This window comes from Dendrobates tinctorius, unplaced genomic scaffold, assembly GCF_039654945.1.
Source record: "Dendrobates tinctorius isolate UK_male_01 unplaced genomic scaffold, ASM3965494v1 ptg000126l, whole genome shotgun sequence".
In the NCBI taxonomy this organism is placed as follows: domain Eukaryota; kingdom Metazoa; phylum Chordata; class Amphibia; order Anura; family Dendrobatidae; genus Dendrobates; species Dendrobates tinctorius.
In genome coordinates this window covers 25443665-25515753 of record NW_027361794.1, presented here as the reverse complement: position 1 = coordinate 25515753, position 72089 = coordinate 25443665, and the positions used below count along the sequence as shown (strand labels likewise).

General features: G+C 47.3%; 1 protein-coding gene and 1 long non-coding RNA gene across 2 annotated transcripts; both read left to right on the top strand.

Annotated features, from left to right (window-relative positions):
* The first annotated feature begins 19886 nt into the window (after window positions 1-19886).
* LOC141047108 (uncharacterized) lies at window positions 19887-23458 on the top strand. Its single transcript, XR_012219754.1, has 2 exons — window positions 19887-22418; window positions 22770-23458. It is a non-coding gene; the product is annotated as an uncharacterized lncRNA (long non-coding RNA).
* An 11817-nt stretch (window positions 23459-35275) lies between these two features.
* Window positions 35276-67823, top strand: LOC141047193 (uncharacterized). Its single transcript, XM_073542148.1, has 3 exons — window positions 35276-35293; window positions 48900-48990; window positions 66290-67823. Exons 1-3 carry the CDS (start codon window positions 35276-35278, stop codon window positions 67258-67260), a joined length of 1080 nt encoding a protein of 359 aa, XP_073398249.1. The 3' UTR covers window positions 67261-67823.
* Window positions 67824-72089: the final 4266 nt, after the last annotated feature.

Here is a 72089-nt window from a genome sequence, read left to right as displayed (position 1 = left end):
ATAGATTTTTTATTTATTATTACTTTTGTCAGATTTAAGTTATTTCTGTGACCATTGTGGATTTTTCTGTCATTAAACGAGGGGTAACAACAATTTTGACCACGTGTGTATAGATTATAACCTTCGGTGAATTAATTTATAAAATGGAATCACTTTATGGGGATTTCGACTGTTCTGGCTTTCTGTCATTTAGTTATGTTAGGGCTTCTGCATATGGTGTGTCCAATCTCATCTGGGATCTGTTCCTGCTGTCCAGCTGGAGTAATCTGCTCCCTACTTCAGCCAATTGGAAAGTACCACACCCTACTAAAGCGCAAAGCACATGGCCGGAATCTGCCAGACACAGCGCTGTTCTCCTCTGGTTCAGTCCTCTGTGCTCAGCTTGCGGCTTGTGTATTTGTTTCCTGCTGTGACCATGGCCCGTTTACTGACTACTCTTGTGTCTTCTGATTCTGTGTTCTGTCCTTCTGGTTCTGACCCAGCTACCTGACTATTCTTCTTGCCATCTAACACCACAGAATAGCAGGTAACACCATGGTACAAGCCTAGGGGTCCCAGTGTAAGTCCAGATCCATGTAAGGGTGTTAAAGGGCGATGAGCAAGGCAATCCTTGGGATATGGAAAGCAGAGAAGATAGAGCCAAGCATGTTCATGGGGGACATCTTTTGAGCTGCCAGGTGACCATGAACAGTGCTCCCGATAAATTGTGTCTGCAAACTATTCCAGCCAGATCTGTATTCATATAGCTAAATGGCGCTCCTTCCCTTCTGATCACTGCCATGTGCCCAGACAGTAGTGTACAACCATATATAGGGTATAGTGCGAAGCTGGAAAATAATTTGTAAGATCCATTTGTTTCCTATTATCCTTTGTGAATAATTTACCACCACATAAAGTGTCACACGTCAGATATTAATAATGGGGTCTGATTAAGAACACAAAACTGGCTGCGGGAAGAGGTTAAATCAGAGTATTTTGGACACTACTGTAATCAAACACTGTGACTATAGACAATAACATCTACTGAAATGATCAAACTCCACAGTCTCCATCAGTAATAAATGAGCAGCTAGTGGTGAAACCTCTCTGGGGTAATTAGAGTATGGGGCTCGGTGACGTCACAATCTATACTATCGTAAGGGCCAATATTTTCTGTCAGATGAGCTTCATGAAGAAATATTACACATTTATAGAGAACTGTGTATAATAGTGCAGAGCTGAGACGTCTTAAAGGGAACCTGTCAGCAGGATTGTGCTCAGTAACCTACAGACACTGTCAGGTCGGCGCCGTTATACTGATTACAGTGATACCTGGTGATGAAATCCGTCTTGTGGTTGTTGTGTAATCTGTATTTGTAGTTTTCAGTTAATGAGATTCTCGTGCTCTGGGGCGGGGCTGTGGGTGGGGCTGTGGGCGGGGCTTTATATTGTGCTCTGATTACATATTCATCTGTATTGGCTTATGACAGGTCGCTGACCCCTCACTGACCTGCCCCCATTATTACATAATGCATATAATAGCATTGATATTATTGGTGATAATGCCTATAATATTGTGGCTATTGTGAGGCTTAGAAAAAATTACATCCAGCACAATGTCACCGGCGATGGCGGCGCCTGTCTAGTGGTATCTATAAGTAAGAGATAAAGGCTACTGGACAGGCGCTGCTGGTGTCATTTTACAAGATGTAATTTTTTTTCTAAGCCTCACAATAGCCACAATATTATAGGAATTATCTATATATATATTTACCTTAAATTGTCTGTCATCCACTTCTGTCTGGATGTCCTCGAATCCCACAATCCACCGCGCCGCATCGGAAGTACGCCAACCACCATATTGGAATACCAAAGTGATGGGTATTCCAATATGGCACCTGCTGGTGATACCAGGCCCTTCCACAGTACCACCAGTGGGATACCACCGGGACCCTCCTGCCACCACCGGACCCGCCGCTGCCTGCCCACCCACCTCTGTCACAGCCGGCAGTAAAGACCGCAGCTTGCGGCCTGTGCTGGAGATGGGGTGCGGGCGCCCTCTGGTGACGCCGCACCCCAACTCCAGCACAGGCCGCAACCCACAGTCTTTCCTGCCAGCTTGCCGCTGCTAGAACCCCCCCGCCGCTGGACCCGCCGCTGCCTGCCCACCATGTACATACACACACACACATACTTACATACACACATGTACTCACATACACACACATACACACACGTACTCACATACACACACATGTACTCACATACACACATGTACTCACATACACACATGTACTCACATACACACACATGTACACACACACACACATCTCCAGCACAGGCCGCAAACCACACCTCTAGTTAACAATAATATCAACACTATTATATGCATTATGTAATAATGGGGGCAGATCAGTGAGGGGTCAGCGACCTGTCATAAGCCAATACAGATGAATATGTAACCAGAGCACCCCGTAAAGCCCCGCCCAGAGCTCCTCCCACAGCCCCGCCCCAGAGCACGAGAATCTCATTCACTGAAAACTACAAATGCAGATTACACAACAGTAAACCAGAGTTGCCCTCATTTATGGTGGACCATTGGAGCTACTATGGATCCTGACCAGAAGATTAGAGAAAATAATATTGCTCCCCATTTCAGGAGAGATTGTGCAGTAATCTGAATTCCTTAGGATCAGAAACAATGTAATGTATGACGTGGAGTGAATCCATGAAACCAGGGCTGGAGCCAACACATCTCCTGCAGGCGGGAATAAATGTATATTACAGCCCTCAGCCACGCACAGCTTAGAGATCTATCATGGCACAGGTGGAATGTTTGTCCTGTAGATTATCACAATCCTCCTTGAAGTTAGTTGGTTTTAATACAAATTGAAAAGTCAGGATAAAGGGAAACTCTGCTGTTATTGGACAGAAATTCACACTTGGCCTAAATGTGCAGTGAGGTTATGTGCACATGTTGTGGAACTCCCGTGGAAGTTACCGCGAGAATTCCGGAATTCCATTCCGTGGGAAAATCGCATTTTTAATTCCCACGATTTTCCCATGGAAAAACTTGCATTTTGCAAGCGTAATTAGCTTGCAGAATGCTAGCGTTTTCCAAGCAATCTGTAGCATCGCTTGGAGAACTGATTGACAGGTTGGTCACACTCGTCAAACATAGTGTTTGACAAGTGTGACCAACGTTTTACTATTGAGGCTGCCAATGCGGCATCAGTAGTAAAAGATAGAATGTAGAAAATAGTAAAAAAATAAAAAATACAAAAATCGGGCCATATTCACCTTCCGGCGTCCCGCGCAGCGTCCCCAGGCCTCCGCGATCCTCCGGCAGGTCCCGTTCCCAGTGATGCATTGCGGCAATGACCTTTGACGTCGCGGTCTCTCGAGATCGCTACATGATCGCAACACGCGACGTCAGCAAAGGCATCGCAATGCATTACTGGGAACGGGAGCTGCCGCGTGTATTGCTGAGGCCTGGGGACGCTGCGCGGGACGCCGGAAGGTGAATATAACCCGATTTTTTTATTTTAATTCTATTTTTTACAGGGATATGGTACCCAGAGCCCGGAGGACAGTCTCCTCTCCTCCGGACCGTGGGTACCATCCGCAAATGTTCTGCTTACTTTTCGCATGGTGGGCACAGCCACATGCGGAAAGTAAGCAGAACAATGCATCCCTATGTGGGCGGAATCGCCGCGATTCCGCAAATTAATGAGCATGCTGCGGATTTTACCGCGAAGCGATTCCGCCGCGGGAAAAGCCGCAGCATTAGCACAGCATTGCAGAATCCCATAGAATAGCATGGGTTGCTGTTTTTCGCGTTTTCGCGGTAAAAACTGCCGCGAAAAAAACGCGATGTGTGAACGCAGCCTTACTCTTGTTAATCATAAATGGAAAGTTTGGCCAGAAAGACTGGACCTGGTCTTGTAGGGACCATGAGACATTCAGCAGCACAGAAGGGAGAGAAGATTCATCCGATAAGATCTCAGGGATCTAGGAAGCCAACAGCATCATTACCCTCCGCTTTCTCTTACAGGCCCAGCATAAGATTTTTCTCCAAGTGATTTTCTATCTTGTCAGCACATTCTACGTACGTTGTCATTTGGCTTTATAGTTACAGATCTGGGCAGGTAACGGTCAGCGTCTCCTAATGTGAAGGAGAGAATGGCTAATTCCTGTCTCCTTGTCTTGAGAATAAACTTCAGTTGTGTGCAAGTCTTTACTGAGAAAAGAGTAGACATGTAAGGCCGGGATCACACTACTGTGTGTGATGTGAGAAACTCGCAAGAGTCTGTCGCATCAATAGCCATGTATTTCTATGCAGCCGCAGCTCCGGTCCTGAGTACCGGCGGCAGCGCCGGATGTTGATGCGAGAGACTCATGCGTTTCTTGCATCACACACGGTAGTTTGATTCCGGCCTAACTCTGTATTCGGTGTGACTCTTTAAGCACGCACTCGGCCTATATTGGGTCAGGTACAAGTAATCATATAGATATCGCTTTAAGGGATCACCCTCACACTAATACCAGGGGGTAGGTGGATCCTCCAGGTCGTAAGTTCTATAAAAAAGGGCTTTCAATGCCCAAAGTTATTTGAACAATTTTGGGTGGAGGAGAATGTTGTGGTCTAGAAGCAAAATAGTGATCATGGTAATACGGCCGGACTACACCACCGATAAAGCTGCCACAGCCGGTGACTGAGAATAATCTGTGACTTCTCTGCATTCAGTGGTTACTACTCACCTGGGTAGTCATATGTGGGAATCTCCTCTTTACACCACTCATCACCCCTCACATATGTCTCTGTAGTATTAATATGGGTCAGATCTTCACCCTGAAATAAATATTGTAAAAGTCACCGACAGATGGAGAAGTCCCATCTATGATCAGCTCTAATCCTGCCATCTCCACCGCTCTCATTACACAAGTATAAAACATATAATACTGGGGGATAAAACAAGACTGAGCACAAGACCTTCACAGCCGTCTACACATCACAGGGGAGATCTCCTGACACCTTCTCTCCATCTACCTGATGATCCTGAGGAGCACTGGGATCTTCTTGGTTACAGTCCTGTGGAAGAAGAGGACGGGGACATCTCTCTGGTGTTGTCCTCTTACTGGATAGATCTGGAGGAAACACACACAGGGACTGAATTCATTCTCTACATACAGATAATTATAGGCCGTGTGTATTTAGTCCTGTCTATTACCTGGTGATGTGAGGGGCTGGGGAACCTCCATTATGACGTTCTTGTACAGATCTCTGTGTCCTTCTAAATACTCCCACTCCTCCATGGAGAAATAGAGAGCGACATCCTGACACCTTATAGGAATCTGACACACACAATGATACCGTTATCCCCCCGATCCCTTCATAGTGTTACTGTATAATGTCGGTCCGTTATTCCAAGGATGTCGTTCTAAGGATAACATCTGAAATATGCCTGAAAATGACTCCCTGCTATAGATGCTTCATTATTATTATTACTATGCTTCACTATTACTATCACTCTGAGAATCGATCTGCTTCATCCACAGGTATGTGTTCTGGCTGCAAAACCATCATCACCCATCCTTCCTGAACCCCAATCACCCCTGTATCTGTCTGCTATCACTGGTATGTGTTCTGGCTGCAATACTATCTCCCTTTGCATTTCCTCTTGTGACTTCTAATTAATCATCTCCTGTGTCTGGATCCAGTCCCCCTACTGCTCCTCACTTTCTGATCACACCTGGGCCCTTTCAGGTGCTGTTAAGTTAGTATAAATACAGACTAAAGCTCCCGTCACACATAGCGACGCACCAGCGATCCCGACAACAATATGACCTTGTCAGGATCGCTGATGTGTTGCTATATGATCGCTGGTGAGCTGCCAAACAGGCAGATCTCATCAGCGATCAGGACCAGCGACACGGGGTTAACAAGCATGCGCGTCGCTTAGTTACCCGCTGTGTACCTTGGATGCCAGCGTGCTGGCGCTGGGAGCTGGTATCCAAGGTACACAGCGGGTAACTAAGCGACACGCGCGCTTGTTACCCGCGGTTTACCTTGGATACCAGCTCCAGCTCGCTGATCGATCGTCTCCCGCTGCCACACGCATCGATGCGTGCTGGCCAGCGGGAGACCAACGATCAAAAAAATGTCCAGGGCATTCGAGCACGATCAGCGATACCCGGCGGGGAGGGGCGGTCGCTGATACGTCATACACAGCCAGATGGCTGATGAGATCGCTGTTGCGTCACAAAACTTGTGACACAGCAGCGATCTCGCTAGCGATCTCGCTGTGTGTGACGGGGGCTTAAGAGGTCAGCCTGACCTCGGTCTGTTATTCCAAGGATGTCTTCTAAGGATAACATCTGAAATGAGCCTGAAGTGACCAGAAGGTATGACTAACCGCTGCGTTTACATGTTCTAAATTTCTTTTGCCTTCTAAATTACTCTCACCATGCTGACATACGCACAAACAGTTTTGGCTCCACTACTCCTCACTCTCTGCTATCCACAAACACCAGCACCCGCTAACCAAATAATAATCTCTTCTTCCCTCTTGCCTCCCCACCTGACCTCCTCTGCTGACCTGCTCCTCGACCTCAGAGCTCTCCTAATAAAATACAAAACAAGCCACCCACCCTCCTCCCACATGCTCTCCCTCTTTCTGCTTCTCCTCACTGCTGGCGACATAACTCCCAACCCTGGACCCCAACAGCCCATACCTCCCATTATTACCCCTTTCTATCGTTCCCAAATCAACACAAACACCAGAAATCTTTCCCACCTCAAATCCGTGCCCTTGACACCCTCCACCCTGCTCCCACTCTCTGGATCACTCTGGAATGCCCGCTCCGTCTGCAATAAACGCCATGTGATTCACGACCTCTTTACCTCTCATAATTTTTCCTTCCTTGGCCTCACCGAAGAATGGCTGACACCCTCTGACACAGCCTCCCCTGCTGCGCTGTGTTACGGCGGCTTCCACTTCACCCACACTCCTCGCCCTGGCAACAGACATGCGGGAGGAGTGGGCCTTCTCCTTTTTCCAACTGCACCTTCAACCCAATCCCACCTCTACCCTCCCTTATCGTCCCCTCTTTTGAAGTCCACTCTGTCTGCATCTACTCTCCCTCCAACCTCCAAGTGGCCGTCATATACCGACCTCCAGGCCCGACCACTGCCTTCATTGACCAATTCTCCACCTGGCTCCTTCACTTTTTCTCTGCTGACATTTCCACCATCATCATGGGTGACTTCAACATCCCCAATGACACCCACCATTCAGCAGCCTCCAAACTCCTGTCCCTTACTTCATCTTTTGGACTTACTCAGTGGTCCTCCTCAGCCACCCACACAGACGGACATACATACATTAGACCTGGTGTTCACCCGCCTCTGCTCTTTCTAACTTCACCACCTCCCCTCTCCCTCTATCTGACCACCATCTATGCACTTTCTCATCCCTGTCCTCTTCCTGTCACCCATGTCCAGCAGCATGCGCACCCCCGCAGAAACCTCACATCTAGACAATCGCACACACTCTGACTCTATTTTACCACTGTCCTCCAAATCTTTACTCCACGACACTGACAATGCCACTACTTTCTATAATGCCACTCTTGCATCAGCCATCGACTCGATCGCCCCTATCATGCATAACAGAGTGCGACGAATCAATAGACAACCCTGGCACAATAACACCACTAAAAAGCGTTGGCAAGCATCCAGAATTGCTGAACGGCGCTGGAAGAAAACGCATTCGCAAGACGACTTCACTGCACTCAAACAAGCAACACTCGCATTCAAATCTGCCCTCACCTCTGCTAAACAGGCCTTCTTTACATCCCTTGTATCTTCCTTATCCCACAACCCCAAACAGTTGTTGAATACTTTTAACTCCCTCCTCCGCCCACCACTGCCCCCTCCAACCTCCCTCATCTCTGCCGAGGACTTTGCCGCACACTTCAAAAACAAGATAGACCAAACATGGCAAGTCTTTATTGCTCAACTACCACAACCTTTTTGCACACCAGACCAATGCCCAAACCCCATAACCTCCTTATCTAACATCACTGAAGGGGAGCTTGCTCATCTTCTCTCCAAATCACACCTCACCACTTGTGCACTTGACCCTATTGCCATCCCACCTCCTCCCCAACCTCACCACCACACTTATCCCATCCCTAACCCACCTCTTCAACCTATCACTAACTTCTGGTACCTTCCCTTCCGCTTTCAAACATGCCACAATCACGCCTATCCTTAAAAAGCCAACCCTCGACCCAACAGTCACGTCCAGCTATCGCCCAATATCGCTGCTCCCATTCACTTGTAAACTCCTGGAGCAGCATGTCCACGCTGAACTTTCCTTCCACCTCTCATCTAACTTGCTCTTTGACAATCTAAAATCTGGCTTCCGCCACCATCATTCCACTGACACAGCCCTGACCAAAATTACCAACGACCTACTTACAGCCAAAGCTAACGGACAATACTCTATACTCCTCCTTCTAGATCTGTCCTATGCTTTCGACACAGTTGACCACTGCCTCCTACTTCAGATCCTCTCCTCCTTCAGCATCAAAGACCTTGCCCTATCCTGGAATTCCTCATACCTTTCCAACCGCACATTCAGCGTCTCCCACTCCCACACTACCTCCTCATCCCACCCTCTCTCTGTTGGAGTCCCCCAAGGCTCTGTTCTAGGACCCCTACTCTTCTCAATCTATACACTTGGCCTGGGGCAACTCAATGTCCCACGGATTCCAGTACCACCTTTATGCCGATGATACTCAGATCTACCTCTCTGGCCCAGACATCACCTCTCTGCTCTCCAGAATCCCGGAGTGTCTATCACCTATATCCTCCTTCTCCTCTCGCTTCCTCAAACTCAACGTGGACAAATCTGAACTAATCATCTTTCCCCCCATCTCACAGATCTTCCTTACCCGACCTTTCCATAACAATTGACATCACGCTTTCCCCCCTACCGGAGGTCCGCTGCCTTGGAATAACCCTTGACTCTACCCTTTTCTTCAAACCAAAAAAAACTCACATTCAAACTCTCTCCATCTCCTTTCGCCTCCAGCTCAAATATTTCCAGAATCCGTCCCTTCCTGAACCCTCAATCTACTAAACTACTTGCGCATGCCCTCATCATCTCCCGCCTCGACTACTGCAACATCCTTTTCTGTGGCTTCCCTGCTAAAACCCTTGCACCTCTCCAGTCCATCCTTAACTTTGCGCCTGACTAATTCATCTCTCTCCTCGCTACTCCTCCGCTTCTCCCCTCTGCAAATCTCTTCACTGGCTCCCATTCCCTCAGCGTATCCAATTCAAATTACTAATACTGACCTACAAGGCCATCTATAACCTGTCTCCGCCATACATCTCTGAACTAATCTCCCGATACCTTCCATCACGTAATCTCTGGTCCTCCCAAGACCTCCTTCTCTCCTCCACACTTATTCGCTCCTCACCCAACCGCCTCCAAGACTTCTCCCGAATAGCCCCCATCCTCTGGAATTCCCTGCCACAACACGTCCGGCTATCATCCACACTCGGATGCTTCAGACGGAACCTGACAACCCACCTCTTCAGGAAAGCCTACAGCTTGCAATGATCCCCGCTGCCTCCTCACCACTACCGGAGATATCACCTCACCATCACTGGAGCTGCTGCAACCCCCCCAACCTACTGTCTCCTTCCCCACCATCCTGTAGCATGTAAGCCCGAAAGGACAGGGTCCTTTCCCCTCTGTATCAGTCGGTCATTGATAGTTTGCTTACTGTAAGTGATATCTGTAATTTGTATGGAACCCTTTCTCATGTACAGCACCATGGAACCAGTGGTACTTTATAAATAAATAATAATAATGTTCCAGCATTCCCAGCAGTGTCACCTCTCCAGTCAGCAACTCAATCATCTTGTAGATGAGGTCTAGGTTCTTCTGATGATTGATGTCCTCATGGATCAGGGGGTGAGGTGGAGGCCCCGTGATTGGGCTCAGGGGTCTTCCACATCCCTCAGACACAGGGTCCTGACAGCGATCACTAGAGGTCTTCTTCACCACTGTGTAATCCTGGTAATGGAGAGAAACATTAATAAATCACTAGACATTTCCAGAGTCCTCACCTCTCCAGTTCTGTCCATCTGTTATTCCCATAGATAAGAATGATGTAATTGTCACATGGACCCGTCCTGTGTGACATGGCTCGCAGGCCGGTAACTAAAACAAGACAAGGGGTAGGGAAACAGTTTCAACGGTGGGCCCTGCGATAGGGAAAGGGGACGTGGAGACCTCCTGCACTCCCCTGAGTCAGTGTCCCTAAAGTTCCCTATACCGGTTCCGCACCGGGCGCCGATCAGGAACCTGTCGCCCCAGCACACCCTACACCTATCCCTTGCTAGGGAGCTGGGTGGCGCAGGCACTGGCCCCCCCGCTGTACTAATACACACTAAGGAAAAACACAAACAGGGAAACACCACTTAGCTTTACTCTGTTGCACTTGCTCCTGGCAACAGAGTCCACCACCAGCATGCAGCTCTCCTACTGAATCGCTGCCTCCAAGCTCTGTCAGAGCTAGGGAAATCCCCTATAACTCCTTTCACACCAAGGCTAAGACAGTGTTGCCAGGACCTCGCTCTAGATCCTTCCTACACCAAGGATGGTTGAAATGAACACTATCACCAACACTGATTGCAACACCTGTGACTCTTTTATAGCAGAGCCAGCAATCACACCTGCATTATAATCATGTGCACTTAACTAAAGAAACAAGAGTGCAATGACGCTCACCACCACCGGGGGGCAAACTTAAAACAAACGACACCACAGTGCAATAATCCTAATGGCCACCGGGGGCAAAAACCAAACTTAAGCACAGCTTTGGGAAAAAAAAAGGTTACCTGTGCTCTCATATGTCCTGATCCAGCATGGATCATGACAGTAATGTGACGTCATCAGAATCTCTCACCTCTCCAGTGAGACGGAAGAGGATCTCTAGGGTGAGGTGTAATATCCTCTCCGCCATCTTGTCTCTGTCCATATCCATCCTTAATGGGTAAATCAGGAAAATTCTCTTTTGTAGAAGATCTTCACTGAGAGGATCCGATATTGTAGAGACCTGAATGAGAAGAAGATGATCCGATGTAACATCATAAGAATCCTGTGTAATAATACAATTACTGGAGATAATAAGGGAAACATAGGAGGAGATTTATTATCTTACAGGGTTTAGTTTTCTTCCCTGACATCTACTAATAAAACCTATATATTTAGGCCACAGACAACAAGCAGTTTCCTCCTCGGAGTCGGCAGCTGAACACGTTCCTCATAGACTCATCTTCCATAACGCTAATTCTCCTCTCATTACCGACCCTGGAATCGGCATTAGCAATACTGCAGGAGATATTCATTACACGCGACATGAGAAATAACTCCTTCATGATGAGGACGACATCTTCATCTTCTACTGCGGCTCTAGAGACAGATGTGGCCAGAGTCGGTCACTGCCTCCATCCCCACCGGCCGTCTATATGAAGGTTTCCCGTCTTCCCCGCACTGGAATCTTCTCGCACGTTAGATCTCAGCTCTGAGTCACACACAGAAGTTTGAGGCTTTTAGAAAAGATTTTTAGTTTCCACAATCAACGTGGACAGAAATGATCTGATCCCAAAGTCTCCATGTACAGTGATTTATGGGGATTATTTCTGGCCTTAGGCTTTCCTATATTACAAGAAAAACTCCAGAAAAAGCCGATATTAAAATGTTTCTAAAGAAAATTGGCTCCAACAATTCTTGTAAGAAGAAAAAAATAAGCAAAAAGCAGAAAACACATTTTATAATTTTTAAACATGATAAATATTTATTAAAAAGAAATTAATCTCTTTGTGCCCCAGAACATAGATGTACACCGCAGGGACGACACAGATGAGGCTGCAACAAAAACCCTGAAAAGCAAACATGACATCTAAGAAGGTGTGACAGTTTGGCTGAATGCCCCCCGCCTCCAAGTACTCGATAGTATGGGGCGGCCTAGTTACTCCGATACTTACATGCCTAATAATGGGGTCTGGGCTGCAATGTATGAAGGTCAATTAGGCCGGGCCAGAGGCAGCGTCCAATAAGTTACCTTATAACCCCCCATACACATTAGACTAAAGTTCCATGAAAGCACTGATTTCGGGGGGTTTGGCCGACCATATAATGTATTTGGGGGCCTCCCGACAGATGATGTCAGGGCAGAGAAGGATCTGGCATCCTGAATTTCAGAGGATAATCCGTTTGTTCTTCCTGTAGATAATCCTCCTCTAGAGGAGTCTGGAGGCGACTCTCTCATACAGACCACAGGAAAGCTGGAATATTTGTGTGTATGGGGGAGTCGGGAGAGATCGCCGTCTGCCAAATGACCGTTCAGCCAACTCTGATCTCATGTGTATGGGGCCGTTAGTATTACACTGACAGGCAGTGATGATACACGGCACTACAGTAGTACAGGGCATCACCGGAGCCATCAGAGGCTTGTATGTTGTATGATCGCACTGATCAGAGGGGTTTAAAAAAGGTTTAAAGTGGAAAAAAAATCACAGTTTCACCAACAAGAAATATCCATCACTATATGGAAAGCAGAGTCACTGCACAATGTTAGTTACGTCTCATCCATAACTACTTTATTATACTCTATTATCCTGTACACAATGGAGTAGATAGAAATCACAGATCCCACAGCAATAGCTGGAATTGGACCCTCCAACCTAAAGAAAAGAAAAATCTATCTATATACACTGTTCAAAAATATAAAGGGAACACTTAACCCCTTCCTGACATCCGACGTACTATCCCGTCCACGGTACCCGGGCCCGTATTACCGTGGACGGGATAGTACGTCTACCGCGATCAGCGGCGCCCACCTGGTGAGCGCCGCTGATCGCGGCCGGGTGTCAGCTGATTATCACAGCTGACACCCGGCACAATGTGTCAGGGGCGGTCACGGACCGCCCCCAACACGTTAACCCCTTGCACACCGCGATCAAACATGATCGCGGTGTACCGGGAGTTAAAGGGAAGCATCGGCAGGGAGGGGGCTCCCTCCGTGCTTCCCTGAGCCCCCCACGGCAGCGCAATGTGCAGCGCTGCTGCGGGGGGCTCTTTCCCTACAGGCCCCCGGATCCAAGATGGCGACGGGGGCCTTCGGGGGCCTGCAGGAATCTGGCTTCCTCAGTGCCTGCAAAGCGCAGGCATGAGGAAGCCTTCGGCACTGCCTGTGACAGATCGCTGTCACAGGACAGTGATGTCCCACCTGGGACTATGTAATAAAGTAAAAAAAAAATTAAAAAAAACTGTAAAAATAATTTTAAAAAAATCGCCAAATAAATTAGTAAAAAAAAAAAAAAAAAATATTCCCCAATAAATTCATTTTTTTAAAATATAAAAAAAAAACAAAACAATAAAAGTACACATATTAGGTATCGCCACGTCCGTAACGACCCGCCCTATAAAACTGTCCCATTAGTTAACCCCTTTAGCGAACCCCTTAAAAAATAAAAATAAAAAACGAAGCAAAAAATAATGATTTATTATCATACCGCCAAACAAAAAGTGTAATAACGCGCGATCAAAAAGACGCATATAAATATCCATGGTACCGCTGAAAACGTCATCTTGTCCCGCAAAAAACGAGCTGCGACACAGCATCATCAGCGAAAAAATAAAAAAGTTATAGCTCGCAGTATAAAGCGATGCAAAAATAATTATTTTTTATATAAAATAGTTTTCATTGCATAAAACCGACAAAACATAAAAAAACGACCTAAATGAGGTATCGCTGTAACCGTACCGACCCGAAGAATAAAACCGCTTTATCAATTTTACCGAACGCGGAACGGTGTAAACGCACTCCCCCAAAAGAAATTCATGAAACGCTGGTTTTTGTTCATTCTGCGTCCCAAAAATCGGAATAAAAAGCGATCAAAAAATGTCACATGCCCGAAAATGGTACCAATAAAAACGTCAACTTGTCCCGCAAAAAATAAGACCTCACATGACTTAGTGTGTCAAAATACGGAAAAATTATAGCTCTCAATATGTGGTGATGCAAAAACTAGTTTTACAATAAAAAGCGTCTTTTAGCGTCTGACAGCTGCCAAACATAAAAACCGCCATAAATAGTAAATCAAACCCCCCGTTATCACCCCCTTAGTTAGGGAAAAATAATAAAACTAAAACAAAATGTATTTATTTCCATTTTTCCATTAGGGTTAGGGCTAGGGTTAGGGCTAGGGTTAGGGCTGAGATTAGGGTTAGGGGTGTGTTGGGGTTCGGGTTGGAGTTAGAACTGGGGGTTTCCACTGTTTGGGCACATCAGGGGCTCTCCAAATGCAACATTGCGTCTGATCTCAATTCCAGCCAATTCTGAGTTGAAAAAGTCATATGGTGCTCCTTCCCTTCCAAGCTCTGCCATGCGCCCAAACAGTGTTTTACCCCCACACGTAGGGTATCAGCCTACTCAGGACAAATTGCAAAACAATTTTTGGGGTCCAATTTCTCCTGTTACCCTTAGGAAAATAAAAAATTGGGGGCAAAAATATCATTTTTGTGGAAAAAAATGATTTTTTTTATTTTCACGTCCAAGCGTTATAAACTTCTGTGAAGCACTTGGGGGTTCAAAGTGCTCACCACACATCTAGATAAGTTCCGTGGGGGGTCTAGTGTCCAAAATGGGGTCACTTGTGGGGAGTTTCAATAGTTTAGGTACATCAGGGGCTCTCCAAACGCACATGACACCCGCAGACCATTCCATCAAAGTCTGCATTCCAAAACGTCACTGCTTCCCTTCCGAGCCCCGACGTGTGTCCATACAGTAGTTTTCTCCCACATATGGGGTGTCAGCGTACTCATGACAAATTGGACAACAACTTTTGGGGTCCAATTTCTCCTGTTACCCTTGGGAAAATGAAAAAATTGGGGACTAATTGATCATGTTTGTGGAAAAAATACGATTTTTTTATTTTCATGCCCGGGCATTATAAACTTCTGTGAAGCCCTTGGGGGTTCAAAGTGCTCACCACACATCTAGATAAGTTCCTTAGGGGTTCTCGTTTCCAAAATGGGGTCATTTGTGGGTGTTTCCACTGTTTAGGTACATTAGGGGCTCTCCAAAGGCAACATGACACCCGCAGACCATTCCATCAAAGTCTGCATTCCAAAACGTCACTACTTCCCTTCCGAGCCCTGACGTGTGTCCATACAGTAGTTTTCTCCCACATATGGGTGTCAGCGTACTCAGGACAAATTGGACAACAACTTTTGGGGTTCAATTTCTCCTGTTACCCTTGGGAAAATGAAAAAATTGGGGACTAATTGATCATGTTTGTGGAAAAAATACGATTTTTTTATTTTCATGCCCTGGCATCATAAACTTCTGTGAAGCCCTTGGGGGTTCAAAGTGCTCACCTCACATCTAGATAAGTTCCTTAGGGGGTCTAGTTTTCAAAATGGGGTCATTTGTGGGGGGTTTCCACTGTTTTCGTACATCAGGGGTTTTCCAATCGCGACATGATGTCCGATCTCAATTCCAGCCAAAAACGTCAAATGGCGCTGCTTCCCTTCCGAGCTCTGCCATGCGCCCAAATAGTGGTTTACCCCCACATGTGGGGTATCAGCGTACTCAGGACAAATTGCACAATAACTTTTAGGGTGCTGTTACCCTTGGAAAAATAAGAATTGAGGGTGAAAAGATCATTTTTTTGGAACAAATATGATTTTTTAATTGTACGGCTTTATGTTATAAACTTCTGTGAAGCCCTTGGGGGTTCAAAGTTCTCACCACACATCTAGATAAGTTCCTTAGGGGGTCTAGTTTCCAAAATGGTGTCATTTGTGGGGGGTTTCCACTGTTTTGGTACATCAGGGGTTTTCCAATCGCGACATGATGTCCGATCTCAATTCCAGCCAAAAACGTCAAATGGCGCTGCTTCCCTTCCGAGCTCTGCCATGCGCCCAAATAGTGGTTTACCCCCACATGTGGGGTATCACCATACTCAGGACAAATTGCACAATAACTTTTAGGGTCCTGTTACCCTTGGAAAATAAAAGTTGGGGTGAAAAGATCATTTTTGTGGAAAAAATATGATTTTTTAATTGTACCGCTGTACGTTATAAACTTCTGTAAAGCCCTTGTGGGTTCAAAGTTCTCACCACATATCTAGATAAGTTCCTTGGGGGGGGTCTAGTTTCCAAAATGGGGTCACTTGTAGGGGGTTTCCACTGTTTAGGTACATCAGGGACTCTCCAAACGTGACATGACGTCCGATCTGAATTCCAGCCAATTTTGCTTTGAAAAAGTCAAACGGCGCTCCTTCCATTCTGAGCTCTGCCATGCGCCCGAAACAGTCGTTCCCCCCCACAAATCAGGTATCAGCGTACTCAGGACAAATTGCACAATAACTTTTGCAGTCCAATTTCTACTGTTACCCTTGGTAAAATAAAAAAAATTGAACCTGAAGTATTTTTTTTGTGAAAAAAAGTTAGATGTTCATTTCTTTTTAAATATTCAAAAAAATTCCTGTGACGCACCTAATGGGTTAATAAATTTCTTGAATGTGGTTTTGAGCACCTTAAGGGGTGCAGTTTTTAGAATGGTGTCACTTTTGGTTATTTTCTATCATATAGACCCCTCAAAGTGGCTTCAAATGTGATGTGGTCCTAAAAATAAAATGGTGTTGTAAAAATGAGAAATCGCTGGTCAACTTTTAACCCTTATAACTTCCTAACAAAAAAAATTTTGGTTCCAAAATTGTGCTGATGTAAAGTAAACATGTGGGAAATGTTAGTTATCAAGTTTTTTGTGTGCCGTATCTCTGTGATTTAAGGGCATAAAAATTCAAAGTTGGAAAATTGCGAAATTTTCAAAATTTTTGCCAAATTTCCGTTTTTTTCACAAATAAACGCAAGTTATTTGAATGAAATTTTACCACTAACATGAAGTACAATATGTCACGAGAAAACAATGTCAGAATCACCAGGATCCATGGAAGCGTTCCAGAGTTATGACCTCATAAAGGGACAGTGGTCAGAATTGTAAAAATTAGCCCGGTCATGAACATGCAAACCACCCTTGGGGGTGAAGGGGTTAAACAACAGAATATAACTCCAAGTAAATCAAACGTTTGTGAAATCAAACTGTCCACTTAGGAAGCAACAGTGATTGACAATCAATTTCACATGCTGTTGTACAAATGGAATAGACAACAGATGGGAATTATTGGCAATTATCAAGACACCCTCAATAAAGGAGAGGTTCTGCAGGTGGGGACCACAGACCATATCTCAGTACCAGTGCTTTTGGCTGATGTTTTTCTCACTTTTGAATGTTGGTTGTGCTTTCATACTCGTGGTAACATGAGACGGACTCTACAACCCACACAAGTGGCTCAGGTAGTGCAGCTCATCCAGGATGGCACATCAATGCGAGCTGTGACAAGGTTTGCTGTGTCTGTCAGCGTAGTGTCCAGAGACTGGAGGCGTTACCAGGAGACAGGCCAGTACACCAGAAGATGTGGAGGGGGCCGTATGAGGGCAACAACCCAGCAGCAGGACCGCTACCTCCACTTTTGTGCAAGGAGGAACAGGAGGAGAACTCCCAGAGACCTGCAAAATGATCTTCAGCAGGCCACAAATGTGCATGTGTCTGCATAAACGGTTAGAACCTGACTCCATGAGGCTGGTCTGAGGGCCCGACGTCCACAGATGGGGGTTGTGCTCACAGCCCAACACCGTACAGGATGCTTGGCATTTGCCACAGAACACCAGGATTGGCAAATTCGCCACTGGCGCAATGTGTTCTTCACAGATAAAAGCAGGTTCACACTGAGCACATGTGACAGACGTGACAGGGTCTGGAGACGCCGTGGAGAGCGATCTGCTGCCTGCAACATCCTCCAGCATGACCGGTTTGGCAGTGGGTCAGTAATGGTGTGGGGTGGCATTTCTTTGGAGGAGTAATAACAGCTCAAACAAATTCAACAAACTTTTCATAGGGCGAGACCCTATTAAATATTGAGCACCGGCGGGATGGAGCATTTATAGTGGCATGTAAAAGTGTGGGCGCCCCGGGTCAAAATGACTGTTATTGTGTACAGTTATGCAAGATGAAGATGAAATGATCTCTAAAAGGCCGATATAGAGAGAGAGAGAGAGAGAGAGACATTTTTTTCAATTTCATAATTGGAAAAAGGGTGATGCAAAACTTTGGGCACCCTTGGAGATTTGTGTACTGAGATAATTTTGACCAAGATTTCACACCTTAATTAGCTTGTTAGGGTTATGGTGAGATCACATGGTGCCCAGGAGCTACAGACTGAGGAAAGGGCTAAAAAGCCTTCACTAGACTCCTGTACAGCTGTATAATGAGGCCCAGGCTTTATAGTGAAGGGACAGGAGTGAAGGCCTGTGCCCAGGAGCTACAGTCTGAGGAAAGGGCTAAAAAGCCTTCACTAGACCCCTGTACAGCTGTATAATGAGGCCTAGGCTTTATAGTTGTGAAGTGTTAAAACTAAAATCAAAGCTGAAGTTTCGTTTTGTCCATTCTCTGAAGGTTTCGTTTCTCCGTTTTTGTTGCTGTGAGATAAATTTTTATAATTGGCATGGGCTGTCATGAAACCAGACTGTTCTCATCAGGTGCAAAGATAAGGGAGGCGGGAGTGTAAAACTCTGAAGAATATGCCATTATACTACTTTCTATTTGGATACGGACATATATGTAGTTTCCGGTTTTCTTGCAATATTATTGGCTTATAAAGTGAAATGATGCTATTGGTACTTGAGAACCTTGCATAATTAAGCAAAAGATTATAAAAGATGTGACTAAAATAAAGGGGCTTAGTGATCTGCCTCGATCCTCCTGTACAGAGACCCCAGTCTCCGTGTGGTCATTTGAGTTGCTAGCAACACTGTGGAATAATTTGGAAATCACTGGATCAACCGTGAAGGGTTAATTTAGCCCTCCCAAAATAGCTCCCTTGACAGCTTGGCGCGCAACGTGGGGCCCCCGAACAGGGACGCCTCTGCCCCCAGAGGACAACAAGACAAAGGACCCTTGGAGTGGACACAGGTGCTGGAAAATTGGGACTGATCACCCCCCGCGGCAACCACGGTAAGTTGGCAGTTACACTGTTCAGACTGACCGTTGGTGTGGTTTTCCTGTGCTTGTTGCTGCAAAGAGGATCTGAGGTTTGTCCCCGTGGTGGGGTGATTCATGGGTGGAATCATATAGAGGTGCAGTCCCGTTGGGGGCCCAGTGCTCGAACCGTACCTCATAAGGGACGGACACCCCGGATTGACCAGTGATTGTGACTCTCTTTATAGTCAAAATACCCTGAAATTCCCGATCATTATTAGTAATTGGGCATGGTCATGTGATCAAAGACTGGGTAGGATACGTAACTCAGGTATATATAGATAGATATATATACAGAGGTGTCCGGAGGGATAGTCTGAGACGCCCTCCTCCTTTCACTGAGTACCGCGAATTTTGGGCAATCCCAGAGGGGGATTATTGACCCGGTGGAACAATTATTATCATCTGCCGCCAGCCTTAGTCCCCGTTATTGCTAGTGGTTGAGTATCCACCCCTTCCATTTACCAGCTCCAGAGGGAAAAAAAAAAGTTTTCAGAAGACTTTAACCCGCTCTGTTCAGCAGAGAGAGAGAAAAAAAAAAGAGCAAACAGCAGCCTCTAGCCCCCACAGCAGCTGCGAGCACACAGTGTGCCCTTCAGCCCACACAGCAAACTCTCGCCCCTCCCTCAGACTTCAGCTAGTGGGAATCTTGCTCCTCAGCCCCTCCCTGCTAATTCTCGTTACTGCTCAGTTTGTAATCTCTCTCATATGTCCTGTAAGTTTACTAGGGGCAGATTCATTATCACAGTTCCGCTCCAGAATACAATTCCAAGATGATGGTCAGATGGCTCTTACGTTATATAATCCCTATGCAGATGAAGACAGTGAGGAAATTTGTATTTTGCATGCCCTTCCTACAGTTATGATGGCCCTGATAGGCTCAGATCCACCCCCAATATTACCTGAGGATCAATGACTCACCCTATACCTCTCAGAGATACCATCTAAACTCTGGTCAAAAGGGTCAAATGATATAGGGAAAATGCCTGTAGAACCAGTAAAAGTGTTTCTCAAACCTGGTGCCCCTTTTCCCAAAGTCCATCAATATCCTTTGAAACATGATCAGGAGCGGGTCCTTCAGGAACAAATAAAAATGTTACTTGATAACGGTGCTCTGGTACCCTGTGTTTCTCCATGTAATACGCCCTTGTTTCCCGTTAAGAAAAAGACCCCACCTGGCCAGCCCCCTGTGTACCGGCTGGTACAAGATCTACGGGCAGTTAATGCCGCTACTATTCTGGAAACTCCAGTGGTGCCTAATCCTAATACTCTTTTGTCCCAAATACCCCAGGATGCTGCTTGGTTTACAGTTATTGATCTTACCAATGCCTTCTTTAGCATTCCGTTACACCGAGATTGCCAGTTTCTATTTGCATTCACTTAGCAGGGACGACAGTTAACATGGACAGTTATGCCACAAGGGGCCCAAAACAGTCCCAACCAGTTTGAAAAAAAATATGAGCAGGTGTCTTTTGCCATTTCTGCCACTGCTAGCCTCCTTAAGTATCTGGCAGCACTGAACTATCGGGTTTCGGCCTCGAGACTTCAGTTCTGCCTTGGTCAAGTGATATTCTTGGGTCACTGTCTCCTTCAGGGTGCCAGACACCTCACAGACGAAAGAAAAATAGCTGTCAGCTCCCTTCCTTTACCAAAAGATGAAACTGAACTCTAGCGTTTTCTTATTGTTGTCAGTGGATACCGGATGCATCCCGCATAATGCAACCCCTTTACAATGCCTTGAAAGACGGCATAATGAGCTATAAGGAAAGATCGTAGTGATGAGGATTACCTCCAACATGATTGTTCCCAACTTCTGATAGAAGAAATAGCTACTCCACCAAATGTCAGTGAGAATTCACTCCCAAATCCTGATCTGGTGTTATACACGGATGGTTCAAGATATGCTGACGAGTTTGGTAGATTCCACACGGGATACGCTGTTACCACAGAGGACACTGTAGTGCACGCAGCTGCGCTCCCGCCCTCACAGTCAGCACAAGAAGCAGAACTCCAGGCTCTGTCTACTGCATGTACTTTGGCCAAGAACAGACGGGCTAATATATACACGGACTCACGGTATGCATTTGGTATTGCTCACGACTTTGGGGCTCTATTGGCCAATCGAGGGTTTATTACTACTGCCGGAACCCCAGTGAAAAATGCTGAAGCTGTTAAAACCCTCATGGACTCGATCAAATTACCTACTCAGGTGGCCATTATCAAAGTTAAGGCGCACGGTCCTAGGACCAGACCATAGATTGTTGGCAACACATTTGCGGATATGCAAGCAAAAGCCGCCGCTCTCTTACCCGTTGAACCAACCATACCAACTATGGAGACCACACGCTCTCAGTGTAAACAGTTACAAGAAGAACTGACCCTACAAGAACCTGTTGATCTACAACAGACTGAAGTTTTCTGTCGGACCCCGCGAGACCGCTTAATGACGATGCAGAGAATGTCTACAAAGGAAGAGGTAAAGCAATGGAAGACTGATGAGGCATGTATGGATAATGGTCTCTGGAAAAAGGACCAACTCGTGTGTCTCCCTAAGCGGATATACCCTGCTATTGCCACATGGGCACATGGACCTACACATCGAGGAAAGAATCAGGCCCTCGCACTGGTGCAAAAATTCTACTGGGCCCCGGTTCTCCAGTTGGCCGGAAGCATTCCCTGTTACCAACATGACTGCAAAGACCACAGCGAAGAAACTGGTGATGGAAGTTATATGCAGATATGGGGTTCCAGAAGTTGTTGAAAGTGATCAAGGCCCGGCCTTTTCTTCTCATGTGTACCAAGAAGTTCTGACAATGCTTGGATCCACTGTAGCCCTCCATACTCCGTACCACCCACAATCCAGTGGGGAAGTTGAGAGGTTGAATGGCACACTGAAGGGACAACTGACCAAAATGATGCAGGAGACTACGGCTCCATGGCCAGAGCTCCTACCCATTGTACTCTACCAAATCCGTACTACCCCTATTGCAAAACATGGTCCTATCCCCATATGAGATATTGTTTGGTGCTAGGCCCCCAGTTGCAAATTTCCAGCCCCAGCAGTTATCAGAAGAGACTGACCGTGTTGTTCAATATGTTATTCTGCTTAGTAAAAATCTTGCTAACACCTATGTTCTAGTTTTCTTTTCCTTTCCAGATTCAGCAGAAACCGATACCTGTTATAACCTGAAGCCTGGTGACTTGGTAGTCGTGAAAAGGCATGTCAGGAAGCACGGACTAGAACCCTTGTATGACGGTCTCTATCAAGTTCTCCTCATCACCCAACAAGCCAATAGCAAATGAAGGGACATAATGTTTTGGTTTTCCGTATTTTTCATATTATTATTATTGGTAGAAGTTAAAAGTTAAAGTTAGAAGATATTCAATGACTCAGAGATTAATACGTTAAAGATAATGATCGTAATAAGGACAGTTGGTTGTTCAGACACCTTCTCCTTTTTCAATTCAGCCAATTGATTTAAGGGAATTGGGGGCTGGATAGCTGGGATCTTACAGAGCTTGTTACACATTGCTGCCTGTATCCTTGTTGTATATGTGATACTAAAACTTGTTCTTTGGTGTATTTCTGTATGTATTAGGAAATTCTGCACTAAGCCAGCTAATGATGATACCAAAGGTGTCGTTGCCCCTGCTTTTCTCTACACCGATCTCAAAAGGCTACTTGATGAAGATGTTGAAGCCAAGCGCATGGCTACCTACAAAAGATCCCCACCACCGTCATCAAAAATTGTTATTCGTGAACTGCAGTATACAGGGGGACGGGTGTGCCGCGACAGCCATGACTGGTAACATGGCATCAGTCATGTGAAGACCAGTACCCCTCAAGCTGTTAGCTTGGGATAGCACCTCTGATGCTGCATACGTGTTAAAATTTTTTTATCTAGGGGGGAATGTTAAGGGTTAATACTAAAAGCAGAGTTGAAGTTTCGTTTTATCCATTCAATGTAAGGTTTCGTTTCTCCGTTTTTGTTGTTGTAAGATAAATTTTTATAATTGGCATGGCCTGTCATGAAACCAGACTGTTTCCATCAGGTGCAAGATAAGGGGCTCGGGGGGGGAGTGTATTGCTCTGAATATTCCATTATACTACTTTCTATTTGGATACGGACTTATATGTAGTTTCCGGTTTTCTTGCAATATTATTGGCTTATAAAGTGAAATGATGCTATTGGTACTTGAGAACCTTGCATAATTAAGCAAAAGATTATAAAAGATGTGACTAAAATAAAGGGGCTTAGTGATCTGCCTCGATCCTCCCGTACAGAGACCCCGTCTCCGTGTGGTCATTTGAGTTGCTAGCAACACTGGAATAATTTGGAAATCACTGGCTCAACCGTGAAGGGTTAATTTAACTCTCTCCTTACAGTCTGAGGAAAGGGCTAAAAAGCCTTCACTAGACCCCTGTACAGCTGTATAATGAGGCCCAGGCTTTATAGTGAAGGGAATGGAGTGAGGGCCTGTGCCCAGGATCTACAGTCTGAGGAAAGGGCTAAAAAGCCTTCACTAGACCCCTGTACAGCTGTATAATGAGGCCCAGGCTTTATAGTGAAGGGACAGGAGTGAGGGCCTGTTCCCAGGAGCTACAGTCTGAGGAAAGAGCTAAAAAGCCTTCACTAGACCCCTGTACAGCTGTATAATGAGGCCCAGGCTTTATAGTGAAGGGACAGGAGTGAGGGCCTGTGCCCAGGAGCTACAGTCTAAGGAAAGAGCTAAAAAGCCTTCACTAGACCCCTGTACAGCTGTATAATGAGGCCCAGGCTTTATGGTGAAGGGACAGGAGTGAGGGCCTGTGCCCAGGAGCTACAGTCTGAGGAAAGAGCTAAAAAGCCTTCACTAGACCCCTGTACAGCTGTATAATGAGGCCCAGGCTTTATATTGAAGGGACAGGAGTGAGGGCCTGTGCCCAGGAGCTACAGTCTGAGGAAAGAGCAAAAAAGCCTTCACTAGACCCCTGTACAGCTGTATAATGAGGCCCAGGCTTTATAGTGAAGGGACAGGAGTGAGGGCCTGTTCCCAGGAGCTACAGTCTGAGGAAAGGGCTAAAATGCCTTCACTAGACCACTGTACAGCTGTATAATGAGGCCCAGGCTTTATAGTGAAGGGACAGGAGTGAGGGCCTGTGCCCAGGAGCTACAGTCTGAGGAAAGAGCTAAAAAGCCTTCACTAGACCCCTGTACAGCTGTATAATGAGGCCCAGGCTTTATAGTGAAGGGACAGGAGTGAGGGCCTGTTCCCAGGAGCTACAGTCTGAGGAAAGGGGTAAAAAGCCTTCACTAGACCCCTGTACAGCTGTATAATGAGGCCCAGGCTTTATAGTGAAGGGACAGGAGTGAGGGCCTGTTCCCAGGAGCTACAGTCTGAGGAAAGAGCTAAAAAGCCTTCACTAGACCCCTGTACAGCTGTATAATGAGGCCCAGGCTTTATAGTGAAGGGACAGGAGTGAGGGCCTGTGCCCAGGAGCTACAGTCTGAGGAAAGAGCTAAAATGCCTTCACTAGACCCCTGTACAGCTGTATAATGAGGCCCAGGCTTTATGGTGAAGGGACAGGAGTGAGGGCCTGTGCCCAGGAGCTACAGTCTGAGGAAAGAGCTAAAAAGCCTTCACTAGACCCCTGTACAGCTGTATAATGAGGCCCAGGCTTTATATTGAAGGGACAGGAGTGAGGGCCTGTGCCCAGGAGCTACAGTCTGAGGAAAGAGCAAAAAAGCCTTCACTAGACCCCTGTACAGCTGTATAATGAGGCCCAGGCTTTATAGTGAAGGGACAGGAGTGAGGGCCTGTTCCCAGGAGCTACAGTCTGAGGAAAGGGCTAAAATGCCTTCACTAGACCCCTGTACAGCTGTATAATGAGGCCCAGGCTTTATAGTGAAGGGACAGGAGTGAGGGCCTGTGCCCAGGAGCTACAGTCTGAGGAAAGAGCTAAAAAGCCTTCACTAGACCCCTGTACAGCTGTATAATGAGGCCCAGGCTTTATAGTGAAGGGACAGGAGTGAGGGCCTGTTCCCAGGAGCTACAGTCTGAGGAAAGGGGTAAAAAGCCTTCACTAGACCCCTGTACAGCTGTATAATGAGGCCCAGGCTTTATAGTGAAGGGACAGGAGTGAGGGCCTGTGCCCAGGAGCTACAGTCTGAGGAAAGAGCAAAAAAGCCTTCACTAGACCCCTGTACAGCTGTATAATGAGGCCCAGGCTTTATAGTGAAGGGACAGGAGTGAGGGCCTGTTCCCAGGAGCTACAGTCTGAGGAAAGGGCTAAAAAGCCTTCACTAGACCCCTGTACAGCTGTATAATGAGGCCCAGGCTTTATAGTGAAGGGACTGGAGTGAGGGCCTGTGCCCAGGAGCTACAGTCTGAGGAAAGGGCTAAAAAGCCTTCACTAGACCCCTGTACAGCTGTATAATGAGGCCCAGGCTTTATAGTGAAGGGACAGGAGTGAGGGCCTGTGCCCAGGATCTACAGTCTGAGGAAAGGGCTAAAAAGCCTTCACTAGACCCCTGTACAGCTGTATAATGAGGCCCAGGCTTTATAGTGAAGGGACAGGAGGGAGAAAAGTGGGGAAAGGAGCCAGAAGAGCCGGACTGCCCATCACTAACCTGCAGAGCCGCACTCCACATATATGGCTGCTCTGTGCACAGGACCTGTGATGAGGTCACAGGAGGGGAGGAGTCAGGGTCACATGATCTCCGGAGTGCAGACCTCCATGGAGCCTTCTCCTCAGTGACATTCCCGCCATTATTCGCCCCTCACTACTGGCACAATTACCCCGCTCCGCCTTCTCTACACAGTGTTATGTGTGGAATGTAACGTGTGATTTCTCTGGAGGGAAATAGACCCCACACATGAGGGAATTCTCACCAGTTACCGGCCGTCTACTATATGGCGACATATGATTGTGCTATCGACTCCACACCAGGAGCTAAAATGCCCAAATCTCGGTTATTTCCCCCCTTCCAGAGTCCGGCTGAGGCCGGTGTCACACTTGGGAGAAACTCGCCCGAGTCTCGCACCTCAGGGCCCTTGTGGATTGGCCTCTGTAGGGGAAATGACACCGGCTGTCAGGGACAGGGGGCCCCAACATAAATCCAATATTCGTTGTAAGAAAACCCAACCTGATGCCGCCATTCGGGGTCACCAATGCTCCGGCAGTCTGTGACAATGTCAGTAATTACATTTTTTCTCACTGATTGGTAGATTTGTGGTAATTTTCCTGGATGATATAGTGAGTTACTCCCGTCCTCTGGAGGAGCATGCTGAGCATGTCAGACAGGGTCTCCAGGTTCTACGTGACAACTATGTATTTGGTAACCTGGAGAAATGACAATTTGTGGTCCAGCAGGTCCAGTTCTCAGGACATTTGGTTTCTGCATTGGGGTCTCAGATGGACCCCGTTACGGTCCCAGCAGTCCCTTCATTGGTTTTAACCAAGTGACCTGAAAGTGTTACAGAGATTTCTTGTAGTCGAGATACTGAGGAACAAAGAAGCGAAAAATAGCGTCTTACCTGATAACCAGATGTAATGAGAGTAGGGGAGTATTACACTCACCTGATGGAGCGGTGCCTTTACACCATGCTCAATGCATAAATCAGCTGCTGCAGGACCCGGGGCCAAAGACCGAGCAGAAGAGCTGATCCGGGTATAATGTGTCTGTACCTGCGCTGCTGATGGAGACGATCGGAGATGAAGATTTTCACTAAAAACGTTTATTCAAACAGGTTTTCAAAGTCAACGCCTTTCACAGTCACACAGGACGTCTTCCTCAGGACGAAACCTGAGAGCGGATAAACATGTCAAGCCTGGAACGTTTTATATGCAGTCTTTATAATATTAATAATAATAATCTTTTTATTTATATAGCGCCAACATATTCCGCAGCGCTTTACAGTTTGCACACATTATCATCGCTGTCCCCGATGGGGCTCACAATCTAAACTCCCTATCAGTATGTCTTTGGAGTAAAAAACTCCAACAAAGCACAAAATGTCAAAGTTCATGAGAAAGTCCGTCACACACAGATAAATTATGGTTCATGAGAAAACAGAACACACTTCCATACAATAATTATATTATAAAGTGCCTATGAATGAAGTGAGGTCACCTAAAAGAATGAATAAAGATATACTGTATCTTTCGGACTATAAGCCGCACCGGACCATAAGACGCACCACAAAGTTTCAGAAGGAAAATAGGGAAAAAGTTAATGTGTCAAATGAGGGTCTGTCCCACAGTCCGAATTCAGTAAACCCGGGGGGGGATCGGCAGCGCTGGTGGAGCCGGGTCACAGGAGGAGTTCGGGGATCCGGCGATGATCTGACTGATCCCAGGCTGGTGCAGCAGGAGCCTCTGTAACATCTGTAATCTCACTGAGGCCATTTGGAGTAAGGGGGTTTAGTTTATAAATCCAGAAGATTTCTTCCCGATGTAGTTGTCCAATGCGATTCTGACCCTGTGGGGGAATCTCCTCTGTGGGGAATATTCTCAGTTGTGGGGAATCTTTCTTGTGTTTGATGGTGCAGTGACGTGAAAGCCCATGTTGGAGAAAACCCTATGGAGTATTGGAACGGTGTGAGTTCAGCCTTTTGTGGAGGGGTTGGGTCGTCCTTCCCACATATAATTTCTGGTGTGAGCATATAATCACGTGTGTAACATAACTGGTGGAACATGACATGGGAGTTTTGGTCGGGAAAATTTCACCAGTAGAAATAAGGGTGAATTCAGAGAGACCATGGCAGATCGAGTCACAGCAGAGGCAAGTTTTCAGATTGCATGTAATGAGTTTATTCGGGAGACAGGCGATTTTTAGCAAATCTTCCTTCTTCTCTTTTATGTTTCTTGGTGCTAGGACATTTTTCAATGATGGAGGTCTTCAAAATGTCAAAAAGGGATTGCTGGGTAATGTTTTTCCCATTCCAGCTGTCTGACAGGCTCATGATGCTCCTGCAGAGGACGTGAGTAACTCAATATATCATCCAGGTAAACTACCGCAAATCTACCCATCGGTGAGAATAGAAAATGAGATTTTCAAAGACTGCCGGAGCATTGTTTAATCTGAATGGCATCACCAAATTTTCAGTATGACCCTCCGGTGTATTGAATGCGGCCTTCCATTCATCACCATTGCGTATACGTATAAGAGTAATCATAAGGAATTGAAAGAATTGTCACCCAGATCCTTCTTACAATTTTATTCCATGGTGAAACGTGACATCAAACCATATTAGAGTGCGGCGTGCAGGTAGCAGGGAGCTATACAGAGGAGAGAGCCTGACGGACTACGGCCGTTTCGCACTTGCTTAGCGCTTCTACCGGTCCATGCTTGTCAGGGGGTTACACCACTTCCTTATAACAAGGGTTAGGGAATGATTAACTGAGAATTGCAAAACATTTACAGTGAGTACAGAGAAATGATTAATATAAAAAATTAAAAGAAATATAACATAGATCATAGCCACACAGACATATTCAATGTATCACTGAGGCCAAGGGGAACTTGTGCATCGCAATCCACAATCCATGCTGCTTCTCTTGTTAGTAGTAATCTATTCTGGTCACCGCCTTGTACAGGATAATCAGCGGGCTCAATTCCTGCAGATCTCAGCACATCGGGGTCCGCATTATGGACCTCTCTTATATCATTAATGTCACAGATCCTTTTCCTGTGTAACTGAATGGAAATGTTCTCTGAGCCTGATGTGCCGCGGTCTAATAGTCTGGGCAGTATAATAATCGTCCTGGGCAGTATATGACATAAAGCACTTGCTCTGTGCGGCCCGTGATTAGTTTATCTACCGTCATCGCCCCGATCCTCAGATTTCTCCTGTAAGATGGAGATGACAGAAGGAGCGATCCCCACAATGGAAATGGCCTCTTGGACGTCTTCCATGTAACCAGGTGACTTTATTGTTCTTCTCCTGGAATCTTTCCTGTAGCGATAAGTCATCTAAGTCACCGCTTCTTCTAGAAGCAATCGAGGGTTGTTCTTTGCTGCTACGGCTAAATCTTTATCTCCTCACAAATGCCAATTCCTGTTTATCGCTGATTTTATTACATTCATATTGGGATTAGGTGTAAAAGTAACAATAAACCTTTTATTATCTCGTCCTTTTTCTGCTCTTCCTCCTGGATCTTGTAACTAGACCCACATGGGTTCCTCCATCGCTCTAGCACAGTGTAATAATGTTGGCGGATCACCTCTGTGTAATAAGTCGTCTGTCAGGTCATTCGCTTGTTGTAGGAAACCTTCTTCTCTACTATTCATTGTTCTCAGCCTCAGATACCGGCTGTATGGTCGGCCTCTGTTAGTATGTTCCAGGTGCGCATTATTAGAATGGAGGGACATATTGGTGGCTGCAGGTTTTTATAGGTGCTGGTTATTATTCTACCATCCACTATTTTATTATTCACATCTGAGAAATCTAAGTTATTCTGTCCAAATTGTGAATAAATCTCATATTAACCTTATTCTCCTCATTAAATATGTAATGAAATCATTAACCCCTTTCTGTCCCAGCCCACACCAGAAACACATCATCCACGTACCGGTGGTCCGCACGGAGGTGTCAGGTGGGTTTTACACTATAAATATATTTATTTTCAAAGTCTGGCAAGAACAAATTAGTGAAACGGCAGCATCTGGCGCCCCCATCGCTGTCCCCGTCATCTGGGTGGACCAGCTGCCCCCAAAAGAGAAGGCCTTATGGGACAATATAACATTCAGGCTTTCCAGGATGAATCCAATATAGTCATCTGTTTCAGCAGTGTTTTCCATAGATTTTTTATTGCTTCCAGTCCTGTGATTTGTGGAATTCGTGCGTACAAGCTCCCGACGTCGATCAAAGCCAATCTATAACCCTCCTGCCAATCTATACCGGACACAATTCTCTATAAATCTCCGGTGTCCTTGATGTGAGCAGGTGCTATTCTCAGTAATGGTGTCAGACACCGGTCTATAAATGTAGATAAAGATTCTGTTACTGATCCGACCCCGCACACTATCGGGCGGCCTGGTGGGGGCGCTGCGTCTTTGTGGTCTTTAGGAATATAACACCAATGCGGCTTGTGTGGAAATTCAGGGAAGAGTTTCTCTGATATTTCTTAGACAATCGTCCCTTCTCTATGTGAAATCTCAGAGAAGATCTTAGTTGTTCCTTCTCGTTATTTGTGGGATCAGCGCTTGTTTTTCTCTGTGCTGCTCTCTGATCGCTGTCTTTCTGCTCCTTACTATATTGTCCATTGCTACTAACACTACATTATTGCCTTTATCGGCTTCTCTAATAACAGGATCTTGGCAGTTTTTATCTCCTTCAGTGCTCGCTGTTCTTTTTTGTTATATTATCTGTTGTTTTTGCACAGCACTGCCTGTGTGTCTTTTACCCCTCTGTAAAAAACATAAAAACAATTAACCCGATCAGTAAACACCGGAAATAGAAAAAATGTGAGAATGACAAAATTACGGATTTATGGATGGCACAATTCCACAAAAAATGCTGTAACGAGCGATCACAATTGTACTAATAAAAACGTTATCTCGTCCTGCTGAAAATAATCCATCATACAGCTCCACCGGAGGGAAATAACAATGTTACGGGTCTCGGGAAATGGAGAAACTGCTCCAAAAATGTTACAGGGAAAGTGATGATATAGGTCAAATTCCATGATATATCCCCTATATCATCACTTTCCCTGTAAGCAATCTGTTCATGGTTACTATGCCTATACGTCTCCCTCACTACCTGATGCTCCTAACGCGTCCTTTCCATCTCACTGCCGGATGTTCTTAGTGCGTCCCTTCCATCTCCTGGTGACGGCTAGGCGCCGGCCATCCCACGTGACGCAGCAGCAGAGTGGTAGTGACGTGCGGGTTCACCAGCGGCACTGGGTTAATACCCGCCCCCCATACTGCCACTCACCGCTCCGTACTGAGGGCGGAAGTGACGTGTGTGTACTTAACTGGCAGGAGTGAGGGTCACCGCCCTCACTTCCTGCTTGTCAGCGTTGATGTCTGAGCATATCATTGGTGGAGGTGCCCTTTCCGCCTCTGGGGACTAGCTGGAACAATTGAACTGGGATTAAGTGTGACGTTCATGGGCGGATACATTGACACCCATTCGCTTCATTACATTCCTATTGGTAACTTCGCAAACAAGTAGGGTATTTAAATGGGAACCTAGGCATATTAAAGCCACGCCCTCTGAGGAAGATTTACACATCGAAACGTGCGTCGGGGTTTGTCCTCCTGCCTTCACGCTTGGAAGCATGACGGGTAATTACATATTAGCAATGTATTTTGGTTGATTCATTTATCTCAATTGTTCTGCCTAATACACCTTTCACTAACTATGGATCTTTAGTCTCTTCACATGCCGCAGTGTCCGGTACCCCTCCATATTATTTAGTGCTATTGGATTTGTCTATTTACGACATTGATTATAATTGGGGGAACCTCGGTACCTGGGGTTTAGCATTATGCTTGTTATACTTGGGACTATTTTGTCCACTAAGACTGCTGTGACTAGTGGCAGCACATATATATCTGCTTTATCCCGTATGTACTAAGCGTGATCGTAGGAAATTCATGCCACGTTCTAGGGTTTTGAGGTCACTTTTAATTATATAAGTACCCCTTTCCATACTGTCTGCTCACTCGTGTATTGTGTTCAGTGTCTTTTTGCATATACTGACATTTTATGTCACTTTTTATGATTAATAAAAATTTGATAATTTTTTGTTAACTAGCCTAGACTCTAGTCTCTCCGGTTTATCATGATGTCATCATAGGTTGCAAGCCCTGCTGCCGCTCATTATGATGTCATAATGGTTGACTATGAGATGGAGGATGTGTGATGGGTATATGGGCACTGGACTATGGGATGGAGGATATGTATGATAGGTATATGGGCACGGGACTATGAGATGGCGGATATGTATGATGGGTATATGGGCACGGGACTATGGGATGGAGGATATGTATGATGGGTATATGGGCACGGGACTATGGGATGGCAGATATGTATATGGGCACAGGACTATGGGATGGAGGATGTGTGATGGGTATATGGGCACTTGACTATGGGATGGAGGATATGTTTGACGGGTATATGGGCACGGGACTATGGGATGGCGGATATGTATGATGAGTATATGGGGTATATGGGCACGGGACTATGGGATGGCGGATATGTATATGGGCACGGGACTATGGGATGGAGGATGTGTGATGGGTATATGGGCACTGGACTATGGGATGGAGGATATGTATGATGGGTATATGGGCACGGGACTATGAGATGAAGGATCTGTGATGGGTATATGGGCACTCGACTATGGGATGGCGAATATGTATGATGGGTATATGGGCATGGGACTATGGGATGGAGAATATGTATGATGGGTATATGGGCACTTGATTATGGGATGGAGGATATGTATGACGGGTATATGGGCATGGGACTATGGGATGGAAGATATGTATGATGGGTATATGGGCATGGGACTATGAGATGAAGGATGTGTGATGGGTATATGGGCACTCGACTATGGGATGGCGAATATGTATGATGGGTATATGGGCACTTGATTATGGGATGGAGGATATGTTTGACAGGTATATGGGCACGGGACTATGGGATGGTGGATATGTATATGGGCACGGGACTATGGGATGGAGGATGTGTGATGGGTATATGGGCACTGGACTATGGGATGGAGGATATGTATGACGGGTATATGGACACGGGGCTATGAGATGGTGGATATGTATGATGGGTATATGGGGTATATGGGCACGGGACTATGGGATGGAGTATGTGTATGATGGGTATGTGGGCATGGGACTATGAGATGAAGGATGTGTGATGGGTATATGGGCACTCGACTATGGGATGGAGGATATGTATGATGGGTATATAGGCATGGGACTATGGGATGGAGGATATGTATGATGGGTATATGGGCACGGGACTATGGGATGGAGGATAATTATAATTTGCTATAACTAACCACAGTTAGTTACTATGCCCAGGCAGCACCGGGGTCTTCAGCTAGTATATATATATATATATATACATATACATGTACATACAGTATATAGTATGTGTATGTATATTATACTTGTATACTGCATGTGTGCACTATATTGTGTAAATATATAAGCTGTATATGTATGTGAGCATACTGTATATTCTGTATATAAACTGAATGTTTCTGTGTGTATATACTTTATATACACAGTATGTGTGTGTACTGTATATACAGCATATAGTGTATGTTTCTATATTTATAAAGTATATATAATGTGTGTCCATGTATAGTGTGTATCTGTGTATATGTGCTGCATATATAGTCCTGTAATTGTAGTGTCGCCATAATAGGAATCAGTAGTTTACCGTATTTTATAGATTATAAAACGCTCCGGATTATAAGACGCACCCCAAATTTTGAGAAGAAGAAAAGGAAAATAACTTATTTTAATAAATTACTTACCGGGGTTGGTGACTGCGGTGATGCGAGGTCCCAGGGTCGCTGCTGGAGGAGGCAAGAGTGGAGCGTTGCTGCAGGCTGGGATGAGGGGGCGTTCGGATGTGTGGCGCGCCGCTGTGGGTGTACGGTGCTGCAGGGGCTCTGCCGACATTTTGTGAAAGGCCAGAACCCCCGCAGTTTATATATTTATTTTGACTCATTTATATAGCGCTATTAATTCCACAGCGCTTTACAGACATTAGTGGCATTGTCCCCAATGAGGCTCACAATCTACATTCCCTATCTTTAGAGACGGACATGCGGCACGTCTTTCCAGATCACAACACGTCTATTTATCTTGTGGAGACGCGATAAATCTCACCCTACAATGTATTGTATGCGGATAATCCACACGGTTCAGTGATCACATGTGGAGTCACCTGTGTTCAATAGCCGGCAGCGGACATGTGCTGCGTACAAAGCGCTGCCAATTCCTGATCGTGTGCACCCGGCCTAAGGGAATAAATCAGTCAATTTCAGAAAAAAAACAAATTCCTTTGTCCTCTGCTGGTGTCAGTGCCGTCTGTGGCCCCAATGGGGATTTATGTGATTCCTATTTTAGAGGGATTCAGGCAGAGCCCCCGGACGCACTGCAGAAGCGCAGTGTGAACAGGGCTTAATATCCTATTGTGTGGAATAGTGCTGTCTACTATACTATTCCGGGCTGTCCCAGTGCAGCAGCCAGACACGGACACGGACAGCAGGCAGACACGGACAGCAGGCAGACACGGACAGCAGCTAGACACGGACACTGGCCAAACACGGACAGTGGGCAGACATGGACACGGACAGCGGGCAGACATGGACACCGGGCAGACACGGACACCGGGCAGACACGGACACCGGCCAAACACGGACAGCGGGCAGACACGGACACCGGGCAGACACGGACACCGGCCAGACACGGACACCGGCCAGACACGGACACCGGTCAGACACGGACAGCGGGCAGACATGGACACTGGTCAGATACAGACACCGGGCAGACACGGACACCAGCCAGACACGGACACCAGCCAGATACAGACACCGGCCAGACATGGACACCGGCCAGACATGGATACTGGGCAGACACGGACGCCAGCCAGTGTTAAATATTAATAATCCATTAATTTCTTATTACACTCAGTTCTATACATTGTTTTAGCTGACACTACGTAGGCTATTTTTAAGTTTAGCTCATGGTAAAAGGACAACTCCATATGTAGAGACCACGTGCTTTGAAAGATGTATATTTAAGGTGGGGGCTTACTCTAGGGGTCGCTCGCTCGCTCTCTCCTTCCCTATCACCATGAAACACATTCGAGGAGTCATCTATGCTGGGCCATGACATTACGGACAGCTGGTATGTAACTTGATGGCTACGTGAGAAGCCGAACAGAGACAGACGCCATTTGCCATGTGGGATCCCAGAGAAAGAAGGATATAAGTTTTGCATTTTTTTACAGCCAGACGCAGACACCAGGCAGATACGGACAGCAGGCAGACACGGACACCGGTCAGATGCAGACAGCAGCCAGATACGGAACCGTGCAGACACGGACACCAGCCAGACACAGACACCGGCCAGACATGGACACAGCAACAATGGTGGGTGTGAACATACACTACAGGGGATTTCTGAGAATGTAAAAATAATTAGCATGAACTGATAAATTCCCCGCGGCTCCAGCACCGATGCTCGAGGGGTCTCTGCCAGTTTCAGCACTGGGCTGCAGGGGTCTTGTGGCTCCAGGGGTCTCTGTCAGTCTTAGCACTGGGCTGCAGTGGTCTTGTGGCTCCAGGGGTCTCTGTCAGTTTTAGCACTGGGCTGCTGGGGTCTTGTGGCTTTGGGGGTCTCCGTCAGTCTTAGCACTGGGCTGCAGAGGTCTTGTGGCTCCTGGGGTCTCTGTCAGTTTTAGCACTGGGCTGCAGAGGTCTTGTGGCTCCTGGGGTCTCTGTCAGTTTTAGCACTGGGCTGCAGAGGTCTTGTGGCACCGTGGATCTCCATCAGTCTCATCACTGGGCTGCAGTGGTCTTGTGGCTCCTGGGGTCTGTCAGTCTCAGCACTGGGCAGCAGGGGTCTTGTGGCTCCGGGGCTCTCTGCCAGTCTCAGCACTGGGCAGCAGGGGTCTTGTGGCTCCGGGGGTCTCCATCAGCCTCAGCACTGGTCTGCAGGGGTCTTGTGGCTTCACCTTATATTATAGCTGCAAAGTGAATAATAACCATCAGGGCCCCCGAACCATCGGCCACGGAGCCAGAGGGGATTTAGCAGAGTAGTTTGGGGGACATGTAGGACTTGTTATTAATCACTTTTTATTCTGCTGTTTGTGAGGTCGGATGTAGAAAAAGACGGCAATTCTGCTAATGTTTTCTATTATGTGACTGTACGGCCCCTTCACACGACCTGTCATGTTTTTCACAGATGCCACGTGTCCCCTATTTGACCTACGGTGCTGCTCTCATGTCCATGTTTCCCCAGCAGCACAGATGACAAAGGGCCAATACAAGTCTATGGGTCCGTGTAAACATGCCGTCCGTGTGCTGTACATGTGCCATACATGTGCTGTCCATGTGCCATCCGTGTGTTGTACATGTGCAGTCCGTGTGCTGTACATGTGCTGTCCGTGTGCCGTACATGTGCCGTCCGTGTGCCGTCCGTGTGCTGTACATGTGCCGTCCGTGTGCTGTACATGTGCCGTCCGTGTGCTGTACATGTGCCGTCCGTGTGCTGTCCATGTGCCGTCCGTGTGTTGTACATGTGCAGTCCGTGTGCTGTACATGTGCTGTCCGTGTGCCGTACATGTGCTGTCCGTGTGCCGTACATGTGCCGTCCGTGTGCCGTCCGTGTGCTGTACATGTGCCGTCCGTGTGCTGTACATGTGCCGTCCGTGTGCTGTACATGTGCCGTCCGTGTGCTGTACATGTGCCGTCCGTGTGCTGTACATGTGCCGTCCGTGTGCTGTACATGAGCTGTCCGTGTGCTGTACATGTGCCGTCCGTGTGCTGTACATGAGCAGTCCGTGTGCTGTACATGTGCCGTCCGTGTGCTGTACATGAGCCGTCCGTGTGCTGTACATGTGCCATCCGTGTGCTGTACATGTGCTATCCGTGTGCTGTACATGAGCCGTCCGTGTGCTGTACATGTGCCGTCCGTGTGCTGTACATGTGCCGTCCGTGTGCTGTACATTAGCTGTCCTTGTTTTGTACATGTGCCGTCCGTGTGCTGTACATGAGCCGTCCGTGTGCTGTACATGAGCCGTCCATGTGCTGTCCGTGTGCCATACATGTGCCGTCCTTGTGCCGTACATGTGTCGTCCGTGTGCTGTACATGTGCCGTCCGTGTGCTGTACATGTGCCGTCCATGTGCTGTACATGTGCTGTCCGTGTGCTGTACATGTGCCATCCGTGTGCTGTACATGAGCCGTCCGTGTGCTGTCCATGTGCCATACATGTGCCGTCCTTGTGCCGTACATGTGCCGTCCTTGTGCTGTACATGTGCCATCCGTGTGCTGTACATGTGCCGTCCGTGTGCTGTACATGTGCCGTCCGTGTGATGTACATGTGCTGTCCGTGTGCTGTACATGTGCCGTCCGTGTACTGTACATGTGCCGTCCGTGTGCTGTACATGTGCCGTCCATGTGCTGTACATGTGCAGTCCTTGTGCTGTACATGTGCTGTCCTTGTGCTGTACATGTGCTGTCCGTGTGCTGTACATGAGCCGTCCGTGTGCTGTCCGTGTGCCATACATGTGCCGTCCTTGTGCTGTACATGTGTCGTCCGTGTGCTGTACATGTGCCGTCCGTGTGCTGTACATGTGCCGTCCATGTGCTGTACATGTGCTGTCCGTGTGCTGTACATGTGCCGTCCGTGTACTGTACATGAGCCGTCCGTGTGCTGTAGATGTGCCGTCCGTGTGCTGTAGATGTGCCGTCCGTGTGCTGTACATGTGTTGTCCGTGTGCTGTACATGAGCCGTCCGTGTGCTGTACATGTGCCGTCCGTGTGCTGTAGATGTGCCGTCCGTGTGCTGTACATGTGTCGTCCGTGTGCTGTACATGAGCCGTCCGTGTGCTGTACATGAGCCGTCCATGTGCTGTACATGTGCCGTCCGTGTGCTGTACATGTGCCGTCTGTACATGAGCCGTCCGTGTGCTGTACATGTGCTGTCCGTGTGCTGTACATGTGCCGTCCGTGTGCTGTACATGTGCCGTCCGTGTGCTGTACATGTGCCGTCCGTGTGCTGTACATGTGCCGTCCGTGTGCTGTACATGAGCCGTCCGTGTGCTGTACATGAGCCGTCCGTGTGCTGTACATGTGCCGTCCGTGTGCTGTACATGTGCCGTCCGTGTGCTGTACATGTGCCGTCCGTGTGCTGTACATGTGCCGTCCGTGTGCTGTACATGAGCAGTCCGTGTGCTGTACATGTGCCGTCCGTGTGCTGTACATGAGCCGTCCGTGTGCTGTACATGAGCCGTCCGTGTGCTGTACATGTGCCGTCCATGTGCTGTACATGTGCCGTCCGTGTGCAGTACATGAGCCGTCCATGTGCTGTAGATGTGCCGTCCGTGTGCTGTACATGTGCTGTCCGTGTGCTGTACATGTGCCGTCCGTGTGCTGTACATGAGCCGTCTGTGTGCTGTAGATGTGCCGTCCGTGTGCTGTACATGTGCCGTCCATGTGCTGTACATGTGCCGTCCGTGTGCTGTACATGTGCCGTCCGTGTGCTGTACATGTACCGTCCGTGTGCTGTACATGTGCCGTCCGTGTGCTGTACATGAGCCGTCCGTGTGCTGTACATGAGCCGTCCGTGTGCTGTACATGAGCCGTCCGTGTGCTGTACATGTGCCGTCCGTGTGCTGTACATGTGCCGTCCGTGTGCTGTACATGAGCCGTCCGTGTGCTGTACATGAGCCGTCCGTGTGCTGTACATGTGCCGTCCGTGTGCTGTACATGTGCCGTCCGTGTGCTGTACATGTGCCGTCCGTGTGCTGTACATGTGCCGTCCGTGTGCTGTACATGAGCAGTCCGTGTGCTGTACATGTGCCGTCCGTGTGCTGTACATGAGCCGTCCGTGTGCTGTACATGAGCCGTCCGTGTGCTGTACATGTGCCGTCCGTGTGCAGTACATGAGCCGTCCATGTGCTGTAGATGTGCCGTCCGTGTGCTGTACATGTGCTATCCGTGTGCTGTACATGTGCCGTCTGTGTGCTGTACATGAGCCGTCTGTGTGCTGTAGATGTGCCGTCCGTGTGCTGTACATGTGCCGTCCATGTGCTGTACATGTGCCGTCCGTGTACTGTACATGAGCCGTCCGTGTGCTGTATATGTGCCGTCCGTGTGCTGTACATGTGCCGTCCGTGTGCTGTACATGTGCCGTCCGTGTGCTGTACATGAGCCGTCCGTGTGCTGTATATGTGCCGTCCGTGTGCTGTACATGTGCCGTCCGTGTGCTGTACATGAGCCATCCATGTGCTGTACATGAGCCGTCCGTGTGCTGTACATGTGCCATCCATGTTTAACATGGAAAGTATATGAGAAGCTTTGTAATTCCATTTCCATTATCCATACGGATGACCAAGATCAGAGTCTCATTATCCCGAGTAGAGAAGCTCCAGGGACAAAGACCCCGTCTGGTCCTAACACGCTGGGGGTCCGGAGTATCCAGCCACGGGGCCCGGATTCTCTCATTTGTGGCCCCTAAGTTTCTTGTAGAATAAATCCCTTTCTCACACAGTCCTGTAGTAATGACTTTGTTCTCACTTTTTGTAGGAGGGTTCGTCTGACTCCATCTTATGTTATCAGTATAAGTGCAGAAATGTGGTCAGTCAATCCACGCTGTGAATCACTGAGGAAGGAGTTCTGTGAGACTCTGAAACGCGTAGAATAAAGTCCACTGTATTAATAATCCGAGTTTTTCGTGATTCGCAGTGCGGATTGACTGATCACATTTTTCCTGTCCTGAATCTTCTATGTTGGTCCCTCGTGGATCTGTGGTTCTGCAGCAGCGAATCCTCCATTGCCGGTTACAAATCTCCATTTGGTGAGTGTATTACTTGCAATTGTTATCTGCACTCCGGATAATGCACTATTGCGCTATTTCTCTTTTACAGCAATATTAGTATAAGTGCGAGAGATGAGACACCAGCGACCGCAGTTTTACCGTGTGTGTCCGACAGAGGCGTATCTAGGCTTTCTGGCACCCGGGGCAAGAATTTGGTTCGGCGCCCCCCCCCCCCCGCCCAAGTACATATGCGACTTGCACACTTAGTCATGTACCCACGAGCTGCTCTCCCTAATGCCCTCAATGTTCAGTGAGAATCTGAGAGAAGCAGGAAGAGAAGCTCGTTGTCACAGGACCATAAGTATGAGAGTCACATATGAGTGACGTGTCCATGTGATGACTGCTGGAGCCTGCAGAGCTGAATCCTGACACTGCAGCTTCTGAATCCTCACAATGAATGCACTGCACACATTTAGGATTCTCACTTGCCGATGTACAGTCATGTCAGCACAAGCATGTGATTTATATACTTCTGGCCACATTCCGACTAGACGTGCCCTGCCCCGCTCTGTTCATTTTCATTGAGTGAGGCCACACATGTCTAGTCAGCATGTGACCGCATGTATGTAAATTACCGGCACGAGAGAATCCTGACAGCGTTCAGTGAGCACTGTGAGAATTCAGAAGTCTGCAGTCACATAGAATGTCTGCAGACTCAGCACAAACCTGGACAGCCCCTTTAATGCTCCTAACAAATAAAAACACAAGAATAAGTCAGTGTCACAAATAATATTTACATCCAGGTACCTTATAGATGACGTCGTCTCTGGACTCGTTCTTTTCTTCTTGTCCAGACCCCATGATGAGTTTTCTCATCCACAGCCGTCTCTGCAGACTTCCGTCTTCTCCGCTCTTCTGCAGCAAATCTCCACACGATGCCCTTAAAGATAGAAGTGTCATTATAATGCCCCTAAATACAAATATCTGCAATATACTGTCTCCTCACACTATTCCCCTCTAGCATCCCACCTGTTCACCATACTGTCTCCTCATATATTTACCCCCTCACTCTCTATACTGTCTGCTCACACATACCCCTGACTCCCCATACTGTGTCTGCACACATCCCATCACCCTCACTCCCCATACTGTATCCACATACATTAACCCGTTTGCTCCCCATACTGTCTGCACCCATCCCCCATACTGTTTCCTCATACATACTCTTCATTTTGTGTCCTCAAATCTCCCAATTCACATTAAATCCCCCATCCCCAATCCCCCACACACATTAAGTACCCCCCATCCCGACTCCAAATCCCCCCACCCACATTAAATGCCCCATCCCCACTCCAAATCCCTCACACACATTAAATAACCCCCATCCCCACTCGAAATCCCCCCACAAATTAAATAACCCCCCATCCCCACTCCAAATCCCCCCTCGCATTAACCCCCCATCCCCACTCCAAATCCCCACACACATTAAATAACCCCCTATCCCCACTCCAAATCCCCCCACACATTAAATAACCCCTGTCCCTACTCCCAAATCCCCCAACACATTATGTACCCCCACTCCAAATCCCCCCACACATTTACCCCCATCCTCACTCATTAACCCCCCACACATTCACCCCCATCACCACTCATTAACCCCCCACACATTATCCCCCATCCCCACTCATTAACCCCCCACACATTAGCCCCCATCCCCACTAATTAACCCCCCACACATTAACCCCCATCCCCACTCATTAACCCCCCACACATTAACCACCATCCCCACTCATTAACCCCCCACACATTAACCTCCATCCTCACTCATTAACCCCCCCACACATTAACCCCCATCCCCACTCATTAACCCCCCACACATTAACTCCCATCCCAACTCATTAACCCCCCACACATTAACCACCCCACACATTAACCCCCATCCCCACTCATTAACCCCCATCCCCACTTTAACCCCCCACACATTACCTCCCATCCCAACTCATTAACCCCCTTCCCCACATTAACCCCCCCCACTCATTAAACCCCTTCCCCCTCATTAGAAGAATCCAGGATATCTATAAACAGAAAGATAGTGAGGAAACACTTAGCTAGCCTAATTGAATTCAAGTCTCCAGGTCCAGATGAATTACACCCCAGAGTACTGAAGGAGATAGCAGAAGAAATTTTTGAACACCTCTCTATAATCTTTGAAAATTCTTGGAGAACAGGAGAAGTGCCAGAAGACTGGAGAAGAGCAAATGTTGTTCCTATCTTCAAAAAGGAGAAGAAGGTGGACCCAGGTAACTATAGGCCGGTGAGTCTGACTTCTATACCAGGAAAGATCTTTGAACAAATTATTAAACAACATGTATGTCAATACCTGGATAAGAATGAAGTGATTAAACAGAGTCAGCATGGGTTTGTAACTAATAAGTCATGTCAGACTAACTTAATTTCCTTCTATGACGGTATCACTGATTGGGTGGATCAAGGAAATGCTGTAGATATAGTATATCTTGACTTCAGCAAAGCATTTGACAAAGTCTCTCATACAATCCTTATTGAAAAAATGATTAAGTATGGAATGGACAAGGCAACTGTTAGGTGGATTCATAACTGGCTTAGTGATCGGACCCAAAGAGTGGTCGTAAATGGCTGCACATCCAGTTGGAAGAATGTCTCAAGTGGGGTACCACAGGGCTCTGTCCTGGGCCCTGTATTGTTCAACATCTTTATCAATGATTTAGATGAAGGAATTGAGGGTAAACTGATTAAATTTGCTGATGACACAAAGCTAGGAGGGATAGCTAATACTAGAGAAGAGAGAGAGAGGATTCAAAAAGATTTAAATAAACTGGAGAAGTGGGCAGCAACTAACAGAATGGTTTTTAACAAGGAGAAATGCAAAGTACTACATCTGGGCAATAAAAATGGAAAAAGCATATATAGAATGGGAGGAATAGGGCTAAGTGACAGCACATGTGAAAAAGACTTGGGTATACTAATAGATCACAGACTGAATATGAGTCAACAGTGTGATGCAGCAGCAAAAAAGGCAAATGCAATTCTAGGATGTATTAACAGAAGCATACAGTCTAGATCACGTGAAGTCATTATTTCCCTCTACTCCTCTTTGGTCAGACCTCATCTGGAATATTGTGTCCAGTTTTGGGTACCACATTTTAAAAAAGACATCAACAAACTGGAGCAAGTTCAGAAAAGAGCGACCAGAATGGTGACCGGTCTGCAAACCCTGTCTTATGAGGAAAGGTTGCAGGATTTGGGAATGTTTAGTTTGCAAAAGAGAAGACTGAGAGGAGACTTAATAGCTGTCTACAAATATCTAAAGGGCTGTCACATTGTAGAAGGATCAACTTTATTCTCATTTGCACAAGGAAAGACTAGAAGCAATGGGATGAAACTGAATGGGAGGAGACACAGATTAGATATTAGAAAAAACTTTTTGACAGTTAGAGTGATCAATGAGTGGAACAGGCTGCCACGAGAAGTGGTGAGTTCTCCTTCAATGGAAGTCTTCAAACAGAGGCTGGACAGACATCTGACTGGGATGATTTAGCGAATCCTGCTTTGAACAGGGGGTTGGACCAGATGGCCCAGGAGGTCCCTTCCAACTCTACGATTCTATGATTCTATTAACCCCCTACCCCACATTAACCCCCATAATGTCCTCAGTTTCCCTCTCCTCCCACCATATGTTCCTCATCTTTCTCCACCACACCACATGAATATGTCTGCATCCTGGCCTTGCGCCGAGTCCTCATACACTGTCCTCAGTAAATTTACTCCCCCTGCTCCCTCCCTATCCATTCCATGGGACTCTGCAGCCATCCCCCAATCTTCCCTTGTCGGTGGTGTCTTCAGCTCCATTACCCGTCTGGAGCACTTACCACACCAACCGCAATGCTGCCTCACTGCCCGAGTCTTCGCCTCTGTAAAGCTGCGTGTGATGTCAGCAGCGTGATCATGTGACCTGATCACGCTGCTGGCACATGCGGAAGTGCCGGCGGCGGTGAGGCGCCGCTGGCAGTGGCGGCGCAGCGGCGCTTACACCTCTCCATGTGAGTCAGACAGTGTATGTACTAGTACACAGACGTGCAGCACTTTCTCTGCGCCAGCTGTCAGTATGACAGCTGGCCCAGAGAACTGGAGAATCTGAGCGTGGGGGCGGCAGAATGCTGCCAACGGGGAGTCTCCTCTTTGGACCACCGCATCAGGCAGCCCGATGGTGCCCCCTGTCGGCTGCACCCTGGGCAAATGCCCCAGCTGCCCCCCCTGGATACGCCCCTGGTGTCTGACATCAGTTCTACAGTGTGAGAGATGCGGGTTCTGTGACCAAAGCTGTGGGTATACGGGTGTATACAGCATACACAGGGGTCTGCAACTGAAGCTGGGTGTATACAGTGTACACAGGGGTCTGCGACTGAAGCTGGGGAATACGGGCGTATACAGTGTACACAGAAGTCTGCAACTGAAGCTGGGGGTATACGGGTGTATACAGTGTATACAGGGGTCTGCGACCGAAGCTGGGGGAATACGGGTGTATACAGTGTACACAGAGGTCTGCAACTGAAGCTGGGGGTATACGGGTGTATACAGTGTACACAGGGGTCTGCGACTGAAGCTGGGGGAATACGGGTGTATACAGTGTACACAGAGGTCTGCAACTGAAGCTGGGGGTATACGGGTGTATACAGTGTACACAGGGGTCTGCGACCGAAGCTGGGGGTATACGGGTGTATACAGCATACACAGGGGTCTGCAACCGAAGCTGGGGGTATACGGGTGTATACAGTGTACACAGGGGTCTGCGACTGAAGCTGGGGGAATACGGGTGTATACAGTGTACACAGAAGTCTGCAACTGAAGCTGGGGGTATACGGGTGTATACAGTGTACACAGGGGTCTGCGACCGAAGCTGGGGGTATACGGGTGTATACAGCATACGCAGTGGCGTCTGCGAATGAAGCTGGGGGTATACAAAGTACACAGAAGGGTCTGCACAAAGGCGGCTTTGCTCCGTACACCTCGTACACACATGGTTCTGCTCCGTACACCTCGTACACATGTGGCTCCGCTCCGCACACCTCGTACACACACGGCTCCGCTCCATACACCTCGTACACACAGGGCTCTGCTCTGTACACCTCGTACACATAGGGCTCCGCTCCGTACACCTCGCACACACACGGCTCCGCTCCATACACCTCGTACACACACGGCTCCGCTCCGTACACCTTGTACACACGTGGCTCTGCTCCGTACACCTCGTACACACACGGCTCTGCTACGTACACCTCGTACACACACGGCTCTGCTCCGTACACCTCGTACACACGTGGCTCCGCTCCGCACACCTCGTACACACACGGCTCCGCTCCGCACACCTCGTACACACACGGCTCCGCTCCATACACCTCGTACACACGTGGCTTCGCTCCGCACACCTCGTACACACAGGACTCTGCTCCGTACACCTCGTACACACATGGCTCCGCTCCGTACACCTCATACACACGTGGCTCCGCTCCGTACACCTCATACACACGTGGCTCCGCTCCGTACACCTCGTACACACTCGGCTCCGCTCTGTACACCTCTTACACACACGGCTCCGCTCCGTACACCTCATACACACACGGCTGCGCTCCCTACACCTCGTACACACACAGCTCCGCTCCGTACACCTCGTACACACACGGCTCCGCTCCTTACACCTCGTACACACGTGGCTCCGCTCCGTACACCTCGTACACACACGGCTCCGCTCTGTACACCTCTTACACACACGGCTCCGCTCCATACACCTTGCACACATAGGGCTCCGCTCCGTACACCTCGTACACATAGGGCTCCGCTCCGTACACCTTGCACACACAGGGCTCCGCTCCGTACACCTTGTACACACACGGCTCCGCTCCTTACACCTCGTACACACACGGCTCCGCTCCTTACACCTCGTACACACACGGCTCCGCTCCGTACACCTCTTACACACACAGCTCCGCTCCGTACACCTCGTACACACACGGCTGCGCTCCCTACACCTCGTACACACACGGCTCCGCTCCGTACACCTCGTACACACACAGGGCTCCGCTCTGTACACCTCGTACACACACGGCTCCGCTCCTTACACCTCGTACACACGTGGCTCCGCTCCGTACACCTCGCACACACGCGGCTCCGCTCCCTACACCTCGTACACACGTGGCTCCGCTCCGTACACCTCGCACACACACGGCTCCGCTCCCTACACCTCGTACACACACGGCTCCGCTCCTTACACCTCGTACACACGTGGCTCCGCTCCCTACACCTCGCACACACACGGCTCCGCTCCCTACACCTCGCACACACACGGCTCCGCTCCCTACACCTCGTACACACACGGCTCCGCTCCGTACACCTCGTACACACACGGCTGCGCTCCCTACACCTCGTACACACACGGCTCCGCTCCGTACATCTCGTACACACACAGGGCTCCGCTCTGTACACCTCGTACACACACGGCTCCGCTCCTTACACCTCGTACACACACGGCTCCGCTCCGTACACCTCGTACACACACGGCTCCGCTCCGTACACCTCGTACACACACATGGCTCCGCTCCGTACACCTCGTACACACGCGGCTCCTCTCCGAACACCTCGTACACACGCGGCTCCTCTCCGAACACCTCGTACACACACGGCTCTGCTCCGTACACCTCGTACACACACATGGCTCCGCTCCGTACACCTCGTACACACGCGGCTCCTCTCCGAACACCTCGTACACACACGGCTCCGCTCCATACACCTCGTACACACACGGCTCCACTCTGTACACACACAGCTCCGCTCCGTACACCCCGTACACACGCGGCTCCGCTCCGTACACCTCGTACACACACGGCTCCGCTCCGTACACCTCGTACACACCCGGCTCTGCTCCGTACACCTCGTACACAAGCGGCTCCACTCCGTACACCTCGTACACACACGGCTCCACTCTGTACACACACAGCTCCGCTCCGTACACCCCGTACACACGCGGCTCCGCTCCGTACACCTCGTACACACACGGCTCCGCTCCGTACACCTCGTACACACCCGGCTCTGCTCCGTACACCTCGTACACACACGGCTCCACTCCGTACACCTCGTACACAACACACGGCTCTGCTACATCCACCCTGTAAACCCCTCCTGACCCCACACATAAACTTCCCATCATCCAGCACCATGACAACCAGCACAGCAGAGTCCTGCACACACTGAGGCCCCTGGTCATGTGACCCCTGACTCCTCCCCCTGTGACCTCATCACAGGTCCTGTGCGCACAGAGCAGCTGTAGAAATCTCCGGCCTCAGGGGTCTCACCAGACTTCGCTCTTTTCTTGCAGGGGCCGCAGTGGATTTCATCCTGGACCCATAGAGCTGAATAGAGGAGCGATGTTCCTTCACTCTGATGGGAATTGATGGTGATGTTTGTCCAACGTCCACGTTACCGAGTAAATCCCCCCAGGACTGCAGCCGGTAAAGACCCCGATATCCACAGGTGTCCCCTCTAATTGGGGGAAAGGGATAGAAAAGCCTCTTATCCCGAGGGGAAACCCTGTACATGGAGACATCGGCCTCAGATCTCTCCTGTCCTGTTCCTCCAGAAAAGCCTCAAACTTCTGTGTGTGACTCAGAGCTGAGATCTAACGTGATAGAAGATTCCAGTGCGGGGAAGACGGGAAACCTTCATATAGACGGCCGGTGGGGATGGAGGCAGTGACCGACTCTGGCCACATCTGTCTCTAGAGCCGCAGTAGAAGATGAAGATGTCGTCCTCACCATGAAGGAGTTATTTCTCATGTCGCGTGTAATGAATATCTCCTGCAGTATTGCTAATGCCGATTCCAGTGTCGGTAATGAGACGAGAATTAGCGTTATGGAAGATGAGTCTATGAGGAATGTGTTCAGCTGCCGACTCCGAGGAGGAAACTGCTTGTTGTCTGTGGCCTAAATATATAGGTTTTATTAGTAGATGTCAGGGAAGAAAACTAAACCCTGTAAGATAATAAATCTCCTCATATGTTTCCCTTATTATCTCCAGTAATTGTATTATTACACAGGATTCTTATGATGTTACATCGGATCATCTTCTTCTCATTCAGGTCTCTACAATATCGGATCCTCTCAGTGAAGATCTTCTACAGAAGAGAATTTTCCTGATTTCCCCATCAAGGATGGATATAGACAGAGACAAGATGGCGGAGAGGATGTTACACCTCACCCTAGAGATCCTCTTCCGTCTCACTGGAGAGGTGAGAGATTCTGATGACGTCACATTACATCATTCTTATCTATGGGAATAACAGATGGACAGAACTGGAGGGGTGAGGACTCTGGAAATGTCTGTAGTGAGATTTATTAATGTGTCTCTCCATAACCAGGATTACACAGTGGTGAAGAAGACCTCTAGTGATCGCTGTCAGGACCCTGTGTCTGAGGGATGGGGAAGACCCCTGAGCCCAATCACGGGGCCTGCACCTCACCCCCTGATCCATGAGGACATCAATGACCAGAAGATCCTAGAACTCATCTACAAGATGATTGAGCTGCTGACTGGAGAGGTGACACTGCTGGGAATGCTGGGACATTATACAGTAACACTATGAAGGGATCGGGGGATGATCAGTGTATCATTGTATGTGTCAGGTTCCTATAAGGTGTCAGGATGTCACTGTCTATTTCTCCATGGAGGAGTGGGAGTATTTAGAAGGACACAGAGATCTGTACAAGAACGTCATAATGGAGGTTCCCCAGCCCCTCACATCTCCAGGTAATAGACAGGACTAAATACACACGGCCTATAATTATCTGTATGTAGAGAATGAATTCAGTCCCTGTATGTGTTTCCTCCAGATCTATCCAGTAAGAGGACAACACCAGAGAGATGTCCCCGTCCTCTTCTTCCACAGGACTGTAACCAAGAAGATCCCAGTGCTCCTCAGGATCATCAGGTAGATGGAGAGAAGGTGTCAGGAGATCTCCCCTATGATGTGTAGACGGCTGTGAAGGTCTTGTGCTCAGTCTTGTTTTATCCACCAGTATTATATGTTTTATACTTGTGTAATGAGAACGGTGGAGATGGCATGATTAGAGCTGATCATAGATGGGACTTCTCCATCTGTCGGTGACTTTTACAATATTTGTTTCAGGGTGAAGATCTGACTCATATTAATACTACAGAGACATATGTGAGAGATGATGAGTGGTGTAAAGAGGAGATTCCCACATATGACTACCCAGGTGAGTAGGTACCACTGAATGCAGAGAAGTCACAGATTCCTCTCAGTCACCGGCTGTGGCTGCTTTATCGGTGGTGTAGTCCGGCCGTATTACCATGATCACCATTTTGCCTCTAGACCACAACATTCTCCTCCACCCAAAACTGTTCAAATGACTTTGATACAGGAAAGATATATATCTTTGTACCGTGTTAGCCAGTAGATAGAAGAATATTCAGAATTGAGAGTCCTCAGTGGTTGATACTAGAGTTGAGCGACTTTTGTTTTTTTAGGGTCGAGTTTCGTTTCGTGAAACCCGACTTTTCCAAAAGTCGGGTCGAGCAAGATCGTCCGATTATAGGGAAAAGTCGGGGTCGTCCCGAAACACGAAACCCAATGTAAGTCAATGGGGAATAAAAGTCGGCAGTGAGAGGAGGACAGGAAACACACCTACAGTGCCCATTTGAATGCCAAAAGCATCAATTCTTCTTACTTAAGCTTGTCAACCTTAATTAACTTCATAATACAAGTTACGCACTGAAAAATGGGGGTTATTTGGCTAAAGTTGTGGGGGGGGGAGGGCTGGCTCCAGGTTTTCATGTGCCCTGGGCGAAAGAGCGCCCCTTTAACACATACCACAACTCATCATGCTCCGATACGGCAAAGAAATAGCGGTATAGTACAATGAAAAATACTTCACTTTTTACATCTCATGACGAGGCCCATCTATTTCGCCATACAGAATCATTGGTCCCATATAATGTTTGAAACAGTATATATGGGCCCAAATAATGCTCCAAACATAATGGGCCCCATTTTTAATGCTCTAGTGTATAATGGGCCCTGTAAATGCTGCTCCAGTGTCTGATGTCCACCTTTGGAATGTTCCAGTGTATGGTGGGCCCCATCTATCATTCTCCAGAGTATAGTGCTCCCCAAAAATTGCTGTCCCAACATTGAAAACAATCAAATAAGTCTCCTCGCTAGGGAATCCCTGTACTAGTCTGGAGTCTGGACTCCTTGTTGTCCCCATCTTCCATCTCACTGCACAGTATTTCAACCTTGCAAGTGCTGTGATCCTGAGCAAGCAGGGGGGGCCCACTCGTTGGCGATGGCACTGGCACAGGGTCCCTGATAGTACGGTGGTGTGTCTGATGGCGGGTGGGCCGAACCTGCACTTTCATCTGCAGCTTCCTCTTTGTCACCGTGTATGATGGAACTGTATATGGGAAGGGTAACCTGAGTTTCATCAGGGTCAGATTCAGGCCGTGTAGCGTGCGAGGGGAATGTAGTGGTCTGGGTCAATGTACCAGCAGATTCATCAAGCAGTGGCTGGGCATCAGTGCACTTGTGTCGCCCCCAGGAGTACGGTCGCCACAGTGGCATTACCTTCCTCCTAGGGAGTGTGATGTCATGCTTGGGAGCAACGAAGGATCTCTCTAGCAGGTTAACTGATTGGGCGGCGTTATTCCCACGAGTCATGACCCTCCAAACAGCGTTCATGAAGGCAAAGTGTTTGTTTTACGTGGGCAGTATGGTTGCAAAGCTGAACCTTAAAGGAATGTCCAGAAGGGCACCACGAGGAGTGGAGCCTACGGTTAAATTCGACTCCACCTGGGAAACCTCAACCATGCCAGCTACAGAACAGATGCACACTCCGTCATGCCCCGCGGTCCGAGTCCGGCTTACTAGAGGGACACGTGAGGCTCTGGCACATGAGGTTGGCCAATAACTGGTGTGTCATGCCCTTACATGTCCGTGGCTACATGTGCGCTACACTGAAAAAGCCAGCGTTTGTCGCTGATTACAATTATTACCCGCGAACAATGATTTCCCAGTAAGTGCAGGTCAACCGCAGTTCCGGAATTAGGCCTAACCGTCATTCCTGAAAAAATGAAAAACTTACGTGTGCAAACCACAGGTGCTGTAGCTTGCTTAACAGCTCGCCAGCCGTTCTCACGCCCAGTATGGATTACACGTGATTGCACAAAGGTTAGAAAGGGTACCGTTTCCCCGGATAACAGGTATGGATAGCGTACACATTCAAAATATATGTCTCAGGAGGCAGGCTCAGACGGTGTTAGGCCCAGTATGGATTGCACGTGATTGCACAAAGGTTAGAAAGGGTACCGTATCCCCAGATAACATGTATGGATAGCGTACACATTCAAAATATATGTCTCAGGAGGCAGGCTCAGACGGTGTTAGGCCCAGTATGGATTGCACGTGATTGCACAAAGGTTAGAAAGGGTACCGTTTCCCCGGATAACATGTATAGATAGCGTACACATTCAAAATATATGTCTCAGGAGGCAGGCTCAGACGGTGTTAGGCCCAGTATGGATTGCACGTGATTGCACAAAGGTTAGAAAGGGTACCGTTACCCCGGATAACATGTATGGATAGCGTACACATTCAAAATATATGTCTCAGGAGGCAGGCTCAGACGGTGTTAGGCCCAGTATGGATTGCACGTGATTGCACAAAGGTTAGAAAGGGTACCGTATCCCCAGATAACATGTATGGATAGCATACACATTCAAAATATATGTCTCAGGAGGCAGGCTCAGACGGTGTTAGGCCTAGTATGGATTGCACATGATTGCATAAAGGTTAGAAAGGGTACCGTTTCCCCGGATAACATGTATGGATAGCGTACACATTCAAAATATATGTCTCAGGAGGCAGGCTCAGACGGTGTTAGGCCCAGTATGGATTGCACGTGATTGCACAAAGGTTAGAAAGGGTACCGTATCCCCAGATAACATGTATGGATAGCGTACACATTCAAAATATATGTCTATACAGCAGGAGGCAGGCTCAGACGGTGTTAGGCCCAGTATGGATTGCACGTGATTGCACAAAGGTTAGAAAGGGTACCGTATCCCCAGATAACATGTATGGATAGCGTACACATTCAAAATATATGTCTCAGGAGGCAGGCTCAGACGGTGTCAGGCACAGTATGGATTTGATGGCCCAGATTACACAGCGGAGGAGCAGGGAGAGGTAAAGATTGCAAATGCTGGGGCCCTGCCCAAGCAAGGGGGGCCCACTCGTGGGCGTCGGTACTGGCACTGGGCCCCTCATAGTACAGCGGTGTGTCTGACGGCGGGTGTGCACCACCACCGTCAGAGACACTTGATTGCACTATGAGGGACCCTGTGCCAGTGCCCGCGCCCAAGATTTGGCCTACCCACCTGTCCAGGGCAACGGCACTCGCACGGTGTCGTGCGCTAGGTGGTGACCCCGGCCATGGGGGGGGAGGCAGCACAGTTAGGGAGTTTTAGAAAGTGGCATATGTTGATGTTGGACATTCAACTGATGCAAAAGGCGAAATAGGTGAAGTCCCAGGAAGAGGTGGACCAAAGCAAGCCATTTTTCTGTCACCCTATGTGTCATCAGGGGAAGGTGGGACAAAATCCTTGGAAACCCATGCGTGGTTCATTTTAATGAAGGTTAGATCATCCACATTTTGGGTTGACAGACGGGTCCTTTTTTCTGTCAGGATTGATCCAGCTGCACTGAAGACTCTTTCCGATAGCACACTTGCAGCTGGGCAAGCGAGCTCCTGTAAGGCATATTGGGCCAATTCAGGCCAGGTGTCCAGTTTAGCGGCCCAATAGTCAAAGGGGAATGACCTGTGTGGGAGAACATCGATATGGGAGGAAAAGTAGTTTGTAACCATAGTTGACAACTGCTGTCTCCTGTCACTTTCCATCGATGCAGTATTACCAGTTGTGTGAGCGGTATTTGAAAAATCAGTCCACAACATTGTCATGAAACCCCTGTCTCCAACGCCACTTCTGCTGTGTGCACCACGAACACCTCTGCCAAGCTGCCCCCGGCCCGTACGGCTCGTGTGAGAACCATCACCGCTGCTGTGTGCTGGGAATGCCTCAAGCAACCGATTTACCAGAGTTGCTTGTTTATTAGCCAATATTAGGTCAAGGTTCTCCTGTGGCATGATGTTTTGTAATTTGCCTTTATAGCGTGGATCCAGGATGCTGGCCAACCAGTAGTCGTCATCGTTCATCATTTTGGCAATGCGGGGGTCCCTTTTTAGGATCTGCAAGGCATAATCTGACATGTGGGCCAATGTTCCCGGTGTCAATGATGCACTGCGAGTGCTGGGTGGAGGAGCACTTTCTGGCAAATCCACATCCCTCCAGTCACGCACAAACCCTATACCAGACCTTGCCACACCAACAATTTCACTTGCCCCACGAGATGCATCCTCCTCCCCTAAGTAATCATCCCCATCATCATCCTCCTCCTCCTCTTCTTCCTCCACCTCGTCCAGGAGAGGTCCCTGAGCAGACAATGGCTGAATGTCATCAAGAATTCCCTCCTCCTCTTCCTCCTCATCAACATTGGCTGCAGACGCCTGCTCCTTAAAGTGCGTCAAAGTTTGCATGAGCAGACGCATAAGTGGGATGCTCATGCTTAGGATGGCGTCGTCTGCGCTTACCAGCCGTGTGCATTCCTCAAAACACTGAAGGACTTTACAGAGGTCTTTCAGCTTCGACCACTGCACACCTGTCAACTCCATGTCTGCTCTCAAAGTGCCTGGCCGTGTATCCTCCCACAAATGCATTATGGCCTGCCTCTGCTCGCACAGCCGCTCCACCATGTGCAGGGTGGAGTTCCACCTTGTTGCAATGTCGATAATGAGGTGGTGGTTGGGAAGGTGGAGCAATCGCTGCAGCTTCTGCATATGAACGGAGTGTACAGGCGACCGGCGGATGTGCGCGCACAGTCTTCGCACCTTCTGGAGCAGGGCTGTTAACAACAGATAATTTTTGAGGAAGCACTGCACCACCAGGTTCAAGGTGTGAGCCAAGCAAGGTATGTGGCTGAGTTTTGAAAGGGCTATGGCTGCCACAAAATTACGGCCGTTATCACTAACTACCTTGCCTGCCTCAAGATGTACACTGCCCAGCCATGACTCAGTTTGTCGCTTCAAGTACTCGGCCAGCACCTCGGCGGTGTGTCTGTTGCCCAAACACATCATCTGCAACACAGCCTGCTGACGCTTTCCACTAGCTGCTCGATAGGGGGACAAATCGTGTGCAACAGTGGCAGCTGCAGATGGAGTGCTCGTACGACTGCGCTCTGTGGACGAGCTTTCGCTTCTGGAGGAGGAGGAGGAGGGTCGAACGCCTACAGCCAACTGTTTCCTATACTGTGGGCTAGGCAGCACTGTCCCACCACCGCTGTCCCCTGTGGACCCTGCATCCACCACATTAACCCAGTGCGCAGTGATGGACACGTAACGGCCCTGGCCATGCCGACTGGACCATGCATCAGTTGTGAGGTGCACCTTTCCGCTCACTGACTGCTTGAGTGCATGGACAATGCGGCCTTTCACATGATGGTGGAGGGCTGGGATGGCTTTGCGAGAGAAGAAGTGGCGACTGGGTAGGTCATAGCGTGGTACTGCATAGGCCATGAGTTCGCGGAAAGCTGTGCTTTCCACCAACCGAAAGGGCATCAACGAGATTAGTTTGGCAATGTGGGCGTTCAAACCCAGTGTACGCAGATGAGAGACTGAGTACTTTCTTGACCTACTCATAGTGTCTGGGAGGGTGAGCTGGACTTGAGAGCTGCATATGGTGGAAGTAGCGGTGGACAGGGCGGACTGAGAGAGGGTTGATGATGGTGATGGAGTTGTTGTTCTTTATGATGGCCTAGAATCAGTCTTTCGTTGATATAACAGTGGGATTCCCTGACTGCTGTGGCCTTGCAACGACACCTCAACATTTGCTGCTGTGCTAACCGGTGGGCTTACAGTGGGGGAAACAATGTAGCGTTGCTGACTACTTTCGTTGTGATCAGTTGCACATGTGGCACTTGAGGTTTGGTGTTGTGTCCACGCTTGCAAGTGCATGCTGGTTAAATGTCTAAGCATGCAACTGGTATTCAAATTTTTCAGATTTTTCCCTCGGCTAAAGGTCTTTGCGCACTTCTTACAGATAACCTTGGCCTGATCATGAGGATTTTGTTCAAAAAAGTGCCACACTGCACTCTTCCTACTTTGGCAGACATTTTGCGGCCTAGCACGCTGTGATCTTTTGACCCTCTGGACAAGCTGTCCTGCAACTATTTTGATGTTTGGAACCTGTCTTTGAAGTGCTCCGGGCCTGCCAGATAACAGCTGTTGCGATGTCGATGTCTGCTGTGGATGCTCCTCATCTGAGCTATTGGAAGCAGCACCCTCTTCCCCCAATGGATGCCAATCTGGGTCAACAACTGGGTCATCCATCACCTCCTCTTCTATGTCATGTGCACCTTCCTCTGTGTCACCGTGTATGGTGGTATAGTGTGCGGGAAGGGGCACCTGAGTCTCATCAGGGTCAGAATCTGGCTCTGTACACTGCGAGGACAATGTAGTGCTCTGAGTGAATGTACCAGCAGAATCATCCATCAGCGGCTGTGCATCAGTGCACTCCATGTCAGATTCATCTTGGCCTGGGTAATTCACCATTTGACTTGATAATCCAGGCATGGTATGTGAAAACAGCTCCACGGAGTAATCAGTAGTATGGCCTGCGTCATCCTTCAATCTTGTTTGGGGTGAAGGACACAAGGAAAGGTGTGGTTCATGAACATGAGCCTCCAATGACGACTTAGTGCTTTTACGTTTTACAACTGAAGAAGAGGAGGCGATAGAGCTGGAGGCTGAGTCAGCAATGTAAGACAAAACTTTTTCCTGATGCTCTGGCTTTAAAAGCGGTTTGCCAACTCCTAGAAAACTAAGCGTTCGAGGCCTTATGTAGCCAGACGATGATGCAGGCTCAACACCTCCTGCATTCGGTCCTATTTTGCTCTTGCCACTACCATCAGATCCACCACCAACACCATCATTACCAGCTGCCAACCCCCGCCCAATTCCATGGCCTCTTCCACCAGCCTTCCTCATTTTTGGTAGAAATGTAGACAAAATCCAACAAACTATATAGTAATGTCAAACAAGGTACAAGGTGTCGATAGGACAGGGGAGATTTTGAATTTCTGCAGACACTTGTGGACACTGGACACTTTTGGATTGTGTGAGGCCCAATGAATATCTGAGCGCTATGTGACAGGCTCGATGGCACAGCTGTAACCAAAGTAACGAGAGGATAAGGGAGATTTTGAATCTGTGCACACACTTTTGGACACTGGACACTTGTGGATTGTGTGAGGCCCAATGAATATCTGAGCGCTATGTGACAGGCTCGATGGCACAGCTGTGACCAAAGTGACGAGAGGATAAGGGAGATTTTGAATCTCTGCACACACTTTTGGACACTGGACACTTGTGGATTGTGTGAGGCCCAATGAATATCTGAGCGCTATGTGACAGGCTCGATGGCACAGCTGTGACCAAAGTGACGAGAGGATAAGGGAGATTTTGAATCTCTGCACACACTTTTGGACTCTGGACACTTGTGGATTGTGTGAGGCCCAATGAATATCTGAGCGCTATGTGACAGGCTCGATGGCACAGCTGTGACCAAAGTGACGAGAGGATAAGGGAGATTTTGAATCTCTGCACACACTTTTGGACACTGGACACTTGTGGATTGTGTGAGGCCCAATGAATATCTGAGCGCTATGTGACAGGCTCGATGGCACAGCTGTGACCAAAGTGACGAGAGGATAAGGGAGATTTTGAATCTCTGCGCACACTTTTGGACACTGGACACTTGTGGATTGTGTGAGGCCCAATGAATATCTGAGCGCTGTGTGACAGGCTCGATGGCACAGCTGTGACCAAAGTGACGAGAGGATAAGGGAGATTTTGAATCTCTGTGCACACTTTTGGACACTGGACACTTGTGGATTGTGTGAGGCCCAATGAATATCTGAGCGCTATGTGACTGGTCACAGCTGTGCCATCGAGCCTGTCACATAGCGCTCAGATATTCATTGGGCCTCACACAATCCACAAGTGTCCAGTGTCCAAAAGTGTGCGCAGAGATTCAAAATCTCCCTTATCCTCTCGTCACTTTGGTCACAGCTGTGCCATCGAGCCTGTCACATAGCGCTCAGATATTCATTGGGCCTCACACAATCCACAAGTGTCCAGTGTCCAAAAGTGTGCGCAGAGATTCAAAATCTCCCTTATCCTCTCGTCACTTTGGTCACAGCTGTGCCATCGAGCCTAAGTGACGAGAGGATAAGGGAGATTTTGAATCTCTGCGCACACTTTTGGACACTGGACACTTGTGGATTGTGTGAGGCCCAATGAATATCTGAGCGCTATGTGACAGGCTCGATGGCACAGCTGTGACCAAAGTGACGAGAGGATAAGGGAGATTTTGAATCTCTGCGCACACTTTTGGACACTGGACACTTGTGGATTGTGTGAGGCCCAATGAATATCTGAGCGCTATGTGACAGGCTCGATGGCACAGCTGTGACCAAAGTGACGAGAGGATAAGGGAGATTTTGAATATCTGTGCACACTTTTGGACACTGGACACTTGTGGATTGTGTGAGGCCCAATGAATATCTGAGCACTATGTGACAGGCTCGATGGCACAGCTGTGACCAAAGTGACGAGAGGATAAGGGAGATTTTGAATCTCTGCGCACACTTTTGGACACTGGACACTTGTGGATTGTGTGAGGCCCAATGAATATCTGAGCGCTATGTGACAGGCTCGATGGCACAGCTGTGACCAAAGTGACGAGAGGATAAGGGAGATTTTGAATCTCTGCGCACACTTTTGGACACTGGACACTTGTGGATTGTGTGAGGCCCAATGAATATCTGAGCGCTATGTGACAGGCTCGATGGCACAGCTGTGACCAAAGTGACGAGAGGATAAGGGAGATTTTGAATCTCTGCGCACACTTTTGGACACTGGACACTTGTGGATTGTGTGAGGCCCAATGAATATCTGAGCGCTATGTGACAGGCTCGATGGCACAGCTGTGACCAAAGTGACGAGAGGATAAGGGAGATTTTGAATATCTGTGCACACTTTTGGACACTGGACACTTGTGGATTGTGTGAGGCCCAATGAATATCTGAGCGCTATGTGACAGGCTCGATGGCACAGCTGTGACCAAAGTGACGAGAGGATAAGGGAGATTTTGAATCTCTGCGCACACTTTTGGACACTGGACACTTGTGGATTGTGTGAGGCCCAATGAATATCTGAGCGCTATGTGACAGGCTCGATGGCACAGCTGTGACCAAAGTGACGAGAGGATAAGGGAGATTTTGAATCTGTGCACACACTTTTGGACACTGGACACTTGTGGATTGTGTGAGGCCCAATGAATATCTGAGCGCTATGTGACAGGCTCGATGGCACAGCTGTGACCAAAGTGACGAGAGGATAAGGGAGATTTTGAATCTCTGCGCACACTTTTGGACACTGGACACTTGTGGATTGTGTGAGGCCCAATGAATATCTGAGCGCTATGTGACAGGCTCGATGGCACAGCTGTGACCAAAGTGACGAGAGGATAAGGGAGATTTTGAATCTGTGCACACACTTTTGGACACTGGACACTTGTGGATTGTGTGAGGCCCAATGAATATCTGAGCGCTATGTGACAGGCTCGATGGCACAGCTGTGACCAAAGTGACTACAGGATAAGGGAGATTGGATTGCTTTTAAAAAAGCAGTTTGCGGAGCAGTGGGTAAACAGCAATGCCAGCCTGTCAGGAAGCCTTAAAAGGCAGCCCAACAACCAACACCACTGATACACCACAATATAGCCTCCCCTTGCACTGCACACACAGTGACTTGTGTGTTGTGCAGGCCAAATTGCTAGCAGCAGAAGCAGTTTTTTTTTCTTCTCAGCAGGACAAAAAAAAAAAATTGGGATTGCTTTTAAAAAAGCAGTTTGCGGAGCAGTGGGTAAACAGCAATGCCAGCCTGTCAGGAAGCCTTAAAAGGCAGCCCAACAACCAATACCACTGATACACCACAATATAGCCTCCCCTTGCACTGCACACACAGTGACTTGTGTGTTGTGCAGGCCAAATCACTAGCAGCAGAAGCAGTTTTTTTGTCTTCTTCCCTGCCTAACGCTCTCCCTACAGAATCAGAAGCAACCTCTCCCTATACTGAGATCGGCAGAAGTAAGATGGCGGTCGGCGTCCACGCCCTTTTATACCCCCTGTGACACCCACCAAAGCAAGCCAATCACTTGCATGCCCTTCTGAAAGATGGTGGTGACCCCTGCCTATGTCATCACGTTGCCCACAGTGTCCGTGGATCCTGATTGGCTGAAAAAGAGCGCAAAACAAACTTTTGAAACGCGACTTTGGCGCGTAAGTCGCCGACCTCGTGGCCGACCTCATCCTAGGGTCGGGTTTCGTTTCATGAAACCCGACTTTGACAAAAGTCGGTGACTTTTGAATTTTTTCGACCCCTTTCGCTCAACTCTAGTTGATACCTTTTAATGGCTAACTGAAAAGGTGGTAGCACATTGCAAGCTTTTGAGACTACTCAGGTCTCTTCATCAGGCTAGACTAATACAACATCTGAAAAATCACATATTTATACACAAAACAGCACAGAAATAATGCAGATAGATAAGACAAGTAACATTTAGCAGACTTGTCATTATGGGAGAGGGATAAACATAAATATTGGAACAGTTTATAGATTAGGAGTGTGAAGGTTTTATTGCCCTCTGATTGGGGTCTAGTTCTGTGTTGTGTGATGACCCCAGAAGTTCTGAAGAGCAAATTCCTTAATTGATGTAAAAAGACATAAATCCATGTGACACATTCATTCCTGCACTGAGTGTGTCAAAAGTTGTCATAAATGTATACTCCCAGACCCTCCTGTCTCTCTGAGAGTTGAAGTTACCATTTAATACAAGTAATTTAAGGTCCATCATGCTATGACCGGGGATACAAAAATGTTTTGCCACAGGTAGATCCTTTCTTTTTTCTCTTATTGTGTGGCGATGAGAATTCATCCTTGTTCTCAGTGTTTGCCCGGTCTCTCCCACATACAGACCCCCAGCTGGACATTTAGTACAGATAATTAAGTACACCCCATTAGATGTGATGCAGCTGAGAGTACCTGGGATCTTGTAGTCCTGATGTGAGGTGGGGATCTTTATCTTGTCCGTGGTCATTATAAACGGACAGGCTTTACATTTTTTTCTGGTTGCAAGGAAAGGTTCCTGCAGCTGTTGGAGAGGACAGGGAGCTTCTGACAATGACGCTTCTTAGATTTGGGGGCTGCCTAAAACACAGTAGTGGGGGGTCTGGAAACATGGATTGTAATCGGGCATCTTTTTGTAGTAAAGGTTGTCATTTCCGTGCCGCTCCCCTTAGCACCTCCAGATTTGGGTTGTAGGTGACCACTAGAGGCTCCCGGTTATTCTCTTCTTTAGCTTTGTAATGTGGCAGGTGATTCCTTGACATTCTGGTGGCTCTTGTAATTTGGTTTTCAATTGTTCTTGGATGGTAGCCCTGACTCAAAAAGGTCTTTCTCAAGCAACCAAGGTGTTTGTCTCTATCCATGGGGTTGGAACATACGTTATATATGTTATATATTGTTAACGTATGATATTCCGATCACGCTCAGTAATGCAATACAATGAGTGCGTGGAAAACACTGGACTGCACTCCGATGACATAATGGAGAAGAGTTTGTTCTCCATCTTTTCCTCAGTGTTCTCTGATTCTCTCATCCTAGACAATCGGACCACACTGTGCTGACACTCGGGTCAGATCCTGATCCAAGTGTCAGCTTTACAGTATAATTGGCCGATTCTCTCAGATCAGAGGATATATATGGCCGTCTGCATTGGCCCTTAGAAATACATGTAGCCGCACGCTCCGGTCTGAGTGCCGGGGGCAGTGCCAGGTGTTGTTTCTCGCATCACACACCCTAGTGTGACCCCGGCTTTAGAATGATTCTTGTACTCAGCGTTTGCCGGGTGCTGTAGCCTAGTGTTTGTAACTAGGGTATGCTAATTATACAAATTGTCTCTTCAGAGAGGAAGAGGACTATAACTCTAGTGCCACCTAGTGGAGGTAGCAATCCTAGAAGTCAATGTTGACTCTTTAACGAGCCTTGTTACATGACTTAGGATAAAATCCAAGCAAGAATCTCAATTTGCAGACACTGTGTTTCGGGGTACTGCCCCTCATTAGTGCAAAGTGTGAGATCTGGTTTGTGTGTGTGAGAGGCGTCTGACCGATATCCTAGAAGTATCATTTCTCCTTGTGGAGAACTAGGGTATGTGCACACAGTTTTATTTCCGGGGGCAGAGCTGCTTCAGGAAAGTGTCTCCGGTCTTTTACCTGAAGGCGCCATGTCTTTTGTGCCACCGGCGTCTTTTCTCGATAGTTTCTATTATAGTTGCAGGTGACAGAATGTGCTACTTGTATTAATGGCCTCAGTTTCCAAGCACTGAAGCAGATAAAAGACGTAACAGACGGAGCGGGTACAGCAATGTGGTTTTCCATCGCCGTGCACTAAGTTCATGTTTAGCGGCAGGTTTGTGGCGCTTTTTCAATCCGCCTGACAAAGATGTGTGCACATCCCCTTACCTTGGTTCTGCAGCCACAAAATACAGGCATCCCAGCATGAAAAGCATATGTCCAGTCTCTGCCGCTTCTATAAGGAAGGCAAGGCAGCGATAAACTGGTTAATGAGTCACTACACATGGGCCGGTGATGGGTGCGGCCCCCAGACGGGAACTTTAGTGATTTTCACGTATGAAAAAATAAATTAAAATCTTCTCCTATACATTACAGTGTTAATCCGCGCAGAGTGTGCACTGGGGCGATCTATGTGGGGTCTGTGATCGGCGCAGGTTCAGAGACTTGTGGAGGGGATTGTGTCTGTGACAACGATAAAAAACGAAAATGTCTCTGATTTTTATTGGGGAGACACAGTCTGCAAGAACATGAGCCTGTGAGCAGCACCATAGACTATAATGGAAGAGAACTAATGAAAACCACAGAGAGAACATGGACGTGAGAAACGGCCGTCTGACTGAGACTTTCCTGTCATTCCTGTGCTCCAGCATGTCCACGACCACCGACCAGCCATATACACGTCAGTCAGTGTCCTCTACGGCCTGTTCACACAGGAGGACGCACTTCTCTGTGCACACAGCGACTGGTAATATGTTCTGTGCACGTAGACTGTCCTGTTCTCAGGAGCGCATGTCCTGTTTACCCCGAGCAATGTGCCACCAAGAACCTTGAGTTTTAAGCCGGCTAAAAATTGTCTCACGTGACTAATAATCATTTTTCCTTCCTGAAATGAGCCGATAATCAGGAAGCCGCGCTCTTACAATCCCACATTTCATGATTATTGGCTCATCTAAAGTGGCCATAATTCAGTGGCTGTCAGCCCTGCAGGTCACAACACTAAACGTTGTGATTGTAGGCCGCGGACCTGTATTAGACGATCTAGAGAGCAAGATTACAGAGGGTACAAGACGTGGGCCTGTGGTCTTACAAATGCCAGGGCTGAATTTCACTCCCAGTCCAGCCCTGGTTACATGGAAAATAAAGACACAGCCAGAATAAAGCCTTTTATTAGAAATAAAACAAAACAGTTTTCCTTTTTTATTTAAAAATATCAAACACCGTTATACTCACCTAACGCCTATTTCCACCGAAGACCTCGTTCTCCTGTAATAAAAATAAAATACAACAATATACCATATCTGTCTGTCGCTCTGTCCCACGCCACAATCCATGTCTGGGGGATAATTAGTTTTCAACCTGGACGGTGCCAAGATGCAACCATGCAGGCTGAGAACCACTGGTGAATGAGCTGCTGCAAGCGCAGCATCATTAACCAGAAGTGACATCATCGAGGTTTCCAGCCAGGCTGAACCACAGTGACCTCAGGACCATGGGAAAAAGTCAGTGATGAGGTCACCACAGTTCAAGCTCTCACAGAAGATCACCGTGAGAATTCTCTGTGTTATTGTTAAATAAAAAATGAAAACTGTGCTTTTGTTTTATTTCTAATAAAAGACTTTATTCTGGCTGTGTCTTTATTTACCATATAACAATAGTATTAATAATGGATAGGTGTCTTATAGACACCTCTCCATTACTAAGCCGTGGTCTTGATGTCACCTGTCAATACAAGGGTGACATCAACCCCACAAATATGAACTCCACTTGCCATCACTATAGGGCAAGTGGGAAGAGCCGGGCAAAGCACCAGAATTGGCGCATCTAATAGATGTGCCTTTTCTGGGCAGCTGTGGGCTGTTATTTTTAGGCTGGCCCCTTACAAGCCTGAGAATACCAGCCCCTAGTTGTCAGCTTTAGCAAGGTTTGTTGTCAAAAATGGGGGGACCCCATGCAGTTTTTTAAACTATTTATTTAAATAATTTAAAAAACAGTGTTGGGACCCCTCTATTCTTGATATCCATCCTTGCTGAAGCTGACAGATGAGGGTTGCAGCCCCCAGTTGTGAGTTTTCCAGACTGGTTATAGGAAATACAGGGGAATCCTCGCCAGTTTTTTCATTCATTTACTTAGTTATAGCACAGGCGTCAGGTCAGGAATACTCCCATCATCCGCTCCTGCTGTCACTGTTCTTAGCAGCAGGTGTAGGTTGATGGGAGTAATAGTCCCAAAAGCCGCCACCTGCTGTCATCATTCTGACTTTAATATAACTCATCATTCTCCCCACCGGCAGAGCAGGGGAGGATGAGAGCATCTTCAGCACCTACCACTGGGGAACAGCGATTAATGTAGCGCTTCATCCCTGCCAGCTGTCCATGTATTACTGATGCTGCACACAGGCGGCACACGGTTGTCACGTGTGCCACGAGTTTTACACACATGGACATCTCCGGTACCGGAAATATCAGGACGTGTGAAACCGGCCTTATACACAGTTCTCTTTAAATGCCTAATATTTCTTCTTAAAACTCATCTTACAGAAAATATTGGAGCTTAGGATAGTATAGATTGTGAAGTCTCTGAGACCCACATGCTAATTACCCCAGAGAGGTTTCACCACTAGTTACTCATTTATTACTGATGGAGACTGTGGAGTTTGATCATTTCAGTAGTTCCTAATCAGGCCCCATTATTAATATCTGACGTGTGTCACTTTATGTGGTGGTAAGTTTGGAATTCTGCACAAAGGATAATAGAAAACAAATGGATCTTACAAATTATTTTCCAGCTTCGCACTATACCCTACATTCGATTGTACTCTACTGTCTGGGCACATGGCAGTGTTCAGAAGGGAAGGAGCGCCATTTAGCTATTTGAATGCAGATCTAGCTGGAATAGTTTGCAGACACAATGTATTGGGAGCACTGTTCATGGTCACCTGGCAGCTCAAAAGATGTCCACCATGAACATGCTTGTCTATCTTCTCTACTCTCCATATCCCAAGGATTGCCTTGCTCATCGCCCTTTAACACCCTCACATGGAATCTGGACTTACACTGGGACCCCTAGGCTTGGACCATGGTGTTACCTGCTATTCTGTGGTGTTAGATGCCAAGAAGAATAGTCAGGTAGCTGGTTCAGAACCAGAAGGACAGAATACAGAATCAGAAGACACAAGAGTAGTCAGTAAACGGGCCACGGTCACAACAGGAAACAAATACACAAGCCGCAAGCTGAGCACAGAGGACTGAACCAGAGGAGAACAGCGCTGTATCTGGTGGATTCCGGCCATGTGCTTTGTGCTTTAGTAGGGTGTGGTACTTTCCAATTGGCTGAAGTAGGGAGCAGATTACTCCAGCTGGACAGCAGGAACAGATTCCAGATGAGATTGGACACACCATATGCAGAAGCCCTAATATAACTAAATGACAGAAAACCAGAATAGTCGAAATCCCCATAAAGTGATTCCATTTTATAAATTAATTCACTGAGGGTTATAATCCTTAGGAGGAGTGAAGATTTTGACTCCACAGCCACTTTCTGGAAATTAACACGCAGTGGATGTTGGAGAGTGAAAATTACACATTTGCCATTTTCTTACCCAGCACATAGTGCCCAGATTGTGCTCCAGGAGACACACACCGCAAATTAAGTGGGTTCTTCTCACTATAATATTGCTAAATACAGGGATCCTAAATGTTGTTTGCGCACACTGCAAGACTCCGAAGTGAGAGCGGATTTTGCTGGATTGGTTTATAGAAACCTTGTTGCTTTTCAACAGCCTTTGAGCCACTAATAGTGTGGGAACCTCTGTTTTTCCATTGACAGATGATGGACCTGAGTGGGGACTTGTTTTGGTGAGATGGGAATTGGTATTTTTTTTGCCTATAGAACATTGATTAGTTTCTTTTTATTCGATATATGGGAGGCAGAATAAACAAACAGTTGAACACCGCACACTACTGGTTCATCCAACAAGGTTTTCTATTAGACTGTGAACTGTCATTGTCTTGGTAAATAATTTAAGTTTTTAACATACCGTGTTTCCCCGAAAGTAGGACCCCCCCGAAAGTAAGACAGGGTGGGGGTTACGGGGGGGTCCTTCAATGTAAGGCCTCCCCCGAATGTAAGGCAGGGTTGGGGGCCGCTGTGAAATGTAAGGCCCTTACCTTTGGGCCGCCGCTGTCCCCCATTGGGTCCCCAGGCTCCAGAGGTGTCCTCAGGTGCAGCTGGGCGGGTCCAGCGCTCATGGGGTTAACTCGCCGTGTTAACTCCGCAATCCGCCCAGCTCAACAGCTCATTGGCCGCCCCTGTTCCCCACGTCACCGCCGGCCCCCGGCTCGAGCACTGATTGGTCCAGCAGCTCGGGCTGTAATTGGCCGCCCCAGCCCCACGTCACCGCTGTTTCCCTGCTGATTGGCACAGCGTTCCCTGCAGCACAGGCCTTCCGCACCCACAGCCGCACCGCAGAGGAAAACGTCCAGCATTTAAAAACCTAGTAGGGAAACATGTACTGTATAGGGTATGGGGCTGTGTGCAGTGGGATACGGCACTGTTATGGGGTGTGGGGCTGTGTGCAGTGGGATACGGCACTGTTATGGGGTGTGGGGCTGTGTGCAGTGGGATACGGCACTGTTATGGGGTGTGGGGCTGTGTGCAGTGGGATACGGCACTGTTATGGGGTGTGGGGCTGTGTGCAGTGGGATACGGCACTGTTATGGGGTATAACAGCATGTTAATAAATGTTAATTTATTGGTTAAAAAGAAATTGTCATTTTTTTTCGGCTAATGTAAGACCTCCCCCCGAAAGTAAGACAGGGTGGGACTTTTTGGGGTAAAATTAATGTAAGACAGGGTCTTACTTTCGGGGAAACATGGTAGCTTGCCATTTTTATGGACAGTTTAAGTAGAAATGTTCAAAAATATAAAACTTAAGGATATTTTATTAAAATTTTCTTTTATCTTAGCAGATGAGTGTACCAGGAGATCAGAGGGACAGCTGACGTCTTCAGTTTTTACATCTGATGATCTTGAGATGCTACAAAATACAACTGAAGTGATTGCTATTACTCCAGATATACCATCATCCATTCACAGCAAAGATCTGTCATCTGATCCTATGAAACAGGTCCCATCTTCTGATTCATTACCGATTACTAAGGAAAATCAAAGTCACAAAAGAGGCATTAAAAAACAACTTGCTTCTAAAGCAAAGAAGTCATTTTCATGTTCAGAATGTGGGAAATATTTTGCACGGAAATCACATTTTGTTTCCCACCAGAGAACGCACACAGGGGAGAAGCCTTTTTCATGTTCAGAATGTGGGAAATATTTTAGCAATAAATCAGACTGTCTTAAGCACCAGAGAACTCACACAGGGGAGAAGCCATTTCCCTGTTCAGAATGTGGGAAATGTTTTGCACAGATATCACAATTTGTTACCCACAAAAGAACTCACACAGGGGAGAAGCCTTATCCCTGTTCAGAATGTGGGAAATGCTTTAACCAGAAATGTCATCTTGTTAATCACCAGAGAACTCACACAGGGGAGAAGCCTTTTACCTGTTCAGAATGTGGGAAATGTTTTAACCAGAAATCAGATTTGGTTAATCACCATAGAACTCACACAGGGGAGAAGCCATTTTCTTGTTCAGAATGTGGGAAATGTTTTAACTGGAAATCAGATTTGGTTCATCACCATAGAACTCACACAGGGGAGAAGCCATTTTCCTGCTCAGAATGTGGGAAATGTTTTAATTGTAAATCATATTTGTTTAAGCACCAAAGAACTCACACAGGGGAGAAGCTTTTTAACTGTTCAGAATGTGGGAAATGTTTTGTGAAGAAATCATCTCTTATTAGTCACCAAAAAACTCACACGGGAGAATCCTGTATCATATTCTTAATGTGGGAAATGTTTTCTACCAAAATCAACTCTTAATAAACATCAGGGAAGTCATACGGGGAGAAGCTTTTTTCATGTTCAAAATGTTGGAAATATTTTAACTCAAAATTGTATGTTCTTAAAGGTGTTGACCACTACTAGGACAAGCCCTCGTCATTCCTCATGTTTGGCCATGTTAAAATAAAAGCACTCATTGTACGAGAATGATCAGTACTAAATATATTGAACAGCCATGTCAGACTGAGCTGCCATCATGGAAAATCTTTCGCTAACTAACTTTGCAGCTAATGAGATGACTTTATGGGAGCTCTAGCCAGAATGGAGACATAAAATGACATCAGAGCCATTAGCAGGTATGGTTGGCATACACAAGGGTTAATAGGAGGAGCTGCAGGGCATTGTGAGAGTAAATAATGGTGTTATATGGTAGTAAGTAGTGTCTGTGGTAAGGACAATACAGTAGTCAATATGTGAAGAGTTATGTGAGTAATGACATTAGATAAAAGGGACATGGGGATTTATGGACTGTAATGGGGTTTGGTGAAATACTCCTAAATATTGTCATTTTGTATTATCACTTTCTTTAGTATTCTAGAATACATGTCTTCCCTGCAGTATGAGGTTATCATGTATACACCTTTTGCCGCTCTTCGTAGTTCGTTTGTCTAACCATATATATAAAAAGCCCCAATGAGGTCCTCCATATATTCAGAAGTAGAAATCAACAACATGGCCTACAAACGTTACTCCCATAAACAACATGTCAGTATGAAATACACTCACTGGCCACTTTATTAGGTACACCTGTCCAACTGTGTGTTAAGACTTAATTTCTAATCAGCCAATCACATGGCGGCAACTCAGTGCATTTAGGCATGTAGACATGGTCAAGACAATCTCCTGCAGTTCAAACCGAGCATCAGTATGGGGAAGAAAGGTGATTTGAGTGCCTTTGAACGTGGCATGATTGTTGGTGCCAGAAGGGCTGGTCTGAGAATTTCAGAAACTGCTGATCTACTGGGATTTTCACGCACAACCATCTCTAGGGTTTACAGAGAATGGTCCGAAAAAGAAAAAAAATCCAGTGAGCGGCAGTTCTGTGGCCGGAAATGCCATGTTGATGCCAGAGGTCAGAGGAGAATGGGCAGACTGGTTCGAGCTGATAGAAAGGCAACAGTGACTCAAATTGCCACCCGTTACAACCAAGGTAGGCAGAAGAGCATCTCTGAACGCACAGTGCGTCGAACTTTGAGGCAGATGGGCTACAGCAGCAGAAGACCACACTGGGTACCACTCCTCTCAGCTAAGAACAGGAAACTGAGGCTACAATTTGCACAAGCTCATCGAAATTGGACAGTAGAAGATTGGAAAAACGTTGCCTGGTCTGATGAGTCTCGATTTCTGCTGCGACATTCGGATGGTAGGGTCAGAATTTGGCGTAAACAACATGAAAGCATGGATCCATCCTGCCTTGTATCAACGGTTCAGGCTGGTGGTGGTGGTGTCATGGTGTGGGGAATTTTTTCTGGGCACTCTTTGGGCCCCTTGGTACCAATTGAGCATCGTTGCAACGCCACAGCCTACCTGAGTATTGTTGCTGACCATGTCCATCCCTTTATGACCACAATGTACCCAACATCTGATGGCTACTTTCAGCAGGATAATGCGCCATGTCATAAAGCTCGAATCATCTCAGATTGGTTTCTTGAACATGACAATGAGTTTACTGTACTCAAATGGCCTCCTCAGTCACCAGATCTCAATCCAATAGAGCATCTTTGGGATGTGGTGGAACAGGAGATTCGCATCAGGGATGTGCAGCCGACAAATCTGGGCCAACTGTGTGATGCCATCATGTCAATATGGTCCAAAATCTCTGAGGAATGCTTCCAGCACCTTGTTGAATCTCTGCCACGAAGAATTGAGGCAGTTCTGAAGGCAAAAGGGGGTCCAACCCCATACTAGCATGGTGTACCTAATAAAGTGGCCAGTGAGTGTATATCTGTATTTCAACAAAACACATGAAAAATGTAAAAAGAAGAGATTATGCACAGAGAAATCATCAGGTATTTATATAGAACGTATCTAAATCTGCCCCAAAGTATAGTTTAGAAAAATCCTTTACATATATATATAATTGTAAGTGGAAAGCCCATATGGAGGAAGTATAAATGAATTCAAGTCTCCAGGTCCAGATGAATTACACCCCAGAGTACTGAAGGAGATAGCAGAAGAAATTTTTGAACCCCTCTCCATAATCTTTGAAAATTCTTGGAGAACAGGAGAAGTGCCAGAAGACTGGAGAAGAGCAAATGTTGTTCCTATCTTCAAAAAGGGGAAGAAGGTGGACCCAGGCAACTATAGGCCGGTGAGTCTGACTTCTATACCACGAAAGATCTTTGAACAAATTATTAAAAAACATGTATGTCAATACCTGGATAAGAATGAAGTGATTAAACAGAGTCAGCATGGGTTTCTAACTAATAAGTCATGTCAGACTAACTTAATTTCCTTCTATGACGGTATCACTGATTGGGTGGATCAAGGAAATGCTGTAGATATAGTATATCTTGACTTCAGCAAAGCATTTGACAAAGTCTCTCATACAATCCTTATTGAAAAAATGACTAAGTATGGAATGGACAAGACAACTGTTAGGTGGATTCATAACTGGCTTAGTGATCGGACCCAAAGAGTGGTCGTAAATGGCTGCACATCCAGTTGGAAGAATGTCTCAAGTGGGGTACCACAGGGCTCTGTCCTGGGCCCTGTATTGTTCAACATCTTTATCAACGATTTAGATGAAGGAATTGAGGGTAAACTGATTAAATTTGCTGATGACACAAAGCTAGGAGGGATAGCTAATACTAGAGAAGAGAGAGAGAGGATTCAAAAAGATTTAAATAAACTGGAGAAGTGGGCAGCAACTAACAGAATGGTTTTTAACAGGGAGAAATGCAAAGTACTACATCTGGGCAATAAAAATGAAAAAAGTATATATAGAATGGGAGGAATAGGGCTAAGTGACAGCACATGTGAAAAAGACTTGGGTATACTAATAGATCACAGACTGAATATGAGTCAACAGTGTGATGCAGCAGCAAAAAAGGCAAATGCAATTCTAGGATGTATTAACAGAAGCATACAGTCTAGATCACGTGAAGTCATTATTTCCCTCTACTCCTCTTTGGTCAGACCTCATCTGGAATATTGTGTCCAGTTTTGGGCACCACATTTTAAAAAAGACATCAACAAACTGGAGCAAGTTCAGAAAAGAGCGACCAGAATGGTGACCGGTCTGCAAACCCTGTCTTATGAGGAAAGGTTGCAGGATTTGGGAATGTTTAGTTTGCAAAAGAGAAGACTGAGAGGAGACTTAATAGCTGTCTACAAATATCTAAAGGGCTGTCACATTGTAGAAGGATCAACTTTATTCTCATTTGCACAAGGAAAGACTAGAAGCAATGGGATGAAACTGAATGGGAAGAGACACAGATTAGATATTAGAAAAAACTTTTTGACAGTTAGAGTGATCAATGAGTGGAACAGGCTGCCACGAGAAGTGGTGAGTTCTCCTTCAATGGAAGTCTTCAAACAGAGGCTGGACAGACATCTGACTGGGATGATTTAGCGAATCCTGCTTTGAGCAGGGGGTTGGACCAGATGGCCCAGGAGGTCCCTTCCAACTCTACGATTCTATGATTCTATAACAATTATATCGCTTATCACCCTATATCATTACATATCTCAGGTGTAAGGTCTCCGCCGAATGGTCAATAGCAATTCACAATAAACCCAGATACAAAGAATATATAGAACGTGTTTACAATCCACACAGGAATAAATATTACATTGTAGACTCATAAAGTGACAGTGCTCATGGAAACATTAAAAAAATAGTACAAACAATGAATGATATAAAGCCGATTCCATAGGGCATGTGTGGCATTATGGGCATGACACGGTCACGGCTTCACATAGAGTCTTCATTGCTGGTGCATAAATCCAGAAGCAGCAGAACGGGGCAAACTGCACATTACCCGCGTTTCGCTTGTAGAAACCCCTTTCTGAGGAAGCATTACAAGCGAAACGTGCTTAAAAGAGCGCCTCTGGGGAATGTAATCCTCCCTATAGATCGGTCTTGTCTGTGTGTGCCTCTTTGGTATGTGGACATTGTGGGGTTCGCCACGTTCTCCTGCTTCTTGATTTGTGCACTAGCAATGAAGACTCTATGTGAAGCAGTGACCGGGTCACAATACTATTTTGTCCTCACACTCCCTGTGATTGTGGATGTGTCTGGCCTAAGAGAGACAATCAGCAAGTGGGTTATAAATTAGGTATAAATATAATATATATGACCAAATATATTGTATTTCCCCTTCTTTCTCTCCCATAAGAAGATTCTTGCCGGTAGAATCAGCGCGGATGAGCTCCTACTGTGCTCTCTCCCTGGCCACAATTCCCCATCTTACTTCCATCCTCACCCTTTCCCCCCCAGCCATCTTTTCCCATCTAGATATATATCTACCATCCAACTATAGTGATAAACTCTCTGCAGATTAATGATATACTATATCGGTCTGTGTTCCTGGAGGATAGCTTCTGCTCCACTAGATACCATTGATAAGATACATGGTGCCTCACGTCCAGTATTTATGGTGAATAACATATATTATTATGGGCAGCTGTTCTTTGAGATCGGTAGATTTAACATATGTCAAAATAAAAGCGGGTCTGTAATATCCCGAAATTTCAAAGGTTCTGGTTACAATCGATAACTTCCTTGTCAATTCCTGAACCTGGTGGGAAAATTATATTTCCACCTTATTAAAACCAAGCCAGGTATATATTGAGCCTAATATGAA

Bases quoted from the DNA above. Each gene is read 5' to 3' on its own strand.
- LOC141047193 (XM_073542148.1), top strand. The intron at 48,991-66,289 runs GTGAGTAGGTAC...TTATCTTAGCAG, and splicing joins TCCCACATATGACTACCCAG to ATGAGTGTACCAGGAGATCA.